The 72,089-nt window shown below is 41.3% G+C and overlaps 1 pseudogene across 1 annotated transcript; it reads right to left on the bottom strand.

Moving 5' to 3' along the window:
- Nucleotides 1–33,762: 33,762 nt before the first annotated feature.
- LOC308513766 (dnaJ homolog subfamily C member 17-like) lies at nucleotides 33,763–59,273 on the bottom strand (annotated as a pseudogene). Its single transcript has 2 exons — nucleotides 59,258–59,273; nucleotides 33,763–34,555 (listed from the first exon to the last, which is right to left on the bottom strand). The product of its transcript is annotated as a dnaJ homolog subfamily C member 17-like (transcript).
- Between the last annotated feature and the right edge of the window lie 12,816 nt (nucleotides 59,274–72,089).

Raw genomic sequence — 72,089 nt, 5'->3', positions numbered from 1 at the left:
CTACTTCTCAGTTTCCAGTTTTTGTAAAATGGGACATGAAAGCACTTCTTTCATGAGGTTGTTGTGAGAAATAAATTAAGTAATAGTGCGTTTAACAAAATGGTTGGAACACAGAAAGCTCTCAAAATGCTACAAATTTTTACTATTATTATTAATATCATCTTGGTTCAAAATTGAACATTGCTGGTTATTAGGTAACAATGGCTATTATATCAAAAAAAGTGTACCTTGTCTGGCAAGTGATAAGTAGGCTCATCCTGGAGACAAACCCACTGGACTCAGCTCACTTGGGTTACCACCACTTGAGGTTCAGCTGTTACCTGTGGAACTGTGGAAAGTGTCAGGCTAAACCTCTACTCTTCAATGTAGAGGGGCCTGGAATCTCAGAAAAGTGCAGGCCTTGTACAGGGCTGGAAAAGAGGCAACAGACATGAATAATGGCTTGACATTCCTACTTCAGAGACACAAGGGTGAATCTCCAAAACAAGGCCCGGGCAGAAATTCTCACTCATGTGTTCAAATTCTGGCCTTCAAAGTACCTATTAACTGAGAGAGGGCCAATATTTTAGCAATTGTCAACAATTAACATAAGCATTTGGTTGGTTGTCTTAGCTGAGTTAAGAGTACAGATGGAATTGATGGGAGGAGATTACATTCCAAGGAGGAGAAGAGAGAGTTGCTGGTATGGAGCCATGGAATCACCTGGAGGTCTTAAGTTATTGGGCCCCACCACCGAGCTTCTGACTCAGCAGGCCTTGGATGGGCCCTGAGAACTTTCATTTCTAACAAGTTCCCAGGTGATCTTAATACTGCTGATTTGGTGATCACATTTTGGGAACCACCGATCTAGAGTCTTGGGCCCTGTTTTTGAAAGGCTATACTTTTGTGAGTAGAGACAGTCATGGTTCAAGATAGAAGGGCTATACACCAGGGCTAGCACTAATGATGAATGTGGCCTGCTTCTCAGTTTAGCCTGGGAATGTGGCTTTCAAGTCCCTTGCTTATTTGGTGTTTGATTATTGTTATTTTGGAGCAAAACCTCTCTTAGCTGCCAGCACTTGATGCACAGTGGGTGCTTAATAAACATTTGCTGAGTCAAGCATTGCTCAAACAGGATTCCCAGAGACCAAGGAATTTGCACAAATACAAAATTAATAGGCATGCCTTCTGAAAAGTTAATATACCTGGCACCTCCAGAGAATAAGATGGGTTTTCCAAATAACTAAAGTCAGGGCCTTTCTAAAGGGGGTTCTCTTATGGGCAACTCAGCCAGTGTAGATTCCTAAGATAAGCAAGTGCACTTGAAAGGAGTCACTCTGTCAGCATCTTTCAGAGGCCCCTTGGGTTATATTTATTCAAGAGAGAAATTTTAAAATTGAATTTTAATAATGTTCCAAAATAGAAGACCATGCAGCATGACCATGGGGCCTATTACAGCTGTTTCCATGGCCCTACCAAGGGGTCGATCTAGCTGGAATTTACCATTTAGAACTCTATCCTCATTTTACTGTAGTCATTTCACGACTTAATATTAGTTTACTTTATGTTCAGATAATAATTCAGTGCTGTTGTAGGTCAAGTATAGGTGGTGGGATGTGTGTGTGTGTTGGAGGGGGGGACGGCTAGGGGATGCTCAGTCCAATGCAGGCTTTGACATCTTCATTGCTAGGTTTCCAAGGTCACCTGAATGACAGCATTCAGGTAGCTGAGGAGTAGAAACATGAAGGATTGTGAATGGGAGCCCCAACTTGGTGAACATCACTTTTGCTCAACTTCCTTTGGCTAGGATTTAATTACTTGGCTGTGATACCTTTATAATTAATCTGGTTATTAAATAAAATGAAAGGAGTAAAGGGAAGACTAGATAACACAGGCATGCCATTTATACAGCTTTGCCAAGAAGCTGCAGTTAACATTCTCCAAGTCTCTTCCCTGCAGATCGCTGGGGGAAGGGTCTGGACAATAGACACATGCCCAGTAAGGTGTGGGTGACGTGGGAAGATGCTTAGCTGTCAGTCACACCTGGGAACAAGTCAGTGTCCAGAATAGGCATGGCCACTGCCAAGTGTGGGAAGATTTGATATTTTAACTCCTGAACCGAGAGGTTTCTCTATTGCTCTCTGCACTTTGGTCCTCTTGCTCTCTTGAAACTCCTATTGCAAGGGACATGCTCCACTGCATTTGCCCACATGGCTCATGGCCTTGTGGAACCCACACAATGCACTGATGGGCTGAATCTAGCCTGATGCTACATCAGGCTCAACTGCATCATGGATCTGAAACTCTGGACACTAGCCCCACTTTTGGCTCTGCTGGAGCCCCACCTGCACATTTTCCAGGACTGGTTTAAAGACAGTGGGACTTTGCAACCCAAGAAATATATTCCATGCAAATAAAAACCATTCATTTTCCCATGCAAGTCTTAGAAAATTTCTTTTCTGAAGATATCGCAAGAGCCACCCCATTCCCACTAGCAACAGAGGAATCCACCAACTTAATCCTCCAGCAACAGCTGCATCTAACTGAAAAGGTGGGTCAGAAATATAGCCCCTGGCTGGGCAGCCATTTCCCATGACAACTCCACACCAAGTGCAAATGTTTGGTGTACAACCAGTTAGGTTTATACAGAAGGAAATCTAAAACTTATGATTCCTGTTTCTGACTGATACATAAGATATCATCTTTTTTTGAAAACTTACTGCAATGTTTCCAGGGTTTGTTCCTAGTTAACCTTTCTTGTAAGGTATTCCCAAAAATAAATAGGACAAAGTTTTGTGGCCAAATAAAGTTTAAGAAACAGAGCATGTTATATTTCCCTCTTAGGAAGTCATGGTTCAGCATCTTAAAGCTTATGAGAAGTTGTAAAGAAACTAGCTTATTTTCACTTAACCCAGTACTTTTCAGACCTACTTTACACAGAACACTTTGTTTTAGCGACATGTGTTGATGTTCTGTGGACCTAAGGTCATTGTTATTATTGTCAGTGATTTCTTTCTGCTTTGACTAGTTGTGATGCTATTGGGGCCCTTTCCCCACACCAAATGACCGGGACTGTTATGGTTTTGAGCTTATTCATTCATTTATTTATTGCATTTGCTTTTCTATCTCTACTCTTCATCTTGGATTATTAGCCCTCCCATTTTTAGATGGCTAGCAGTGTCCCTCCCATCTTAGCAGTGTCCCTCCCATCCTGGCCCTCTCCTCAGCTTCTAATCTTCTTCAGGCTGGGAAAACAGTCCAGCTTGCTTCAATATATTAAAAACTTCTGGCCCTGGTTAGCTAGCTCAGTTGGTTAGAGTGTTGTCTCAATGTGGATTCAATCTATGGTCAGGTCAGGACACGTACAAGAATTACCCAATGAATGCATAGATGAGTAGAACAGCAAGTCAATCTCTCTCTTTCTCCCTCCACCCCTCATCCTTCCCTCCTCTTTCTGAAGTCAACCAATATAAATAAACAAACAAACAAACGAATGAATAAATAATAAACTTCTAAGAGATACTTGCAGGGAGTGGAGATGCATTTCTTTTAAGTAAGTTACATGGGCTTAAGTGAACTATTTTGCAAAATTATTTTTGTTGTTCTATGTTTCCTTCTTTCCTCCCATTTCTTACCTCTATTCTAGAGAGAAGAGGAAACAAATAATACAGCTCTTACCTGACCAATAAACCCAGTTTTACCGCAATAACTCTGTACTCAAGACTTAAGTCAACCAACATGACCTTCATAAGGCCTTACCATTGATCCTTCCATAATTCCAATTCCATAAAGGGAACACTTACAGATATAAATTATATTTAACATGTGTGTCTCTTTATTCATCTCAGATCACTTAAATGAATGGATTTTTAAAATACATAGTCAAACTTTCATCTATTCTTCATCTTTCCTAGGCATTTCTAGAGCTGTGAGGTGAGAGAATAAAATATTTTGTGAGTCATGACTTATAGTTCTGTGCTTCCTTTTTAACTAACCCAAAATTTCCATCAAAGGATCAAAAACAATCTTCAGGGAAAAGAAGAAACAAACCATATATATATATATGTGTATATATATGTAATATATATACACATATATATGTGTATATATATTACATATATATACACATATATAATATATGTGTATATATATTATATATATATAATATTGAATAGTTCTTTGCTGGTTTTCATGAGGAAAACTATCTAACCACTTTAGATTTTTATAAAGAAAATTTCTTCAGAGTTAGAGAATCTATTAATACCAGTTTGGGGTGTGGCTGCTATGCTTTTTGCTTCTGAGGAGGTGCTCATATTTTAGCACTCTACACATTGCACTGTCTATGATTTAAGAGTTTCAGATGACAGGAAGAAAAAGAAATAGTTCTGTTCTTTCCTATAAAGTATTCTTAGAAATGCCAACTCATTTTTCTGAAGTGTATATAACACACATTAAGGAGAAAATGAGTCACGTCCAGCCCTGTGCGGGCACTGTGGCACTGTGGGAACACAGCTTGCTTCGTGTATGAAAGCAACATCCTCTTGGTTTTTAAAGTACCACTGAGTTAGCAAACTGAGAGAGCAGCACAATGAAGAGGGCTCACTCCTCAATGGAGCTGAAGGTTGTCTTCAAAGTTGATTGGAGACATGTTTAATAATCATATGTGTCATTGTTATTGTGCTGAATGATAATTAGGTATACATGGTGCTCAGTCCCATATATGAGTTTGTCACAGCCAAAACATGTGTTTCTAGAATTCTGGTGGGTGTCAGGTCCTTTCATCCCTGTCAATGAGAACCAGAGCTGGACACTAGTTAAAAGAGTGAAGATAAATTTTATTTAGCCAGAGAATATACTCTTCATAATTCTAATCCTTTGAAATTGTTGAGGTTTCTTTATGATCAATTTTTAACATGTTCTCTGTGTACTTGAAAAGAATGTGCATTCTGTCATTACGGCAATATTCTACTTATGTCAATTAGGTCAAGATTTTTAATTGTGTTGCTTAGATCTTCACTATTTTTGTCTTTTAAAAAACTATCTAGCCATTGAGAAAGGTATTTTTAAAGTTTCTCTGTTAGTTTCATTGTGTTCTGTTTTATGTATTTTAAAGCTATGTTCTTGAGTGCATCCAGGTTTAGAATTGTGATGTCTTTCTGGCAGATTGACCCTTTGATCACTATAAAATATCCATCTATTATTCTAGAATTGTTTCTTGAAATAATATCTATTTTTTCCTGAGAGTTACCATATACCTAATATACAGAAAAATGACTGGATGACATAAACAGTATGTTAAAACTGAGAGTTGTAATTATGGACGATTATTTTCTTTTACCTTAAATGTATTTCACATTTTCTACTGCACAAGTGTAACTTTTATAATGATAAAAAACATGGAAGTTACTTTAGAGAACACAAGAGCAGGCAGTAACTTCAAGTTTCTACTGTATATAAGCAATAGAGGGGCTGTTTGGGCAAGAGCACATATAGCAGGACTTCCTTGGTTTGAATCACATCAATTCCAATTCTGCTACTCCCCAGTAAATCCCTCTCTGTTTATCTCATCTAGATGTTCTCATATGGAGCTCTGACAGAAACACACACACACACACACACACACACACACACACACACACACACTCACACATACCTTTTCTTAAATTTTTTTACTTTTGGATTTTTGACAACCAGAAAAAGTGTCATTAGGGTGTATTATGATGGACATTCTGTCATCATTTGTATCATCGTTGGGAACCAATTCAAACAAACAAACAAAATCCCAAAACAAAACTCTCAATTATCCATGCTTGAAAAAAATATGGAATTAAAACTTATAACCAAAATATACAAATAATCATATATTTTATGAGAGTAATAGTTATGTTTCTCCACTTAGCATTTACCAGAATTGGCATTTTCCAAGGGGGAAAATCATAACAGTTAACATTTCTTGAACACTTAAATTCTGTCCCAGGCCCAATTGTATGCTCTTAATTAATCTTCACAAAACCCTATGTCATAGATGATATTTTATTTTATAGATAAAGGTTTTATGGATAAAGGTTCAGAGGATAACTTGACCAGGGTTAAGCATCTAGTAAGTTACAGGGCCAGAATTTGAACTCAGAAATTCTGGGGCAATTCTTTTTAATACTGTAGTTTATTATTTCATCCTATACTAGAGGCCCGGTGCACAAAAATTTGTGTACTCGGTGGTGGCGGGGGGGGGGGGGGGTCCCTCAGCCCGGCCTGTGCCCTCTCGCAGTCTGGGACTCCTCGGGAGATAACGACCTGCTGGCTTAGGCCTGCACCCGGGTGGCAGAGGGCAGGCCCAATCACCTAGGTGCAGCCCTTGGTCGGGCTCAGAGCAGGGCCCATTGGGGAGTTGGGGCACCGCCCCCTGTCATGCACAGAGCAGGGCAGATTGGGAGGTTGCGATGCCACCCTCAGTCACGCTCAGGGTAGGGCCGATTGGGGGGTTGGGGCACCGCCCCCTGTCACACTCAAGGCAGGGTCAATGGGGAGGTTGTGGCGCCACCCCGTCACGCACAAAGCAGGGCCCATCAGGGGGGTTGGGGCTCCGTACCCTATCACGCACAGAGCAGGGGCGATCAGGGGATTGGGGAGCTCCCCCCTGTCACTCACAGAGTAGGGCCGATAGGGGAGTTGGGGCACCTCCCCCTGTCACACACAGAGCAGGGCGGATCAGGGGGTTGGGGCGCCACTCTCTATCACCCACAGAGCAGGGCCAATCAGGGGGTTGGGGCGCCGCCACTCTCACACTCAGGGCAGGGCCGATGGGGAGGTTATGGCTCTACCCTGTTACACACAGAGCAGGGCCCGTGGCGGGGGGGGGGGGGGCGGGGGAGGGTTGGGGTGCTGCACCCTGTCACACACAGAGCAGGGCCGATCAGGGGGTTTGGGTGCTGCCCCCTGTCACGCTGATCCCAGTGCAGGGAGGCCTCACGGCTCCACTGATCCCGGTGCCGGGAGGCATATTACCCTTTTACTATATAGGGTAGAGGCCTGGTGCACGGGTGGGTGCTGGCTGGTTTGCCCTGAAGGGTGTCCTGGATCAGGGTGGGGGTCCCCACTGGGGTGCCTGGCCAGCCTGGGTGAGGGGATGATGGCTGTTTATAGCTGGTCACACACCCTTCAGGGTGGGGGTCCCCACTGGGGTGCCTGGCCAGTCTAGGTGAGGGGCTGAGGGCTGTTTTCAGGCTGGGGGTGACGGAAGCTCCCAACTGCTCCTTTTTTCCTTTTTTTTTTTTATATTCTGGGCCAGCTTTAGCTTTAGGCTTGGCTCCAGCTCTTAGGCCGCCTCCGCTGCTGAAGGAGGTTTCTGGCCTTTGCTTACAATGTTGCGATTCTGCTGGCTGAAGTCTGGCGGTATTCATTACAATGTTTCTTAAACTGCAGGCTGGGAATGTTGGTTTCCTCCTTCACTGAAGCAAGCAAGCCTCATGTTAGTTTCAAGCTGCCTGGCTGCCGGCCGCCATCTTGGCTGACAGTTAATTTGCATATCTCGCTGATTAGCCAATGAAAAGGGTAGCGGTCGTATGCCAATTACCATGTTTCTCTTTTATTAGTGTAGATAATAAAAGCTTAATATGCTAAGTGTCTGGGAATCCAGTTGGCTGTTCAACCAATCAAAGCATAATATGCTAATGATATGCTAAGGCCGCTCAACTGCTCACTATGAGGTGCACTGACTACTAGGGGCAAGACCCTCTGACCAGTAGGTTAGCTTGCTGCTGGGGTCCTGCCCATCAGGATTGAGCGAGATGGGCCAGACATGCTCTGCAGCCCTTCTGCAGTCCCTCCCTGGCAGGCCAACCTCCTGTGTCCCTCACCGGCCCTGATCATGCACTGGTGGGGTCCCTTGGCCTGGCCTGCACCCTCTCACAGTCCAGGCTGAAGAACCCCCTCCCCAAGTGCATGAATTCTGTGCACTGGGCCTCTAGTAGGAAAATAATAGGAAGAAAATTAGAATTCTAGAGTTGAAAAGCCAGATTGGGTGTTCTGGGAAAGGAGATATGGCCTGACTCAAGGGAAGACTTCAGTTTGGACAGTAATCCCTGAGGGGCTATGGGTGGATCAGAGAAGGGCGGGAGGGTCTGAGAGGATATTCAGAATGTGTTAGTCTGTTGTGCAGGACAGAGTCAGGGTGACTGGGCTGTTGGCTAATGTCATTATTGCCCAATGAGGAGACTTCAACTTGCCTTGGAAATTGCCACATTCAGGGACCCAGCTTTGTTGCCTTCTAAAGAACAGAGGCTCAATCTTCATTCCCCCAAACGTGTGGCTGCCCAGCTTGTCACAGATTACTTGACGTCTACCCGAAATCCTCAAGGCATAAATTTTTAGAAAATCCTCTTAAATTCCCATCATCCTTCTTCCTCTCCAATTTCCTTCCTCTTTTCCAATAAGGAGGTACATCACCATCATCATCACCCTAATATTTCTTAAGTCGTTGCTGTACACCTGGCAAGATATTAAGCACTTCTAATGCATTATCTCATTTAGCTCTCACAGCTACCTTAAATGGCAGATCCTATTGTTATCATTCCCACTACACTGGGGAGGGCACTGAGGCTTAGAACAGTCAGCACCTTGCTTAAGGTTAATTGCTCAAAGTCAACTTGCTCAAGAGCTGGTAAGTGGCAGAGCCAGGTTTTAAACCCCAGGCTGTCCGATCCAAAGTGCAAGTTCTAAATCCACTATGTTGTTACTGTCAAAAGAATTGGTCTGGAGTTATGAAGTTTAAGGCAAGAACTAGAAGGGAGAAGGCATGTGATAAATCCGAAGTCCTTTCTTCCTACTACATCAGTGGATGCTTCTTCATAAGATAGTTTGGTCACACTTGAAATCTAGAGACCTTTCCTACCATGAGTCTCAGGTTTGGTTTCCATCATCTAATGTTCTACCTTCGATTTGTTTTTGTCCCTTTTGATATGTCTTGAGCTCCTTGAGAGAAAGACCTATTTTTTTTTTTTCATCCTCTATTATCTAGTAGAGGATCTGGCACCTAGGAGTACTCAATACAATTTTGTTGTCAGAAGGCAGCATGTGAGTTCACAAGTGTTGCAAACAGAACATCTGGCTTTGACATTTAATCTTGCCGTTTACAGACTTCATGATATTGGACAAGGCATTTAAGCTGTCTGAGGGTCTGTGCCCTGTCTCTGGAATAAGGATGATTATCTATAATAATAAAAGCGTAATATGCTAATTAGACTGGACAGCTAAACGACCTTTTGGATGAAGCTGGGGCTTCAAGGGCCGAGCCCTTTGCACAAATTCTGTGCATTGGGCCTCTAGTCCTATATAATAAAAGGATATTATGCAAATTGACCCTAACAGCAGAACGACCGGTCACTATGACGCACACTGACCACCAGGGGGAAGATGCTCAACACAGGAGCTGCCCCCTGGTGGTCAGTGTGCTCCTACAGGGGGAGCTCTGCTTAGCCACAGGCAGGCTGATGGCTGCGAGCGTAGTGGCGGTGGCTGGCGCCTCTCCCATTTCCTCAGCAGTGCTAAGGATGTCTGACTGTGGCTTAGAACCACTCCCCACAAGGAGTGGGCCTAAGCCACAGTTGGACATTCCCTGAGGGCTCCCAGGCTGCCAAAGGGATGTCCGACTGCCGGCTCCCTGGGGGGAGCAGGCCTAAGCTGGCAGGTGGACATCTCCTGAGGGGTCCTGGGCTGTGAGAGGGTGCAGGCTGGGCTGAGGGATTCCCACCCCCCCACCCCCAAGTGCACCAGGCCTCTAGTTTCTTTATAATGTTAGCTCATCTAAATGACCACATGCATGTAAATTCCCTTTGAAAGTTATAAAATGCACTACCTAAATGTGAGGTATATTTTGAGTATTATTATTGTTTCCAACATCATCTCTGGATACCATGCCTTCTTTGGTCCAGTCTCACAGCATCCTGGGCTGGTTGGCAGTTACCTAAGGTCATTTGTCTCCCTAGCACCCAATGGTGGGGAGTAGGTGCTGTTAATCAGCATTTTCCATGTTATAGAGATCATCTGCTTCATTTAGAGTTGACTATAACAAAATTGATAGATTTCAGGTTTATATTCTTTTATATCTTCTGCCCATGTTTGTTCTAAGTCCTAAGGAGATGTTAATGAGCATAAATCTGGGTAATTATTAGTAAAAGGAAAGAAAGTAAGCGTCTACATAGCTTAGGTTTCAGATAATTGGCTCCCTAGCTATTGAAGGTTAACAAGAGTGAATCATCGAAGCACACTGTTCTTCCTAACAGTCTTTTTCATCCACATTTAACCTGGTTTGCTAAGTGCAGCAGAGAACATAGAAACCTTAGGAAGCTGACATCTTAAAAAGCTTTCAGACAGTAATGAATCAAAGGCTTAAGAATCTCTTCAAATTTAACATTCACTTCAAATTCAATGTTCTCTTATATTTCTTATAAAATTCATAACTTTAGGGGAAATCTTTCTTTTTTATTCTTGAAGACTTTATCTTCAATCATAACAAATTCACTCAAGATTTTTTTTTAGCCTTTAAACACCTCTATCCTGCAAAGGTAGATATGATATCCAGTTCTTTTCTTTTCTTCGTCTTTTTTTTTTTTTAATTTAGTCATTCAAGTTTACCAAAATAGCTTTAGCTATAAAAAGTTAACAGGGATATATTTAGTATAAAGTCAACATTTTCTTTTGGTTCACCATATAAAGAACTATAGTAAAACTTAGGTAGAATCATTAAATTACATATAGGAAAAATGTTTTAAGAACTTAAAAAGTTCTCTTGACTCAGAAAGTCCATCTCTAGTAAACAATTTTGAGAAAATAATGGAAGAGATGGCATTTCTTATAATAGTGAAAAATTAGGGAAAACTCAAAGGCCTAACTTTAGGGAGATTATTAAATAAATTATTGTTTGTTAAATAATGTTCATCCATTAAATGGTATTTTCAAGAAAAATTAATTACATGGACAAACCCTGGCTAACATAATATTCAGTGAAAACCCAGGAAACTGGAAGAAAACGCATCAATATATTAACTGAGGTTACCAATGGGTGATGGAAATATATGTAAGATTTATTTTTGCTTTAATGCTTTTGTATTTTCCAACTTTTCTGCAATGAAAATGTTTAAATTTTAAAGTCAGAAAAAGTACTACTTTAAACATACCTCACACAACATTTATAGTTATTATACTGCCAAATTTTACATTGTGATGAAACTTCAAGAGCATTATATTTCTACTGACTTCAAGAATAAAAACAAAGGACTTGGGTAGCAGAGCTCACTGGTTTTTAACCTTGCCTGAACCCTTTCTTATACATGTCCATTTGACTAGGCAGACAACAGAAGTTTCTGGAAGAATTCCCTAGGTTCTTCAGACTAGTAAAGCACCTTAGGTGTTCCTCATCATTAGGTCCTTCTTAATTCCAAATAGACCAGACAGGGGTTGTGGGTGGTAGGGCTGGGGACCCAGTTTAGTGTTTTTATGGTTATCGATGGTTTCAATCCCAGCTGTGTCTATTACTAGTTCCTACCTCTCTACTAGTTAGTTTCCACACATAGATTAACCCACATTATTAGCACAACTAGAGGCCCAGTGCATGAAAATTCATGCACTGAAGAGGGGGTCCCTCAGCCTGGCCTGCCCCCTCTCACAGTCCGGGAGCCGTCAGGGGCAGGAGGCAACCCAGCAATCAGGGGAAGGCAGTGCCCCATCACACCTCTGCTGCTGCCACTGCCGGCAGCACAAGCCTCAGCCAGCCCTGGTTACCTGAGCCTCTGGTAGTCTTGGGCAACTGGGCAGCTGCCATCTGAGGCTTGCCTGTACTTGAGCTGGCCCTTGGTGGCTGGGAAGCCACCATCCGAGGCTTGCCTGTGCCTCGGGCCGGCCCTGGGATGCTGGGGGGCTGAGGGGACTGTGGGACTCTGGAGGCAGGTGCATGGCAAGGCTGGCTTTGCCGTGCACCTGCCACCCAGGTTGGGCTGAGGGGACTGGGTGCCACCATCTTGTGGCAGTGGGCGCCACCATCTTTGAGGGTGAGGCAGTCAATTAGCATATTCCCTCCTTATTGGCTGTGGGTGCTGCCATCTTTGAAGGTGGGGCAGTCAATTAGCATATTCCTTTCTTATTGGCTATGGGGGCCACTATCTTTGCAAAGGTGTCAGGGGCAAGCAGCAGAAAGTGATACCCCTCCTCTTCAAACTCCTCCACTTTTTGTTGCCAAGGACAGCAGATGCTATCTCATCAATTCTAACAGGTGTTCACATGCACTCAGGGGAAATGAGGCAGGGATAATTATGCAGGATGGCAGAAAAATCAAGAATTTGTCATTTTGGGCTTTGAATTCTTTAGAAAGACATTAATTATCTGAATGGTATATAAAAGAGGATCCTTGTCATCTCAGATGAGGAAATTTGAATTAAAAAGAAAGCCAAGTGCTTTGGTATTATAAGATTGGAGTGATTCTGTTACTGCAATAACTAGCTAGCTAATATTAGTAATAGGAAAGGGGAAGCCAGACATTATAAGCATGGTCATCTGGGCAGCTTCACCAGGAAGCTGCAACTTTACACTTCCCGGTATGCCATCTGCAAACCACGGGGAAAAGAATCAAACAGAGGGGAATATGGGCACATGTGCAGTGACATCAGGGGGAAATAGGGAAGGTGCTTGCCTGCCAGTCTAGCCTGGGGAGAAAGATAATTGGCTAGGGGATGGAGCCACTGCAAGCACGTGAAACCTTAGAAAGTTAAAATACCCAAAGAAGCTTGGCCCCTTGCCTGCCCTTATACTCACTTGTTCCATGACCCATGTTAGCCTGCCGTGTGGCCCTAGAAGCCTTATGATCCGGGGCCATGCAGATCCCATGGGCAATGGACTGCAGCTGTGAACACAAGCTAAGCTAGCCAGATGCTGGACTGGACTGGGCAAATATAGAGCAGAAACTCTGGGCAATGGCTTTGATCTTAACTCTGCTGAAGACAAAATCCCTTTTCTGTAGTGGGACAGAGGAAGATGGGACCTTGGAAACTCAGGGGTTTAATTCCACAGAAATAAAGCTTTTCACATCACTCATCCTCTCAATGGGAGACTCAGGAAGTTCTTGTCCCCGTGACACCCCAAAAGCCCCACTTCCACCAGCAACAGGTGGGCACACAGAGAACACCCTTCAATAACAATTCTTAGAAAAAAAACCAAAGAATTTCTCTTTTAAAGCTTTTGGGTAGTTCCCCAGGTTATCAGAAAACCTGAGTGGCAGAACACTACTAAATCAGTTCTTATCCTATGGCACCTGACTGGCAGGTGCCATCTGATTGGCAGAGCAACCTGACAGGAGAAAGTTGGTCAGCTGAAAACCATATTTGGCTTGGTCCATAAGGGGTAGGGCAGGGGCGACTTTCAGACTGGGTTGACTTTAAATAGCCCCTGTTGCAGCTGCCAGGCATGATTCTCATTCTCCAACCTGAACTTAGATGCAATGTCTTTCTACCTCTAGTAAATACAGATTCCCCCTCCCCCTAATAAGAATCCAACATCATAGGCCAGAACAGAGTTGGGGCTCTGATGGAGATGTTGGATAAAAGTGGTGGAGGAGAAGGCTTTACTTAGAGAAAGTATAACCTTTCGGTGATTTGTAAATTTTGAGTTAGGCAAGTTCTCCCCACTCCCTGCCTCCTGGCTCTCCAACCAGCTTTTCCTTTCATCTAGAACTCTCTCTTTGAGTTGTAATAAAACACTTCGCATTTGAAAAACAATTATCCTATTAGAGATGAACTTTTTGGGCCTTAAAGGTTTTTTTGCAGCTTTAAGAATCCTCTATTACCCTGACCGTTTGGCTCAGTGGATAGAGCATCGGCCTGCGGACTGAGGGGTCCCAGGTTTGATTCCTGTCGGGGGCATGTGCCTTGGTTGCGGGCACATCCCCAGCTGATCGATGTTTCACTTTCATAGATGTTTCCGACTCTCTATTGCTCTCCCTTCCTCTCTGTAAAAAATCAATAAAATATATTTTAAAAAAGAATCATTTATTAAAATGCAAACATATAAGGAAGGAGTAAAATCTGCAGTGGTTGACAGCTAATACATCTTATCACCACCCATCTCTAGCACTTTAGCAAACATTTACTGAACCCTCTTCACCTACTTATTTATGTACTTATTTATTTATACCTCAATAAACCCACCTTTAAGTAAGGTGGGTTTATTGAGGTATAATTTACAGTCAAATTTATGCCTTTTAGTGTACAATTAGTTCCATGCCTTTTGACAAAACTTGGTAGTTGTATAACCAATCCCACAATTAAGCCATAGGGCATTTTTATCACCGCCCGCCCCCCCCACCCCCCACCCCGAAAAAGTTCACTCAGCCCTCTTCCCTCCACCCTCAGTCCCTGGCCACAATGGATCCCCCTTTTTTTGTCCCCATAGTTTTGCCTTTTTCAGCCCTTAGTATTTCTAAAAATAAGACACTCCCTCCTCAAAAAGCAACTCTAAACTGTATTCAGCTCTACTTAAAATCTAGTTTATCAAGTATTTCCCTCGGGGGGGAGTGTAGATAACCTTTCAGATTAATTTCCAGTCCCAGCTGCCAGCCATGACGATCAAACCAGAAGTTAAGTGCGGAGAGTGAGGGGGGCTTCGCTTTACCAAGCATCCATCCTCCTGCAACCCCTGAAGGTGAGCAAATCACAAAATACATTTCACAAAGGCTCCTGTGTGTCCACTCTTCCAAAACATAAACCCAGGTTAGAGCTAGACTGTAAGTTCCACGAGGACTGTTTCCCTCTTCTGGTCTCTAATCTTCCCTTTTCTTCACCTGGTGGCATCAATGTGGGGTAACTCTAAATGTGGAGGGTAAGGACAGAGGAGACTAGAATTACTCCCACATTTCTGGCCCCAGTCACTGGAGAGGTGACGGTGCCAGTACGAGGGGAGAAAAATGAGAGGAAATAATATCTCTTTCCCTTTGACCATGTGTTAGGCATTCATGATTTCATTTAGTCCTCTCAATAAACAGATGAGCCTCTGAGACAGAGAATCCCTTTTCCCTACTTCCTTGTTGTTCCGTCTCTAATCATGGGGTCAGCTTTACCCTTTAATACCTTCTTAGTTCTCCCTTCCTTTCCTCCTCATGGCTCTGTATTAATTCAGTTTCATAATCTGGTCTGGATATTTGCAATCCTCTATTGAAAGATTCTCTTCACCTCCAATCTGGTCCTAATTTATCCCCTTCACAGCTACCAGATTTATTTCTCTCAAATTTAAATTGGATCACATTTGTGCCCTGCTTACATTTCCTCTGTGACTTCCCATTATCCTCAGCATCCAATTGCATCTCTGGCTCCCGATAAACAAGGATCCCTAATCCTATGCAAGCCCTTCTCGCAAACCCCTCTGTTGTCCTATCCTAACCCCTGTGTTGCCCAGCCAAGCACTGGACTGCACAAGTCTTCCTTGTTCTAGCCGCTACTCCAGTGTTACCCTCTCTGAGAAGTCCCTCTTGTTCCCTCACTGAAAATATTCTTGACCACTTCTGCCCTGTTCTTCACTAAATCCTGACATCCTTCTATCACAGCCCCTACTGAAGTTTATTACACTCATGTGCTTACAGTTCTGGTTGGTGAGTATTCTTTTCCTTACCTTCCTGCAATGAAATTTTTAATAAATGACAAAGTCTTATTTTAAGTTCTTGTTTTCCACAACATGACTAACTTAAAGAATTGAAATTTGAACCTAGAAAATTGCCTGGTGTTCAAGCCCATGCTATTTCTGCTGCACATTTGGGGGAGAAATGGTTTTATTTTGGGATGTGTTGTGTTTGAGATTCCTGTGATCATTAAGGTGACTGTGTGTACTATGCAATTGAGAATGAGAGTATGGAACTCAGGAAGAAGTTTTGAGTTGGATTTTCAGTAAATAACTCTTTTTGGTAGGCCCTAAGCACTCCTACTTTTGGTGGTTATTCCCTTCATATCATATAAAATACATAAAAATATAATGTTAACATAAAAACATTCAAACCTGTCAAGAATTTTTGAGTTTATTTGAGCCAAACTGCCAACATATGCTGGGAAGCAGAACCTCAACAAATTGAGATAATGCTCCAGAGAATGGCATGTTACATCTATATTTATACGTTATAATCAAAAAAAGGGATGTAGGTGGATTACATGAAATTCATTGGTGATAGACTAGAGAGGCGGGAGAAAGCAAAGCGGGGAAATCCCTGGGATTGGATAAAAGGTAAAATGATAGCCCTAGCCAGTTTGGCTCAGTGGATAGAGTGTCGGCTTGTGGACCAAAGGGTCCTGGGTTTGAATCCGGTCAAGAGCATGTACTTCAGTTGCAGGCTCTTCCCCGGCCCAGGCCCTGATCAGGGCACATGCAGGAGGCAACCAATCAATGTATTTCTCTCACATTGATGTTTCTCTCTGTCTTTCCCTCTCTCTTCCACTCTCTCTAAAAATCAATGGAAAAATATCCTTGGGTGAGGATTAACAACAACAACAATAACAACACTCAGAAAAAAGGAAAACAACAAAAAAGGTAAAATGATAGACATACTTAGGTGGGTGCAGGAACAATTAACATGATAACAATGAAGGAATTTGTGGTATCTGTCCTGGTGCCCAGCACATTAGGTTGTGCCCCAAGGAGTCCACAAAAAGTGAAGTTACAAGTTACCCAGACATTTCAGGGGTATGTTGTTATAGATGCAAAAAGACAGATAGGCTCAATTAAGGTAAAGGTCAGTGAAGATACTGGCCTAGGATGTAACTACCCACCATAACTGCTTTTAGTTAAAGTTTAATTTCAGACCATCCTTTGTGGTTACTTTAGGTCTCTGAGTCTGCTAGGCTGCCACGCAGGCCTTCCCTGAGCTTGTCAGGTCAGCGTGTGGCCCCTTTCGTCCACATTATGTAATATATATTGAATAGATAATCATATGAGTTAAGTTGCAGATGATTATTTGACATGATTTGTAGGCAGTTGATTAAACATTTATTCATTTCATTTTTCAGTCCTCTTCCTTTTCTCTTTTTTTTCCTCCATGCTTTCCAAATTTTTTTTTTAACCTTTGAAAAGATAGGGTATTTTAGTGTAACTTCAGTTCTTATTGGCTAAAATATCCCTTTTGTAAGTGGCCTTTGAAGACTTGACTCCTGAAGAATAAGGGGTGACTGGAGGCTGGGGGAGGATATATCCTCCTAAAACCTACATCAGCACCCAACAAGCTGTCTCAAATAATGAGAGATTACAAGTAAAAGTACCTGGCCTACTCTGCAGACTCCACTTCAAGACAAATCTCCTAGTTCTCCATATAGGGAAGTTCTGGCGTCTCCACTGGGTTTGGATATGTGATATTCTTTTGTCAAAGGAGAAGACTGTGAAAACCCAACAGACACTGCTAGCATTTGAAGTGTCTGTCAGAGGAACAGGAGTCTGGGAGAGCACCAAGTGGTTAGGCCTAGAGTAGGTGTATGGCCCTGCCTGGGTAGCTCAGTTGGATGGATCATTGTCTTGTACACCAAAAGATTTCAGGTTTGATTCCTGGTGGGGGTAAATACCTGGGTTGCAGGATTGATTCCCATTGGGAGGCAACTGATCTCTCTTTCTCTCTGTCTCTCTGTCTCATCAATTAAAACACACACATATCCTTGGATACAGTAAAAAAAAAAAAAAAGTAGATGTATGCCACACAATAAAGGATGCAGGGCATCTAAAAGGAAGCAGTCAATATTCATAAGGGTTAAGTTAAAAAACAAAAAACAGAAGATAATATATTGAAATAGGCAATTCAGGAGCCATTGCAGGCAGAGCCAGATTGTCTCGAGCTGACAAATGAGAGGAAGCTAAGGGAGCAGAGCAAGTGTAGACAATAATCAAAGACACTAGATTGTTGAGAAAGGAAGGAGAAATATAGAGCATAGCTAGATGCAACTGAAGTTTCTTTTGTTTTGCAACAGGGAAGCCAAAAGATGCTAAAGGAGGCTGAATGGAAGGAGCAGTGTAAAGCATGGGCCATTGTCCATACTCCTAGGTAAGGTCAATCCCTTTACTTCCTTTCAATCCCATTATTTCTGTCTACTCAAGGACATTGCTCCAGTAATTTTCTCTTTCTCTCTTACTTATGAGTTTTTCTTTCCTACTTGAATTTACCCATCAGCATACAAATCCACTAAGACTTCTGTCATCTTGAAAACAAACGGAAAAACACAAACAAAATCTTTTAAAAAAATAAAATCTTTTAAACTTACTTTCTCCTCTCAAGTCATTGTGTTTCCCCCCTTCCATTCTCAACAAAACGTCTTGAAAGAGGTTTCTGTGTTAGTTGTCCCTGATTTCTCATTCTCTCCTCACTTGACTCCAGTGAGTGGTGGTGGGATGGAGTGGCGTGCCATCATTCTTTGAAAGTTTCCTGTCAGTATCATCAAAGACCTTGGGTGGCTAACTTAGAGGCCAGCACACAGTGCTCGCTTTCTCTGACCGATCCACAGCATTTGGCACACACTCTCTTTGACACACTCTCTTTGCCTGACCTCCAGTGCTCAGTCCTCTTGTCTTTTTTATCTATACTCACTGCCATGGTGATTTCTGGTTAGTATCATCACTTTAAATACAAGTCTGGACCTCTCCCCAGAACTACAGACTGCTTATTGAGCTGCATATTTGACATCTCCACTTGGATGTCTAATAAGCATTCAAGACTGAGTCCCTGGTATTCTACCACAGTACCGATCCTTTCAAAATCTTCCTTATCCCAGCTAACAAAAGCTCCATTCTTTTTTTTTTTTTTTAAATATATTTTATTGAGTTTTTACAGAGAGGAAAGGAGAGAGATAGAGAGTCAGAAACATCAATGAGAGAGAAACATCGATCAGCTGCCTCCTGCACACTCCCCACTGGGGATGTGCCCGCAACCCAGGTACATGCCCTTGACCGGAATCGAACCTGGGACCTTTCAGTCCGCAGGCCGATGCTCTATCCACTGAGCCAAACCGGTCTTGGCAAAAGCTCCATTCTTTCAGTTGCCAAGGCCCAATGCTTCACATTTATCCTTGACTCTTCTCTTGTTCTTGGACCCTACAGTCTGATTGCTCCCCTTCAATATATATCCAGAATTTGATCATTTCTTACCAAATCCACTACTAACTCCTCTTACTAGAGCCTTTCCAGGCCACCAGCATCTTTTACCTGGATTTGCCTCATCAGCCTCCTAACTAGACTCCCTGCTTCTTCTCGTGTGTCCTTCAATCTACTCTTAGCACAGCAGACAGGATGCTCCTATTAAAATGTAATCCAGATCATATGACTCCTCCAGTCAAAATCCTCCAGTTGCTTTCCATCTCATTCAGAATAAAAGCCAATTTCCATGAGCTGAACAACATCACTGATCTCTTTTTATTGACTCTTTTGGTATACCCTGAGCACATGTACTATTCCAAGCATGTCACACCTCAGGCCTTTGCACTTGCACCTCCTGCCTAGAATGCTCACTCCCTCTCCATCTTCAAGTTTTTGTTTCAATGTCATCTTCTCAGGGTGAAACCAGTCACTCCATTTAAAATTGAAGCATTCTATCCTTGATGCATTACTTCCTCTTCCCCGATTTATTTTTTTCCTTGGGGCAAGGACTTGGTCTGCTTTATCCACTGTGATATCCCCAGTGTCTAGGACAATGCTTACCATTTAGGATGCTGAATAAATGAGATTGATAATACTTGAGAACAGAGGGATTGTCATTGATGGGAGTTCAGAAGGGAACATATGGAAGGACAGCAAAAACTCCTAAATCCTAATTTTAAGAAGCAGGACAGAATAGGGAACCAAGAAAGCTCCTGATGCTATCATTTGTACATTTACGGAAGCAAATCAATACCAGTGTGTCACCTTTCCTACACATTTACATTGTTAAGCCTTTTATCTTTAATTGTGGTGGGGATAAAACTTTGTTCCTGTGTTAAAGGAATTGCTTGCTCTACAAGGAAGATTAGTGGAAATTTATTCAGAAAGTACAGAAGCCTTCTTCTTGACCTTGAAATCATTTTACACCTAAGGTACAACTGCTTTACTCTTGAAGACATATGAGTTCTGAAGTATCAAACAGATTTTATTAGTATTAGTATTAGTATTAGTATTAGTATTAGTATTAGTACTAGTATTAGTATTAGTATTAGTGTTAGTATTGGTTTGCCTGGTTGTGAGGCTAGATTGTAATTCTTTTAAGGACTGACTGGTTCCACTGCGTCCACTTCTATCCCTTGTACCCAAGAATTATATTCTAAGGATACAGAGCCGATGTTACTGCACTCTTCTTCCCTGAATGTCCCTTACTTCCCCTTCAACATGGAAATCCTGCTGATATTCCCAGCACATAATCACAACCCCCAAATTCCAGATTTTATCTTGGTCTCAGGTCTTTAACACTTAACCCAAGGGGAAGTAGGCAATTACATAACTTCTCAAGGACAAATGCAAGTAGGGGTGAGAGGTGGAGGTTGAGGAAGGAAAGACGGTTGGCAAACAGAGGACCTGAATGCCTAGTGGAGTGGGCAGGGAACCTGAGAAAGCTTGGCTGTGCTTGGGGCAGGGATACTGGACATAATGCTATTTGTCACATTGGGTTTTTTTTTGTTTTGTTTTGTTTTTAATATATTTTATTGATTTTTTACAGAGAGGAAGGGAGAGAGATAGAGAGTTAGAAACATCGATCAGCTGCCTCCTGCACATCTCCTACTGGGGATGTGCCCGCAACCCAGGTACATGCCCTTGACCGGAATCGAACCTGGGACCTTTCAGTCCGCAGGCCGACGCTCTATCCACTGAGCCAAACCGGTTTCAGCTGTCACATTGGTTTTGTTCTAAATTTTATCCAAGTGTAACCATGAACCCTGTACAGGATCTAAGTGTATACAAGCCACATGATAGTTAGTTTCATTATTTTGTTCTCAGCTTTCATATTCTTGAGTTTGTATAATTTTTGCAATCTATAATAATAAAAGCATAATATGCTAATTAGACCGGTTGTCCTTCCGGACCTCCTTCCTTCTGGACAAAGCTGCAGCGGGCAGGGGCCCAGGCAAAGGAAGCAGAGGGCCATGGGCTGCGGAGGCAGTGGGCAGGGCCATGGCAGATGCGGCAGAGGCCCCGGCTGTGGCAGCGAGCAGGGGTTGGGGCCAAGGCCCTTGCACAACTTTCATGCATCAGGCCTCTAGTTGGAAAATAAAGATGAAACATTTTCAGGAAACAAAAGAAAGGCATAGTTGTTCTGGATGTGGTGAATTAATGAAGTTCTAGGGATTTTAAAACTCTTTTTAAATTAATCAGTTGATTACCAAGTAGTTAGCAGGTTTCTGCAGTGAATGTCTTGTTTTGTTACTTAAGGTAGAGCATTTTGACCACTTCATGCTTCAACTTGTTGAAAAATAGGATTAACAAATAGGATAATATGAATGTGAGAGAAGTAATGGTGGAAAAATGAAACACAAGATTTTAGTAGATACCCACAGTGGGGTTAGAGGGAATTGAAATTATCAACATGAAAGTTCTAAAATTTTCATTGTGTTTTACTGATGCATCATTGGGGCTATATTAAGAGAGTTTTTAATGGACCTGGTTTGGGGGTCTACTCTAGCAGTTTTTGATGCCAAATAGATTTGACCTTTTGGCATCTGAGTTTCAAAGAAGAGGATTCTTAGAAGAGCTGCCCTCCTGAGGGTCATTTACCAGTAGACCACTTAGTCTACACTGACCTCTCTTTGGATTCTAGTAATGTCACATGGACACCCTGTGATTGCTACTTATCTAAAATCTTTTTGGTAGCTCTAAATGGTTTGGCTCAGTGGATAAAGCGTTGGCCTGCGGACTGAAGGGTCCCAGGTTCGATTTCAGTCAAGGGCATGTACCTTGGTTGTGGGCATATCCCCAGTAGGGGGTGTGCAGGAGGCAGCTGATCGATGTTTTTATCTCATTGATGTGTCTAACTCTCTATCCCTCTCCCCTCCTCTCTGTAAAAAATCAATAAAATATATTTTAAAAAAATAAATAAAATCTTTTTGGAAGACCTAAAAAGATTTTTCTACTGACAGTAAAATGTGACCATCCTAATCAAATCTCTTAAAAGTGTTCCAGGATAGGACTTTTATATAGCTCACCATTTATTATTCTATGCTGCCTCTTTTATGAAAAATGAGGTTTATTTTAAAAACTCCTAAATATAAAGGGTTTTATGGCTTTGATATTTCAATTATAAATACTTAGATTTTATTCTGTAAGGACAGAGCCGAGAACAAAGTCTAAAATCCATAAATGTATAAAATAGAGACATATTAAAGATTAATTTCATTTGTATTACTTATCGTGGTCCATGTTCTAATTCTAATACTTTTCCTCTTTAGATGTGCTCAAAATATTAAAGTTTATCCTACAGCACAGAGCTCTAAGTCACATGTTGCTCCTGCTGCTTCATAATTATGTGTATAAGCTACATTATTAGTGTAAGGAGGCTATGGGTCAAACACACACATTCAATGTTGGATTTGGATCTTGGAGCCTTCAGAGGACTTGAAATATGAAATTTAATCTTTTAAAATTTCACAAAGAAAAAAAATATGGTTTCTTGTAAAAATACAACCTGAATAAAATTTGAAACCTCAGCTTCCTACTTTAAAGTTTCCTCCTTCCATCAAAACATGGTTTCTTGACAAAAGAAATAAACTTTGAGATGTCAATTTGGTTCTAGAGAAATCATGTGCTTTCTTATATTTAATACATATTGAATAAGGGCACTTGTTACAAGCTACTAATACAAAATAACATAGAAAAGCAGAAAAGAACGTGTTATTCCTAGTATTCCCTTTACTCTTCTTCCCAAGAGTTAGAAGATGGGGCTGCATCTCTGCAAGACACATAAAACAAAATAGGTGAGTTTGTTGGACATATTTACTACTTTAAAGAAGCTCAAAAGCCCAGTTTCCCTGGAGAAAAGCCCACGTGAGTGTGTATATGGGAGAATATGCCATGGTTCTAGAAACTTTTCAAGTAAAAATAACCTGGGGATTCCCTTCTCATGGCTTTGGTTATATGAGACTCAGAAACAAACAAACAAAAAATGAGTACATACCTCTGGTCTCATTTTCCCAGTGGCTAAACGAAGTCTTATTGCTTATTTTTAACTCTTGCATAGCACCAATATTGTAATTGATTGTTGCTTCCCTTAGCAGCCTGGCCTCTCACCCTTAGGCTTGGTACAGTGAAAAGGAAAGTTATCCTTACAAAGGGATTTGGATTTTCCTCTCCTCTGTGACTGGTTAGAAATACATTTAGTTTGTTTATTTATTTATGTTTTTAAAAATGTATTTTTATTGGTTTCAGAGAAGAAGGGAGAGGGAGAGAGATAGAAACATCAATGATGAGAGAGAATCATTGATTGGCTGCCTCCTGCATGCCCCACACTGGGGATCGAGCCCGAAACCCAGGTATGTGCCCTGACAGGGAATCAACTGTGATCTCCTGGTTCATAGGTCGATGCTCAACCACTGAGCCACGGTTTAGTTTGTTTTTAAAAACTTCACAGTTGTACACCAGTAACAATGATTTCTCACTTTAGACTTGAGAAATGCTTTTGTGTTCCAAATTTTAAAGAAAAATTAGAGTCAACTCTTCATTAACCTGGGAGTAACAAGTTGGTGCAGTGGTTTTCAGGCCTCTCAAACTCAAAGCCTTCCTCTATATTACTCCTATTTTGAGATGCCCCTTTACAATTCTGAAATGAGATTCACAGGTAATGTAATCTAACTATCCACATAATTTTTAAATATGAAGTACAAAATATAATATAAAAATAAATATGATGAATATAACTTAAAACAATATTTATTTAAATTTGTAAAGGGCTGAACTGGAAGATAACTATATACATTCCTACAACTTTTCCTAAGGAGTGAAAGTGATATGGGTGAGAACCCTTAGCACTTGGTCCTCTCTGGTTTTGGACAAAGCGATAAGTGAATTTAGAAGTAAGCTCTGCGATTTGGAGCAAGTTACCTATCTTCTCTGAGCCTTAGCATCCTCATATTTAAATGAGGACACTACTTACAGGAATACTGTCTATTATATAACATATTACATATGAAGCACCTAGTACAATATCTAGCTCGCAGTAAGCTCTCAACAAATGTTGATTCTCTTCATTCCTTCCCCTTCTCTCCCCCACCTCCCCCGAGAAGTCAAAGGTACAGTGAGTCCCAGCTTATTTGTCACCTTTGAATGGTTTATCCAGTTGGGCTTAGTGTCTTTCTAGGCGGGGAAATGAGAAATGGGAGTAATTTAAGGATTAAGCTGTTAAAGAAACACTGACCTTTACTGATTTCCCAGCCCCCCTTTCCAATTTGGTAAAATAAGTATGGGTCAAATTTCTCATTCTTTTCTTTAGCTGAATCTTTCCAAACTAGTGGCCTTATGCAGATTCCAAATACATGTCTTGGAGGTAAGGGCACTTGGCAAACTGTTGCTAGGCACGTTGAAGACTGGATTGTGATTTGCAAAGCAATCTGTAATGTCTTTTTTTTTCCAGGACAAAGGTTTATGTTGGTTATGCATTTGTAGAGGTAGGTGGGGCTGGTGGTGGAGGACAGCAGTGGCAAATTGTTTCTCCATTCCATGCTATTTATGCTATCAGCATTCTATGCTAACTATGAAGCAGAAACCAAGAGGGTTTTCCTTTTAATCCCTAAAAAGAATTTGCCGGTTTCTCTCTTAAACCGGGAGTCTCCAAGTAAAATCCTCTAAAATATTTTGTAGGAGAAAAATGCAGCTCTCTTAAAGAACTCAGCCTCTACTCCAAGTTTGCTGTTTAGGAAAAGATTTCTTTTAGTGAATTGAGAGGAATTTTTAAAGGTGCATTTTTTTTTCCTGTTTATTTACAATACCTTGCAAACAATGCTGTTTTAACCACCATGTTTTCACATTTTAGAAAGCATAGCAGAATGAAGTCCTTATTCTACACATCAAAATAAGATCCTTTAAAAATTATCTAGAGCAGCAAAATGTTATTCCTATTTTATACTCTCATAAACAACTTCACTTGGATGAGACGCTCTTGCGGAACTGCAGGCCTCTCTGGTTACTGCCTCTTCTAGGTTTCCAGTCCTGGCTTGATTCTCTTTTCTGATAAGAGATCAGGTAACCATGACAACACTGCACAGTGAAAGTCCTTTCATTTTTGTGCTTTACATAATCCTGAAAATAAATCTGTTATCTGTCTGACATTTGCTTCCTTCTCTTCCAAACTTTTTTCCCCTTTAATCTTTGTACAGAAGCTTCTGAAAGAAACTTGCTACTTCAAGGGATTTGCTGCCCCCAGTGTGACTTCCTATTAGTAAAGGGGTTGACTTTGCATTCTCTGAGGCTCTGATTCCTGCCATGGATTCTCTCCAAACACACTTCAAACTAAATGATAGCTCTATTATACGGGTATTAAAGACTAGCAAGACGGTGATGGTTCACCTGGGTCTTTTCTGATTTAAGACTCAAACAGTTCAAGTCCATATCGTCCAAAATGGCAGCCATTGTGAACAGATGAGCCCCGAAGACAGCCTCACAGGAGCTGGTTTCATAGGGAGAATTCTGGCAGGAAACTTTCTAAGGTCCACAGTCAAGATGAAGCATTGATTTTTATGCAGTCAAATTTTCACAGTGTGATAAGATAGTTTCACTTAATATTTCTTGGAAGACCCTAATGTAATGTGTCTTGACAATCTGCCTTTGAAATTGGAATGTGTATTGTACCCACCTGGAAATGTTAGAATTTTGAACCATACTAAATGACTAGCTTCTTTTTCTTTGTCCCATCAATGAAAAGAAAGATTTAATTCCCTGCTGCAAATTCTAGAAACCTCCATAGTAATGAGGGCTTCTCCCACAATAAAAGAGGTGACTCAGTCTCCTAGATTTAATGGCTTTGTGAAGATTCAGACAAGTTGAATGCTGAATAGTTCTTGGTTAGGTGGCAAGAAAGTTATTATTAGGGTCAGAATCAGGCCATTATTTTGAAAGCAGATCTAGTTCTTATCTTCATTTATCCACTAGCCTTGGATTGTGTTCAGGCAAACTCTTATTGATTTTACTTATTTCCCTAATGCTTGCGTTCTGCTCTCTCTCAGGAACTCTAATAGACAAGACACATGGAGTTTTATCCTGCATGTCTACCTATTAAGTGTTATTAAGTTTAATGACTTTCTTTAATAGCACCCAACTCTCCAGTCTCTATCCAGACAATCTCCTGGGAGTTGGAACTCAGTGAAATGACTGCAGGGTGCAAGCCTACTAGTTTGTAATAAATGAAAAGTAGCAGGTTATAAAATTAATATTCAGAAAATGGTGCCTCTTTCTAATTCCCACAAAGACTCTGGCCTATGGTAGCCTAGTACTGATTTTGGTATGTCACTATGCTGGATGAATTGTGTCCAGTAGCAGAATGCTGTAATGATGAGCAACATCAAGAAAAAAATAAGAAGATATAAGGTGGAGATAAAAGAAATAATAAATGCACAGAGAGTTCAGTATCTTAACTTCATACTATTAGATAACTGATAATCAGACAGGCTTTGAATTCTAGATATGGTATGATCTAGGGGGCAGATACTTATCTCTCTTTGATTTTGTATCCTCATCTTAAAATGGGATAATCCTGCCTTGTAGAACTGTTGTGAAGATTAATTGAGGTCATGAACATAAAGCTCTTAGTGCAGTGGTCAGCAAATGGTTAATGCTCAATAAAGGTTAGCTCCAATTATGATGATTGTCACTCGTATCTCCCAACCCCTAACTATAATGCTTAGTGTTTACTTATCACTCTGTAGGAGCTGATGAGTCTGTGACCCTGCCTGGGGGAAAGGGAGAAGAGGAAGGAGGAAGTCAGAGTGTGGGATGGGATTCAAGCATTAAGGGCTACAAGGAGATTTACTTAATCAGCAACACACATTTAACCAAGAAGATTATTTTTAACTCAAACTAGGTTTTTATTTTATTTATTTTTGCATATCACATCTTGTGATTCTAAATATAGATTTCTCTAGAGGTGGTTCAGATCTTGCTTCTGATAATTTTTATTTGTGAATTCAAAAAGCAAAGGGTAGGTTGTACTTCTCTAACTATCAAGAATGTCACTCACATCAAAGGAAAATCAAGTCTTTTGTCCCTGCTGTCCAGTGTGGTCATCTGATACTTGTAACCATTGTGGACACCAACATTTAAATATTCAAAGAGGCAGGTCACAAGCCCTCCTCTGTCCACATTTAAATACAGCATATTTATTTTTCTTTTTAAAAAACTTAAGTGGAAACCAACCAACTTTACAAATAGGCAGTTAGCCTTAATGATTTCCCATGAATACTCTCTATGCTGTATTTATAATCTATTTAAGCTCTCTAGTAACAGGGGAGAATTTAAGGCTCATAAAATATGCTTACTGGCTTTAAACAAGATGTCACAAAGCCATCTTCAAAGCCTCTGAGAGTCATTTGAAGCAAATGTGTCTAATTTGGTCATTCTTTGAACTTCCTGAAATGAAATACTGTATAGAAATCCCTAGTTTTAAACCAATTTGGTTTTGTTGCCATATTGTTGTTTTTTTCCTGTCTGTTTCTTTTTTTCCCCCTAACAGCTGCAAAAATAGTAGAAAGAGTTGGACCTGGGCTATAGAACCAGGTCTGCTTCTAACTGTGATCTTGGGTACAGTTAGATCGGGCAGTGTCTTTCAGCCTGTTTTGTCATACGTAAAATGGGAGGTTGAATAGTTATCTTTAACAGGTCTGGCTTCAAAATTTGTGAGGTTCAGGATGAAATGAAATCCTGGGACCCCTCATCCAAAAAGCAGGGAAAAAGTGCTGATAAAGGTACAATAACCTAACACATTTTCCTTTTTTCCCACAGTCTCTAAACTCGTCACGGTATATTTTATTTGCTATCTAATGTCTATTTAAGTAAAGAAACATTAAAGTTTTAAATTGTTTATATGACTTTTGCCATCCATCTTTATATTGTACAATGTCAGCTTTTAATGCTAATGTAAGAGTGTTTAACTAATAGGTAATCACTGATATACAATTACAATTTCATAGCTCTCCCAGGTATAGGTATTTCATTCTTAGAATAGTGAAAACACCATACAAAACTAATTCAACTGTTTTCATTTCACTTCTGATATCCATACATTTTTTTAAAAAATATTTATTTATTTATCTTTTAATATTTATTTATTAAATTGATTGGGGTGACATTGGTCAACATGAACATAAAGGTGTCAGGTGTGGGTTTAGATGTTACAAGATCTGTATATTGCACTGTGTGTCCACCACTCAAAGTCAAATATCCTGTCACCTTACAGTAGGACCCGTTTCTCCCCCCCCCCCCCACACACACCTATTTCCCTCTGGCAACCATCACACCACTGTTTGTATTCATGAGTTTCAGTTTTATATCCAACATATGAGTGAAGTCATATAGTTCTTAGCTTTTTCTGACTGACTTATTTCACTTAGCATAATGTTCTCGAGGTCCATCCATGTTCTTGCAAATGGAGCTATTTCATCCTTTCTTATGGCTGAGTAATAGTCCATGTATATGAACCACATCTTCTTTATCCAGTCCTCTATCACAGGACACTTTTGTTGTTTCCATGAATAATGCTTCAATGAACATAGGGGTGCATATATCTTTGGGAATACATGATTTTGAGTTTTTTTGGTATATACCCAGGAGAGGGATTACTGGGTCATATGGTAGCTCTATTCTTAATTTTTTGGGAAATTGCCAGACTGTTTTCCATAGTGGTTGTACTAGTCTACATTTCCAACACAGTGAATGAGGGTTCCCTTTTTTCCACAACCTCTCCAACACTTGTTATTGCTTGTCTTGTTGATAATGGCCACTCTAACAGGTGTAAGGTGGTATCTCATTGTAGTTTTGATTTGCATTTCCTTAATTGCCAGTGAGGTTGAACATCTTTTTCCATATCTATTGGCTGTTCATATGTCTTCTTGGGAGAGGTGTATTTTAAGGTCCCCTGCCCACTTTTTGATTGGGTTGTTTGTTTATTTGGTGTTGAGTTTTATGAGTTCTTGATATTTTGTGGAAATTAAATATTTGTTGGAGCTACTGTTTGCAAATATCATCTCCCATCTGGTTGGCTGCCTCTTTGTTTTGTTGTCTGTTTCTTTTGCTGTGCAGAAGCTTTTTAGTTTGATATAGTTCCATTCATTTATTTTTGCCTTTATTTCCCTTGCCTTTGGGGTCAAGTTCATAAAATGTTCTCTACAACCAAGGTACCTATATTTTCTTCTATGTAACGTATTGTTTTGGGTCTTATATTTAAGTCTTTGATCCATTTTGCATTAATTTTTGTACATGGGGCCAAACTGTAATCCAGTTTCATTTGTTTGCATGTGGCTTTCCACTTTTCCCAGCATGATTTATTGAAGAGACTACCTTTACTCTGTGTGTTTTGGTTCCTTTTGTCAAAAATTATCTGTCCATATGCATGAGGTTTTATAGCTGGGCTCTCTATTCTGTTCCATTGATTTGTGTGTCTGATTCTCTGCCAATAACATGCTGTTTTATCATAGCTCTGTAGAAGTCAGTTAGCATGATACCTTCAGCTTCATTCTTTTATTTCAGGATTATTTTGGCTATTCAGGGTTTCTTGTAGTTCCATACAAATCTGATAATTTCTTGTTTTATTTTTTTTTAAATGACATTGAGATTTTGATGGGGTTTGAATTAAATCTGTATATTGCTTTGGATAATATGGGCATTTCAACTATTTTGATTCTTCCAACCCATGAACATGGGATATATTTCTATTTTGTTGTGTCCTTTCCAATCTCTTTTACTAATGCTTTGTAATTTTCAGTATATAGGGTCGTTCACATTCCTTGTTACATTTATTTCTAGGTAGTTTATTCTTTTGGTTACAATTGCAAAAGGAACTATTTTATTCATTTTTTAAATGAAGTTTTGTTGTTAATACAGGAAGGCAATAGATTTTTGCACATCGATTTTGTATCCTGCAACTTGACTGCATTTGTTTATGGTTTCTAATAGCTTTTTTTGGTGGAGTCTTTAGGATTTTCTACATGGAGAGTAATGTCATCTGCAGAAAGTGATGGTTTGACTTCTTCCTTCCCTATTTGGATGCCTTTTATTTCTTTTTATTGCCTTGTTGCTCTGGCTATGACCTCCAGCACTATGTTGAATAAGAGTGGTGAGAATGGACATCCTTGTTTTGTTCCTGATTTTAGAGGAAAAGTTTTAGTTTTTCACCATTGAATATGATATTAGCTGAGGGTTTATCCTATATGGCCTTTATTATGTTGAGGTAAGATCCTTCTATTCATATTTTATTGAAAATTTTAATGATATGTTTTATCTTATCAAATGTTTTTTCTGCATTTATTGATAATATATGATTTTATTCTTTCTTTTATTAAAGTGATGTATTATGTTGATTGATTTGCATACATTGAACCATCCTTGTCCTCCAGGAATGAAACCTACTTGATCATGATGTATTATTTTTTGGATGTATTGTTGTATTTGATTTACTAGTATTTTATTTAGGATTTTTGCATCTGTATTCATCAGAGATATTGAGCTGTAGTTTTCTTTTTTGTGTTATCTTTGCTAGATTTTGGTATCAGGGTTATATTGGCCTCATAGAATGTGTTAGGAAGTATTGCCTCTTCTTCAATTTTTTTGCAAAAGTTTGAGAATATTCTTTGAATGTTTGGTGGATTTCACTGGTGAAGCCATCTGGTCCTGGACTTTTGTTTTTTGGGAGGTTTTGATGGTTGTTTTCATTTCCTCACTGCTGATTGGTCTATTTAGATTTTGTAATTCTTCATGATTTAGTCTAGCAATGTTATATATTTTTAGGAACGTATCCATTTCTTATAGGTTATTGAATTTGGTTTTCCTTTGTAGGTCACTTCCTTCTTTTCCCTGGCTGCTTTGAGAATTTTTTTTTGGTCATTAATTTTTGACAGCTTTAATACCTTGTGCCTTGGAGAGGGCCTCTTTGCATTTATGTAACTAGGTGTTCTGTTTGCTTCTTGGATTCAAGGATCTAGTTCTTTCCATTGATTTGGGAAGTTCTCATACACTATTTGTTTTAATAGACTCTCCATTCAATACTTCCTCCTTTCTTCCTCCTCAGTGCCTATAATTCTGATATTGCTTTTTCTGATAGAGTCAGATAGGTCTCTGAGAGCTGTTTCATTTTTCTTTATGATCAGGTCTCTCTCTACTTCCCTCTGCATCAATCCTTGATTCCTATCCTTAATATCATTAACTAGAGGCCCTGTGCACAAAAATTTATGCACTCAGGGGGGTCCCTCAGCCTGGCCTGTGCCCTCTTGTAGTCTGGGACCACTCGGGGGATGTCCATCTGCTGGCTTAGGCCTGTTCCCCAGGGGATCGGGCCTAAGTTGGCAGTCAGACATCCCTCTGGCTGCCTGGGAGCCCTCGGGGGATGTCCACTTGCCAGTGGGGAGCAGGCCTAAGCTGCAGTCGGACGTCCTCAGTGTTGCTGAGGAGGCGGGAGAGGCTCCTGCCACCACCGCTGTGCTGGTACCTGTCAGCCTGGCTTGTGGCTGAGCAGAGCTCACCCTGTGGGAGCACACTGAGCACCAGGGGGCAGCTCCTGCATTGGGCGTCTGCCCCCTGGTGGTCAGTATGTGTCATAGTGACCAGTCATTCCCAGTCATTCTGCTGTTAGGGTCAATTTGCATATTACCCTTTTAATATATAGGATAGAGGCCTGGTGCATGGGTGGGGGCTGGCTGGTTCACACTGAAGGGTGTCCCGGATCAGGGTGGCGGTCCTTGCTGGGGTGCCTAGCCAGCCTGGGTGAGGGGCTGATGGCTGTTTGCAGGCTGGCCACATCCCCTTTAGGGTGGAGGGTCCCCACTGAGGTGCCTGGCCAGTCTGTGTGAGAGGCTGAGGGCTGTTTCCAGGCTGGCCAAGCCCTCCGGTGATGGAAGCTCCCACCCTCTCCTTTTTTTCTTTTTTTTTTTATTCTGGGATTTATTTACCTTCTATAATTGAAACTTTGTAGCTTTGAGTGGAGCTCAGAGTCGGCCAGGGTGGGCGGGAAGGTGGCTTCCTCCATCGCCAGGGGCAACTCAAGCCTCCTGCTCGCTCCAGCTCCATGGCCACGGCTGGCTGAAAGCAGGTATCTGGGGTTTATTTATCTTCTATAATTGAATCTTTGTTGCCTTGAGTGGAGCTCAGAGCCGGCCGCGGCAGGTGGGAAGCTTGGCTTCCTCCATCACTGGGGCAACCAAGCCTCCTGCTCACTCCAGCTCCGTGGCTGCTGGCCGCCATCTTGGTTGGGTTAATTTGCATATAGTCGCTCTGATTGGCTGGTGGGCGTGGCTTAAGGTGTAGCAAAGGTATGGTCAATTTGAATGTTTGTCTTTTATTAGATTAGATTCTTTCCTCCATCTGATTGGTTCTGTTTTCTATGCTCAGTAGTTCACTCTTAATCTCCTTAATTGTATGCTTCATTTCCAGGATTTCTGATTGGTTCTTTTTTAAAGTTTCAATCTCTTTGGTAAAGTACTTGTTTTGTTCATTGCTTTGTTTTCTAGGTGTACTGAATTGCCTGTCAGAATTTTCTCACTTAGCATTGAGTATTTTCTGAACTGCAATTTTGAAATCTCTGTCATTTATAGCAACGGGAGGTGAGTTTTGGGAGTCCAAGCAGTGGAAGTGCTCTGTGGTTCCATTTTTTTTTTTTTTTTTTGTCTGAATCACTATCACCCAACTCAACAGTGGAGAGCCAGATGGCAGAATCCCATGTTCTGTCAGGCATCTGCTGGCTCAGTGACTGCTCTGCTCTGCTTGCTCTGCTGGATTGCCCCACCCCAGCTCTCTCTTCCTCCTGGCCTAAGGAAGTATCTGCTACCCATGGCTTTCTCCTCTCTTCTGGCTGACCAAGTTGTGAGCTCCTGATTGCAGGGCTGCATCTGTGGGCTATTTGTACTTTCCTCCCTTCTTGTCTCCCTGTTTATTCCCAGTTGCCCACCTTTATATGTTTAAATGCATCTATGTTGAGCAGAATTTCTTTGTTGAATTATAATTGGTTAAGTTGTTTAAATTTCACGGGGAGAGGAAAAGGTGCACTCTCATATCACCATTCCTCTGAAGTCATTACCTGATATGTACACATTCGCTCAACACTCCCTGTCTTCAGTTTACTGATGAGTGAGGAAGAACTGGAAGTCAAAGGAAGTAGGGATTGTTCTCTTTCCCTTTCTTACTGGGTCATCATTTTTAGCATGAATGGTAGATTATAGAGGGAATTAATGTAAATCAGAACAGATAGGATAGGATTTATTTGTTGTTCCTATTTATTAGAATTATATTATCTTTTGTGTGTGTGATGGAAGCATTTCTGTTTCAAATGGAAACTGTGGCCTCTTGGGGCTTTCATTTCCCTTCCACTGCCAATTTATTTATTTATTTATTTATTTATTTATTTATTTATTTATTTTAGATGATCAGCATAGCCAGGTTCTCTCTTTATTGTCCTGTTACAACTGTATTTATACCATTTGATCCTATTAGCATGCCTCTATAGTTACACCATGGTATGTTTTGGGTCCTCCTTTGCTCCTTTGACCTTCTACAGTTCCTTGTTTTTCTTTTTTTTAAATTTTTTTTTAGACTTAAAAAAATAGTTTATTAGTGAAAGGGGCTGTGGGGTGGTGGATGCTACATCAGCTGCCCCACCTTGTCCTCCTGCTGCATCTGGGCGGTCAGCTGCTTGGCTCATGCGCATCATGACGAGGCTTTCATAGTCCCTCTCAGACACCACCGAGCCCTGTGACCGCCCTGGGTGGCTGGGGCCATCCCTCCAACCAGAAAATCTTCAGAGGATTATCATCCAGGCCCACTTCATTCTGGACAGCCAGCTCCGTAGCCTTGATGGTCGCAAACTCCACCATGGCGGTGCCTGCCTTCTTGCTGGAAAGTACCAGGTTGAGCACCTCTCCGTACTTTTGAAGAAGCTGCAGGAGGACATCTCTGGAGTAGCCACCTTTTGACCCATCCTCTCTGCGCTTCCATTTTAGCTTTAGCTTGGGAGTTCCTTTGCCTTCAGGATTTTCTGCCTTTCCTCTCAACCTCTGCTCCTGTTCCTGACGTATCTGCTCCTGCATCAGCCTCTGCTGTTTTTCCAGCTGCCGGGAACCCTCTTCTCGTAGGTGCTGGACCTCCTGCTCTAGTGTCCTGGTGCTCTGGCTCTTGTCCTGGGCCTGGACCTGAGCCTGCCACTCCTGGGCCTCCAGGTCAAGCTTCACTTTCTTCCTTCTCTCATCTAGTTTCTGGGTCCTCTCTGCTGCCTGCTTCTTGGCTTTCCTGACCTTGTCATACTCGGCTCTGGCTGCAGCATCAGTCAGTACCTCCAAGGACTGAGAAAGCTGGAGGAAGAGTTCAGCTGCTCTGGGATTATCCAGATTTTTGTCTGGATGGCAGGAGAGGGCCTTCTGCCTATATGCCTTCTCCACTGCCAATTTAATTGGTGAAATAACATGCTTACCTCCACTAACTTTGTTTTTTAATTTATAATTGACAAAGTGATCACCCAGTAAGTCTAGTACACATCTGACACCATATATAGTTATTACAATATTATTAACTATATTCCCTATGCTATACTTTGTATGCCCATGAATGTTTTTATAATTGTCAATTTGCACATCTTAATCCTTCCTCCTTTCTCTCAGTCCCTCTCCAACCCTCCTTAATCTGGCAACCATCAAAATGTTCTCTGTATCTATGATTGTTTTGTTTTTTGGTTTATTTTGTTTTTTAGATTCTACATATAAGTGAAATCATATGGTATTTGTCTTTTGATCTGACTTATTTCATTTAGCATAATACCCTCTAGGCCGGTGATGGCGAACCTTTAGAGCTCGGGGTGTCAGCATTTTAAAAAACCTTAACTTTGGTGCCGTGTCACATATAGAAATTTTTTGATATTTGCAACAATAGTAAAACAAAGATTTATATTTTTGATATTTATTTTATATATTTAAATGCCATTTAACAAAGAAAAATCAACCAAAAAAAATGAGTTCGTGTGTCACCTCTGACACGCGTGTCATAGGTTCGCCATCACTGTTCTAGGTCAATCCATTTTGTTGCAGAAGACAAGATTTCATTCTTTTTTATGGCTGAGTAATATTCCATTATGAAAATATCTATCTATCTATCTATCTATCTATCTATCATCTATCTATCTACACTAACCTCTTCTTTATCCATTCATTTATACATAGAGAGGTTGCTTCCATATCTCAGCAATGCTATATAATAAAAGGCCAGCGACCATAACAGCATCACAACCTTAACGACCATTGACTGGTCGCTATGAGGTGCATTGACCACCTCTCAGTCCCTCCCCCTCACCCTGCAGGCTCCCATCGCAGCATGGTGAATGGGGAACCACGGCAAAGAGGGGACAGTGGCAGTGGGGCGGGACTGGGGACTGTTGAGCAGCGGCGGGTGGTGAGTGGCAGTGAACGTCCAGCAGCGAGAGGCGGCAAGCAATGCTGGGTGGCAGCGGGGAGCATCGTGGAGCATCACGGGGTGGGGAGCATCGAGGAGTATTGTGGGGCAGCAGTGAGGAGTATCATGAAGCGTTGTGGGGTGGCTGTGGAGAACGTTGTGGGGTGTTGCAGGGTGGTGGTGTTGAGCATCGTGAGGCGTTGTGGGGTGTCACAGGGTGTCGTACGTGGCCCTGATCGCAGGCTAGGCCTAGGGACCCTACTCACACACGATTTTGTGTGCTGGGCCTCTAGTTTTAATTAAGGCTTCAATAAACAGATGGATTAATATGGTTTTTTTTTCAAAGTAGTGTTTGGGGTTTCTTGTATCTCTTGCTATATCTTTTGTTTTAGGTATATTTTGTCTGATATAAGGATTTATACCCTAGCATTTTAAAGAAATTTCCATTTGTATGAAATATTTTTTTCATCCTTTAACTTTCATACAGTGTCTTTCCATCTGAAGTGTTTCTTTTATAGGGGGCATATGTATGGATCTTGTTTTCTTTTTTTTAAATACATTTTTTTATTGATTTCAGAGAGGAAGGGTGAGGGAGAAAGAGACAGAAACATCAATGATGAAGGAGAATCATTCACTGATATGCTGCCTCCTGCACGCCCCTACTAGGGATGGAGCCTGCAACCCAGACATGTGCCCTTGACTGGAATTGAACCCGGGACCCTTCAGCCTACAGGCCAATGCTCTATCCACTGAGCAAAACCAGCTAGGGCTATGGGTCTTGTTTTCATAACCATTTAGTCACTCCATGTCTTTTGATTGGAGCATTTAATTCATTTACATTTTAAGTAATTATTGATAGGAATGTGGTTATTGTCATTTTATTATTCATATTTTTATCTTTTTTAATTCTTCTTCTTAAAGAAATCCCTTTAACATCCTATCTAATAACAGACAAAGGTGCAAATTGACCATACCTTCGCTACGCCACCATTGGCTAGTCAGAGCGATATGCAAATTAACTACCAACAAAGATGGCGGTTAATTTGCATATGCTGGCTGGGAGGGAAGACTGAAGACACTGTAGAAGGAAGCCAAGCAATGGAGCTGAGGTAGCGGAGACGGGCGGGAGAGAAGCAGCAGAGACAGGTGGGAGAGAAGTGGCAGAGACGGGCGGAGTAGGAGTGGCAGAGAAGGGCGGGGTAGGAACGGCAGAGATGGGAGCGAAGCCCTATTCTTTTTGATTCTAAATGATAACCTTACTGGGCAGAGTAATCTTAATTGTAGGTCTATGTTTTTCATCACTTTGAATATTTTGTGCTAATACCTTCTGGCCTGAAATATTTTTATTGGGAAATCAGCTGACAGTCCAATGGGAACTCCCTTGTAGATAACTAACTGCTTTTTGCTTGCTGCTTTTAAGATTATCTCTGTGTTTAACCTTTGGCATTTTAATTATGGTGTATCTTGGTGTGGGCTTCTTTAGGTTCATCTTGTTTGGAACTCTCTGCATTTCTTGGACTTGTGTGTCTGTTTCTTTCACCAAGCTAGGGAGGTTTTTTTGTCATTATTTCCTCAAATAGGTTTTCAATTCCCGCTTTTTTCTCTCCTTCTCGTATCCCTCTGATATGAATGTTAGGAATGTTAGATGTTGTCCCAGAAGTACCTTAAGCTATCCTTATTTTTTTGGATTCTTTTTTCTTTTTACTGTTCTGATTGGGTGTTTTTTGCTACCTTGTCTTTCAAATTGCTGATTCAATCCACTGTTTCATCTAATCTACTGTTGATTCCTTCTAATGTATTCTTCATTTCTGCAGCGTTCATTTTTATGTTTTCTATCTCTTTTTTCATGTTTTCTATTTCTTTGCTAAAGTTCTTACGGAGTTCCTCCACTCTTCCCCTAAGTTCATTAAGCATCCTTATAATCAGTGTTTTGAACTCTGCATATGGTACATTGATTGCCTTCATTTTGTTTAGCTTATTTTCTGGTGTTATGTTCTTTCTTTTGGTACATGTTTCTTCGTGTCCTCATTTTGGCTGACTTCCTATGTTTGTTTCTAGGTATGGTGTAGAGCTGCCACATCTTCCAGTCTTGTCAGGTTAGCCTTATGTAGTATGTGTCCTGTAGGTCCAGTGATGCTGTCTTCCTGGTCACCTGAGCCAAGTACTCCAGGTGTGCCTTGTGTGTGCCCTTCTGTTGTAGTTGAGCTTTGATTACTTTTGGCACATCAATAGGAGGGGTTGACATCTCAGGCTGATTGGCTGTGACTACAGTGGAGGAGCTGTTGCACAAGGTTTTACCCCATGGAGCAGGATTTTCTTTAGCAAGGTGAGTCTGTCCTTTGGGGTGTCATTTGTGGGTGTGGTTGGGTGGTGCTCTTTTGTAGTCTACTAGTAAAGCTGGCCACTGGGAGAGTTGGTTCTGGGGCCTCTTGGGAGGGGCTCTGGTACAGGTAAAAGTCAGTTATGGCTTTTGCCCTGCCCAAGGCCACTTGGTATTAGCTACAAAGTGATTTTCAGATGGTTACCACTTGTTCTGGGCTTGAAGGTGCCTGGGAGAGGCTAAGCTGCAAACAAAGTCTGGCTGCCAATAGTAAGAGGTAGGGGACACTCCAAGGCCAGATGCTGCTTGTTTGGTGTTTGTTAACTTTTGAGAGATTTTAAGAAAGTTCTCACAGCACAAGACAAGATGGTTTGTTGTATGGAAAAGCCACTGGAAGATGTTTGGGTGGGCCCACAAGTTGGGTGGGGTGAAGTGTTAGGTTGCCGGAGTCTCAGACTTGGTGCTCACCTAAACCTGTAGGCTGGGTGGGGAAAGGGCTCAACAAAAGAAAATAGCCGTTGCCAGCACTGTGTCTGGGAGAAAGCTGTCCCTCTAGCCCTTGCACCGCAGCTAGACAATTCAGTTCCTCTCCAAATGCCCCTGGTACTTTTCCAGTTGCTGCCCCAGTATTGGAGCTGAGAGCGAATGATTCTGTTAGGGAATAAATCTTTGTGCAGGCCCTTTAAAAGGCACATTGGGACTCCAGGGGTTCTCTAGTCATACTCAGCCACAATTCCCACTGGTTTTCACAGCCAGAAGTTATGGGGACTTCTTTTCCTGGCATTGGAATCCTGGGTTGCGGAGCCCAGTGTGGGGTTGGGACCCCTTGTTCCTCCAGGGGGGACCTTGGTAGTCAAGATGTCCCTTCCAATTTTTAACTGCCACAGGTGGGTGTGGGACTAGCCCATAAGACTTTTATTCAGTTAGACTTCAGGTAGTTCTTAATGACGGTTGTTCTGTAGTTTAGTTGTAATTTTTATGTGATTGTAGGAGGAAGCAAATACAGTATTTACTTACTTTGGCATCTTGATCAGAAGTCCATCTCCTGCTCCCTTTGAGCCTTGCTGAACTCTCACGAAATGTGAGTCATAGGAATTCTGTGTTCATACGCTAGCAGGGATGCTACAAGCTATATATGAATGGGGTGGCAAGGAACTCTGCACACACACATTGTATGTATCTCTTCTGTTTTCACACATGCCCCAATATTTCATCAGCCTTCATTTACAAAAAATAAGTTCAAAGATAAAATCATTAATAATTTCAAGAGAAATGGCAACCACATGTCATAAAACCCAGGGAGGGGGCCTTCTGAGTGCAGGGCTGTATGACTACACAGGTGTCCTAGATCCATGAAACCTGCCCTGGTCTTTAAATCTGTCATTCACATGTAATTAACTAGCTGTATCATGACCTTATTAATTCTTGGACATGTTTTATATTTATAGATGTCTTTTCAGAGTGACTCCAACTAAAAGAATTGCTGATCTGACCATGACATTTAAAAAATGAGTCTTTCTTGTTAAACCACTATACTGTATACCTGAAACTAATACAAAATAATATTAAGTGTATACTGTAATTGAAAAAAAAATGAGACTTTCTATAACAAGAGACAAAGAACAACCTACTAATTCAAAGACATATGCATCCCTATGTTCATTTCAGCATTATTTAAAATAGTCAGGATATGAAAGCAACCTAAGTAACTATCAATAAATGAATGGAGGAGAAACCAAGATGGCGGCATAGATAAACACCGGGAAATAGTCGCCCCACACAACAATTGAAAATTATCCCAAAGGACGGAGCAAACATCGTCCAAAACAACAGGAAGGCTGGCTGAGTGTAATTTCTACAACTAGAAGAAAAGAAAAGCACGCTGAGAGCCAGAGGAGCTGCGGAGGCTGAGTGCAGAGGTACGCGCGCGCGGAAAGGGGGTGGCACCTGAGGACGCGGCTGTCTTTTTGAATCACAAGCTCCCGACTGCTCTGAACTCCGGTTCCGGGAAGTCTCTGGGGACCCAGGTCTCATACGGGGAGAGGCGACTCTGTCAGGCGGCAGCGGGAGAACTTGAGGGCGGATTTCCCTCAGAGGTGCTTGCAGCCGTTACCGGGACACTGAGACGCGCGACTCCTGGAGCGGAGAATCAGCCATAGCTTCTTTCTCCACCCCTTTGACTCCCTGAGACTCCGCCCCACCCAGGCTGCGGCAGAGGCTTTTGCATGTGAATGTACCTAACTATAGCTCAGCCAAGCAGACCCGGAACTTCCAAGAGAAGGCCCAAGGCCCCGCAGCGACTTGCATTGCTTCACAGCTGAGCCTCTTCATGGTTCCTGCTCTGTGGCCTCAGGCAGGCGCTGAATTAGCACCTCCTTAGATCCAGGAGCCACTGTACCCAGTGGTCAGAGGGGGTCCATTCTCCCACTTCAGACACAGCTGCTTCCCACAGCCAATTGGCCTGGAGGTCAATTCCTCCCAGTGATCCTACAACAACCAAGGCACCAAGAGTGCACCAAGAGTGTCCACCCCGGGTAACTGGGGAGGCTGAGCCACTGGGCCCTACAGGACACCTGGCGCGCAGGCCACTCTATCAACACAGGGAAGCAGCCAAAATGCGGAGACAAAGAAACAGGTCACAATTAGCAGAAACGGAGGAGGCCAGACGACTGGATATAGAGTTCAAGGCCACGTTTATAAAGTTTTTCAAGAATTTTATGGAAACCGCCGATAAATTTAATGAATCCCTCAAGGAGTATAGTGAGACCATGGAGGTCATGAAAAAGGACCAACTAGAAATTAAGCATACACTGACTGAAATAAAGAATAATTTACAGAGATCCAACAGAAGACAAGAGGATCCCAAGAATCAAGTCAAAGATTTGAAATGCAAAGAAACAAAAAATACCCACCTGAAAAAGAAAAAAGAAAAGAGATTCAAAAAATACGAAGATAGTGTAAGGAACCTCTGGGACAACTTCAAGCGTACCAACATCAGAATTATAGGGGTACCAGAAGGAGAGAGAGGGCAAGATATTGAAAACCTTTTCGAAGAAATAATGACAGAAAACTTCCCCCACCTGGTGAAAGAAATGGACTTACAAGTCCAGGAAGCGCAGAGAACCCCAAACAAAAGGAATCCAAAGAGGACCACACCAAGACACATCATAATTAAAATGCCAAGAGCAAAAGATAAAGAGAGAATCTTAAAAGCAGCAAGAGAAAGACAGTCAGTTACCTACAACGGAGTACCCATCCAACTGTCAGCTGATTTCTCAACAGAAACCATGCAGGCCAGAAGAGAGTGGCAAGAAATATTCAAAGAGATGAATAGCAAGAACCTGCAACCAAGATTACTTTATCCAGCAAAGCTATCATTCAGAATGGAAGGTCAGATAAAGAGCTTCACGGATAAGAAAAAGCTAAAGGAGTTCATCACCACCAAACCAGCATTATATGAAATGCTGAAAGGTATTCTTTAAGAAGAGGAAGAAGAAAAAGGAACTCTTACCATTTGCCACAGCATTGATGGAACTGGAGAGCGGATAAATACCACAAGATCTCACTTATTTGTGGAATATAATGAACAACATAAACTGATGAACAAGGACTGATTCAGAGACGGAGAGGCTTTGATTGGACTGTCGGGCCTTGGAGGGAAGGTAGGGGAGGGTGGGGGCAAGGGGGAAAGATCAACCAAAGGACTTATATGCAAGCATATAGGCCTAACCAATGGACACGGACAACGGGGAGGTGAGGGGATGAGCGGGGGGTGGGGGAGTAGAGGGTACACATATGTAATATCTTAATCAATAAAAAATATTAAAAAAAAATAAATGAATGGATAAAGAAGAGGTGGTACACATATGCAATAGAATATTACTCAGCCATAAAAAAGAATGAAATCTTGCCATTTGCAACAACATGGTTGAGCCTAGAGGGTATTATGCTAAATGAAATAAGTCAGACAGAAAGACAAATACCATAGGATTTCACTTACATGTGAAATCTGAAAAAAACAAAATACATGAGCAAGTAAAACAGAAACAAACTCATAGATACAGAGAACATTTTGATGGTTGCCAGATGGGAGGGGGGTTGGACCTTTGGGTGAAAAAGGGGATGAGATTAAGATGTGGAAATTGCCAGTTATAAAAACAGTCATGGGGATGTAAAGTACAGCATAGCGAATATAGTTAATAATATTGTAATAACTGTTTATGGTGTCAGATGTGTACTGGAGTATTCACGTGATCACTTCATAAGTTATATAAACATCTAATCCTTCCATGTTGTAAACCTGTAGCTAATATAATATTTCATGTCAGCTTAATTTATTTTATTTTTTTAAAATATATTTTATTGAGTTTTTACAGAGAGGAAAGGAGAGAGATAGAGAGTTAGAAACATCGATGAGAGAGAAACATCGACCAGCTGCCTCCTGCACACTCCCCACTGGGGATGTGCCCGCAACCAAGGTACATGCCCTTGACCAGAATCGAACCTGGGACCTTTCAGTCCGCAGGCCAACGCTCTATCCACTGAGCCAAACCGGTTTCGGCATGTCAGCTTAATTTAAACAAACAATTATTTTTAAAAATGAGACTAAAACAGGGGTGGGCAAACTTTTTGACTCGAGGGCCACAGTGGGTTCTTAAACTGGACCGGAGGGCCGGAACAAAAGCATGGATGGAGTGTTTGTGTGAACTAATATAAATTCAAAGTAAACAGCATTACATAAAAGGGTACGGTCTTTTTTTTTTTTTTAGTTTTATTCATTTCAAATGGGCCGGATCCGGCCTGCGGGCTGTAGTTTGCCCTCGTCTGGCCTAAAACATAAAATTTACCCACTGCAAATGAAGGGTTTGATTAATTTTAGTAAATTCAAACAGTTATGTACTCATCAGCACAATCCAGTTTTAGAACACTGCCATAATCCCCAAAGTTACCTTGATCCTACTTGCAGTTCATTCCCATTCCCACCCCCGCCCAGGCAGCATTCTGATAATGACTTATTTATACAGCAACTCCTTTGGACTCAGGGTGCCATGGCAGTTCTGGTTCTGTTAGACAACTAGTGATTCAGACACAAGGGCAAAATTCCAGGAACTTTGATGCCTATAAGGATTTCCAAGACATGGGCACTGGTTGGGGAAGGACTTGGACCACTACAGGCTTAAGAAAGTGTCTTTGAGTGGTTTTAAAAAGTGTGCTTCCTTTAAATATGTTTTTATTGATTTCGGAGCGGAAGGGAGAGGGAGAGGGTGATAGAAACATCAATGATGAGAGAGAACCATTGCTTGGCTGCCTCCTGCACACCTCCTGCCGTGGACCGTGCCCCCAACCTGGGCATGTAACCTGACCAGGAATTGAACTGTGACCTCCCGGTTCATGGATCAATGCTCAACCACTGTGCAACACCAGTCGGGCAGGTGTGCTTCCTTTATACAGAGGCAGCCCCATGCTTTGGTAAGCAAAGCCTGGGATTTGTTTCCAATTTCACTTTTCCTCCTGTCTCCCCCGACAGCCTGGGCTTCTTTGCCAGATACAATCTGTAGAACTGTACCCAGTTATCTTGGGAAAGGTACTGGTAACAAGAGTGGAAAAGAATAGCTTAGATCTGCCCCTCTATATAAACTTGCGCAATGCAATGTATTAACTTTTTTGAGCCTGTTTCTACTCCTACATTCAAGTGAGCATGGTAGAATTTCCCTTGCAGAATTGTCATGGGGACAATGTGCGTCATGAAAAATAGCCCTGACTACCCGGCCGGTGTGGCTCAGTGGTTGAGCATTCACCTATGAACCAGGAGGTCACTGGTTCAATTCCCAGTCAGGGCACATGCCCAGGTTGTGGGCTCTATTCCCAGTTGGGGGCGTACAGGAGGAGGCTGATCCATGATTCTCTCTCATCATTGATGTTTCTCTCTCTCTCCCTCTCCCTTCCTCTCTGAAATCAATAAAAATATTTTTTTAAAAATTGCCCTGACTGGTGTGGCTCAGTTGGTTGGGCATTGACCTGTGCACCAAAAGGTTGCCAGTTAGATTCCTGTTTAGGGCATGGCCCTGGTTTAAGGCTTGATCCCAGGTAGGGGGCATGCAGAAGGGAGCCAATGGGTGTTTTGATCTCACATTAGTTTCTCTCTCTCTCCCTCTCTCTTCTTCTCTCTCTAAAAATCAATAAAAATATTTTTAAGAATTACAAAATGTGCATGTTGCTCCAATTAGTAATTGTTTTTATTGGTTGAAAAGTGTCACAAGTGCTGTTGTTTTCATCACTGTATTCCAATAGCAGCAGCATTCAGGGGTGTGTGGCTCCCTCTTTAACTCTTAAATTATCAAATGTTTTCAACTGAGTTTATTGATAAACTACACCCCCAACTCTATTTCAATTTTAGAACAAAAATTAACAGGTACACAGAATTACATCTTAAAAATTTACTCTATGTACAACATTGTATTCTTCTTTCTTTCCTTCCTTTTTCACTTTCATGTAAGCTATTTTCTATTTAAGTAAAATTTCTTTTTATCAAGTCTTCATATTCCTTTTTCCCTGAGTATCCTATATAATAAAAGCCTAATATGCTAAGTGTCTGGTCAACAGGTCAGCCGTTCAACCATTCAACCAATCAAAGTGTAATACGCTAATATATGCTAAGGTTGCTCAACCGCTCACTATGATGAGCATTTACCACCAGGGGGCAGAGGCTACAACCAGTAGGTTAGCTTACTGCTGGGATCTGGCTGATCCGGACTGAGCTAGATGGGCCAGACATGCCCTGGAGTCCTCTTGTAGTCCCTTCCTGGCTGGCCAACTGCCCGCGTCCCTCTCCTGCCCTGATCATGCATCGGTGGGGTCCCTCAGCCTGGCCTGCACCCTCTCGCAATCTGCAATCTGGGACCCCTTGGGAAATGTCAGAGAGTCGGTTTCGGCCCGATCCTGTAGGCCAGGCTGAGGGACCCCACTGGTACACAAATTTGTGCACTGGGCCTCTAGTTTATAATAAAATTGGTAGGCATTGTAATTGATCAAATCTCAGCTGTGACCTCATAGCAGGAGGGAGCATCCACATTTGGGTCCTCCCCTCTCCTAATCTTTGAAATTTGATAGGAAGCAACCTCTTGACTCAGTCTGGCTTTTGGCTATTATCATGAGTAGGACAGCTTTGCTGTGAAGGAGACAGAGGAGATGAGGAATGGACAGGGTGGAGTCATATTGGACAGGTGGTGCCCTCACATGCTTCCTGAAAGTTAGAAGTGCTATAATCATTTTGTATCCTTGACTCTGGCTTATATTGGGATTTGATTGCATTTAGAGCCTTTTTCTGCTTAAAAAAAAATTAATGAAAGCTTTGCCCTTTTTAATGAATGACACCACTGCATTTCTTTTTATAATGAGAAGTGATTTAAAATGAAAGATGACTTGTTTCTACAGAATCAAAAGGGACATATAAAAGCATTTGAGTCCAATTCTTTTTTTTTTTATTGCTTAAAGTATTACAAAGGGTATTACATATGTATCCATTTTATCCCCCCGCCCTAGACAGTCCCCCAGCCTCCCCTATCCCCCAGTGTCTTATGTCCATTGGTTATGCTTATACGCATGCATACAAGTCCTTTAGTTGATCTCTTACCCCCCTACCTCCTGCCACCCAACCCTCCCCGGCCTTCCCGCTGCAGTTTGACAATCTGTTTGAGGCAGCTCTGCCTCTGTATCTATTATTGTTCAAAAGTTTATAATGGTTTCTATTATCCATGAATGAGTGAGATCATGTGGTATTTTTTCTTCATTGACTGGCTTATTTCACTTAGCATAATGCTCTCCAGTTCCATCCATGACGTTGCAAATGGTTAGAGTTCCTTCCTTTTTAGAGCAGCATAGTATTCCATCGTGTAGATGTACCACAGTTTTCTAATCCATTCATCTACTGATGGACACTTAGGCTATTTCCAGATCTTAGCTATGGTGAATTGTGCTGCTATGAACATAGGGGTGCATATATCTTTTCTGATTGGTGTTTCTGGTTTCTTGGGATATATTCCTAGAAGTGGGATCACAGGGTCAAATGGGAGTTCCATTTTCAGTTTTTTAAGGAAACTCCATACTGTCTTCCATAGTGGCTGCACCAGTCTGCATTCCCACCAGCAGTGCACAAGTGTTCCTTTTTCTCCACATCCTCTCCAGCACTTGTCGTTTGCTGATTTGTTGATGATAGCCAGTCTGTCCAATTCTTTTTTTAAAAAAAAAAGTACATATATTTTTAGTGATTTTAGACAGGAAGGGAGAGGGAGAGAGAGAAACATCAGTGATAAGAGGGAATCATTGATTGGCTGCCTTCTGCATGCCTCCCACTGGGGACTGAGCCCACAACCCAGGCATGTGCCCTGACCGGGAATCGAACCCTGACCTACTGGTTCATAGGTCGATGCTCAACCACTGAGCCATGCTAGCCAGGCAGGTCCAATTCTTTCTTTTAAATTTTTTTCTTATGGAATACACAAAAGCAGAGAGAATAACATAGTAAGGTCTTATGAATCCATATCAATGTTGTTTTATCTGAAGTATCCCCACCATTCACCATCACCCCATAGGTTATTTTGCAATATATCTCAGACATCATATTATTTCATCTGTAATACTTTGGTATATATCTTTAAAATGTAAGTAAAAACTCAACCAGAATATAATTATCATACCTAAAAAATAGAACAATAATTCTTAGTATCAGCAAGTAGTCAAATTTTCTAATTATCTTTTTTTTTTCACAGTTTTTTAGGATTCAAATAAGGTGCATATAATGCAATTTATAAATTTGTCTCATAAATCTCTAATCGAGTGGTTCCCAAAGTGTGGTCCTCTGCCCAGCAGTATCATTATTACTTAGGATCTTGCACTTTCCCTGGCATTAGGACTACTAAATCAGAAGCTCTGGGAGTGGGATCCCACAATTTGCCCATCAGGTGATTCTTATATGCACTAATATTTGAGAATCAGTGCTCTAATCTTTATATTTTCTCCTTTCGTCTCTCTCCTCTGTTCTACTCTCAGCCCCCACCCCTGAAATATAGCTGTTGAAGAAACTGATCATATGTCCTATATAGTTCCCTATAGGTTAAATCTTGCTGATTGCATTTCTATAGTAATTTAATAATTCTATCTTAAAATGAATAGTACATATACTTACTCCCTGTGAATCAATTCATTTATAAATTAAAATGTCAGCATGATGAGCTACTACCAACTAACAATATTGGTTACTGTTTGTTTTATTAGTTTGAAAGTGTGACTAAAAGAAACCAATGTATGTCTTGGGATATTTAAACTTTGTTTTTGTTATTAGAATTAGAAATATTCCATTTTTTGGACTTGATATCATACCTACTAAACCAAATTACAGGCCTATCAGCACATTGTTAAAAAGCTGATGCATCTAGTGACATGATTGCAAATCAGCTTTTTGGGGAGCCTTTACCCCAATATATAGCACTTCCATGGTGTAGGCACTCCCTGATGGCTGATTTCAGGATACCAATATGATGTCATTGAACATGGACTTGGGAAGACATAGGCACAATTGGCAATCAAGAGCCCATAGGAGCTGGCTCCAGCACAACACTGGCATTGCTAATTTAGGATCTGGTCACAATAACTTGAATAGTTTAGGTAAACCCACTATTTTCCTTTATTTCTATGAATCTGAACTAAGGTGCATGTGATGGTTTATTTTATGTGTCAACTTGGCTGGGTCACAGTACCCAGATATTTGGTCAAACATTATTCTTGATGTTTCTGTGGAGGTGTTTTTCGGATGAGATTAACATTTAAATTGGTGGACTTTGAGTAAAGCAGGTTGATTTCCCCAGTGTGGGTGGGGGTCATCCAATCAGTTGAAGGACTAATAGCTTTCCACAAGGAAAAGGAAATTCTGCCTGCAATCTACTTTTGGACTCAAACTGCAACATCAGCTCTTCCCTTGGTCTCCAGCTTGCCTGCCTGTCGTGCAAAGTTTGGACTTACCAAGCCTCCACAATTGTGTGAGTCAGCTCCTTAAAAATCTCTCTCTCTCTCTCTCTCTCTCTCTCTCTCTCTCTCTCTCTCCCTGCCCCACCCCCACGCATATCTGTTGGCTCTGTTTATGTTCCATAAAACTTTAAAATATTTATTTTAAAAAATGTTAGTCATAACTCTAACTTTACAACACCCTAATAGGTTGAGATATGCAATTAGACAAACACTCTCACTGAAGGGCCCTTCTCTACTGAACATCTTCCTACTGGCTTTTCTACAGCATCTGACATTCCCACTTCACTTCATAAAGTAAGGGCTTGATGGCTCCTATAAACATAGGGAGCAGGACAACAATCAGGCCAGTATCAGCTGTAAGTATATTCAAGGTTAACATATGCATATTTTTCTGTCCATTCATCACCAAGAAATCTGTGCAGACAAGTTCTAGATATGTTATCACCCCCCCCCCCCTTAGAAGCAGGGGTCCTCATGAAGCTCTATCTAGGTCACAGGTGGGGTTCCATTGACTAATTTATGTTCTCAAGTATATCACTATTAGCTCTAGAAAGGATTTAAGATGGGTTACAAAGAAATATATAGAACAGTAAAGTTAAATGGGTTTAAAAAATGACAGAAGGAGAATAGAACAGAGCCAGGAGTAAAGCAAATATGCAAATTACATTTCTTAAATTTTTATGTGCTTAAATTCTGCATGGGCCATGTAGTTGATTTAAAAGTTTCTAGGAGAATGTGTAAAATAAGTCACATAATATAGAAGATAAAAGCAAAACAAAACAAAGCAAAACACGCCAATCCACTGCTTAGATAAGTCCAAGTACTTAGGTCATTGGGACCAGAGGCATATCTCTTCAGAATGTCTTCCAAGAGAGAACATTGAATAAGGTAAAAACATGGACAAGCTTCAAAGGGCCCTTTCCAAGACTACTGTATCACATTGAAATTCAGTAGAAGCACATCTGCAGGGACCCACAATGATGCATCCCAGGCATGAAGTCAGTGGTAAGCTGGTTTCATCTAGGGATGTTATAAATTACCTACTTGTTCTTGAGTGCCAGTCTGGTAGTCAGTGATGAAACTTCCATGGGTTCATGATGAAAATTTAAAAAAACAGTGCAGTGGGTAGTGAATTTTCCATAATACTAAATTTCTATAAAGCCTCAACTTAAAAGATGATTATTTTGTTACAGCCTTACTTTGTAAAATAAGTTAGCAACATATGCCAGTAACCATCATAAAGTTTAAAAAAATCTTGTCTGTGAAATATAAAAGTCTGGAAAACCACTGACCTAAGAGAATGGAACTCAACACAATCCTCCATGAATATTATTTTTCTCAGCAGGGCTTTTGATATCTTTATAACCTGTAGCAATATGCTAGAAATTATATCTTTAGAAAAACATCTGGAATGCAGCACTCCAATGTTACAAGTTGAATACAAAACTATATGTTTTAAAAATCAGTCAATCTGAGGATAGAATTGATATACTGTTATGAAAATTTAGAAATCAGTTAAGAGCCATGCCTAAATAGAAGCCACCCTCACTGTTTCTCTGAGCTGAGCCAAGGGAGGTAGGACCAAGAGTGTCCTCAGAGAGTTATTTTAGATGTTCACTAACTCATAGACAAATGAATGAGAGAGATTCCCAAGTTTTACACCATTAGGCAATGCTAGAATAACTAACCTGGGGGCATTTTAAAGTAGATATAGCCAAGTGTTCATTTGGACGATTAAACAGCAACAACTACAATGAAAACCTTAAAAAAAAAACCAACACTGCTGGGGTCCAACCCCAGCAGGTCCAAGGGTCCCCAAAGGTGTGGACAGAGTCAGTGAAGAAGGAATGACATGGAGACAGCATTCAGCAGCCTAGCCAGGATCTCTAGCCAGGATCTCCAGCCAAGTTCTGTCTAGGTTCTCTTGCCATGTTCTCTCAATAGGTTCTCCAGCCAGGTTCTGTCCAGGTTCTCCAGCCAGGTTTGGTTGCCAGGTTCTGTCTTTTATTGTCTTGTTACATCTGTATTTATACCAGTTGATTTTAATCCTGTCAATTTCTATTCCAAAGGTTAGGGTGTTTCTTATCTCCATTCCAGGGAGTAAAGATTATGTAGCTTAAGCGTGATTGTTCCTAGTTAAAGTGATTAACTACCCGCCTGGCGCTTAGTTAAGGGGTTTTATTCCCTCCCTAACTTCAGGGAAAAATCCCTACCTGGGGAAACAACCTTTCTCGGAGAAGTGACCTTGGTTAAAACACATAGCGCCAAGAAGGGGAGCAAACATATTAAGAACAGTATGCCATATACGCCAGGTCCCTTGAGACATATGCTGTGCAGATGTTTCTTCCCTGCAGCAGCTGTGTCAAGCAGCAAGGATGGACCGGCTTCCGGCAAAACACTACACAGTAATGATACCTACAGAATCCTTAGCTTTGAGCAATTGACTTTTCCTAGATGCCTTGAAAGATTAACAGCTATGTATTGGTAATAGATGACATCACCTGGTAGATGTGGCTAGTAACCATATATAAATAGTTAATATTTATTGAGCACTTTACATGTAAACACATTTAATATTCACAACAATCTTCTGAAATAAGAATAATTATTACATCCCTATTTTACAGATGAATGAGCTGAGGTGTTAAATAAATGTCACCCAGCTACTAACATGTGGAACAAAGCTTCAAACTCTGGTAGATTGACCCCAGAGACCATACTTACAATAAAATGCTTCACTGAGTCCTTACCTAGCTAAAAGCCTGGAAAAAATTGGAAGAAGACTGCCAGAAATTGTGCCCTTGGTCTTAGAATGGCTAATTTGTGACCATTCTTTCTGGCAGTAACAAGATCTCAAGAACAATTTTCTTGGAAGGCCACTTCTATCCTGCAACAATAAAATCATATAATCTCAGATACGAGGGTACTCATTTTTCTGTTCTCTGGAGTTCTTGGCCTCCAACTCATCCAGAAGGGCCATCAAATTGTTTCCACACTGCGTTAAAAACAAGGGCGATGGGGAGGGGTGTGTGACTCTGGTGTTCAGACGATATCCTCATTGTATAAAATGAAGATGTGTTGGATTGACCAGGTTACTCCTGAATCCCTGGGTGGTTGGCCCACATCAAATTCTATTTTACTGAGTCAAAGACTTAATAAAAACAACTGCAAACTATTTAAAATAAGGCCTACCAGACTTCTTTCAAGAAGAGAGTAAGAATGGTCAATAGTAGAATAGTAAGCTGGCCTTCTGGAATGGAGGTGGAACCAGCAGTCAGCTCATCTTTAATTGGTTCTCCAGAGCTTGGGGTCATACTGTTCTTCTTTCAGCATGGAAGCATTCCAATCTCTCACAGCAACCCTCCATTCCAATTTGTGCCACTTTTCATATTAACTTGTCACCATGGCAATACTCCAAACGCTTTGGGTCTCTAGTGTGCAGTAATATGGGCTCACTCCAGCAGGTGAGTAAATAGCAGTTCAAAGGATTTACAAGTTAGAAAGTCACAAGTGCCCAGAACAGATAAGGGTCCAGTTTTTGAGACTATTCTCACCTGAGCCCAAATCTCCAAACTTCTGGGCAGTTTAACCTCTTGGGTTTGGGCTGCTCAGGACATCTGTTCTCATTTTACTCCAAAGACTCCTTTTTCAACTCAAACTCCTCTCTGCTTTTCTAGCCTTTTCCTCTTTCTATCTTGTAGTCTGGAGTATTTGTTCTTTTGTACTGCAAATCTTTTAAAATCTTTGAGTTTCTCCTGGGGAAAATAAGTTTGTTTATCCACAATTATCTGTCCATTATTAACATATCTACATGCAATAGAATATTCAGAAGAGGCCAGTACAAATAGTGAAGACATCTCAAACAGAGGGTGCAGAGAGGACAGATTTGCCAGGGAGGACAAATTTAGGGCACATAGGGCAAATTTATCAGCACAGTTTTTCTACTCCAAAATTGTTACTTTTGACTTGACAGAGGAACATTAAATATTCATCCATAACCTCATTCAACAAATGTTTATTGGTAAAGAATTGTGCTAAAGCCAGTCATGGGGTTTATTGGGACCTGCTTTTAAGGAGATTTTAATCTATTAGGAAAGTGTGGCATGCATTATGATAATTATATTGTTGGTAGGGAATAATAATGCAACTATAAGAAATGTAAGCAAAATAAGCGAGTCAGAGAAAGACAAGTATCACATGACCTCACTTACATGTGGAACTTAATAAACAAAATAAACTGGTGAACAAAATAGATCCAGATACATGGGAGCATGGAACAGACTGATGAATCTCAGAGGGAATGGGGGAAGAGGAGGCAGAAGAGATTAACCAAAGAACTTATATGCATATGTGCATAATCCATGGGCACAGACAATAATGTGGAGAAGGCCTGAGTGGGGGGGAGTAAGGGGGACAGCTGTAATACTTTCAATAATAAAGATAAAATTTTAAAAATAAAATATATATTTAGATATTAAACTAAAAAAAGAAATGTACAAGTAAAGTACCATGGAGTTCAGATTACTTTGTTATTAAAAAATAAAAAATGAACTAAAATAAAGGAAAGTGAGAATAAAAATTTTAGAGCAGGAATGAATTTAAAGGTCAACTTGTTCATTTGATTCATTTTATAGGTGAAACAAATAGGCATGGAAGCGCTCCAGTCTCTCGAAGCAACCCTCCATTTTTTGTTTTTAAAAGTAAACAAAAAGATATCTAGTTTAATTGTGACAAAATTGGGTCTAGAAGACAAGTCTCTGAATGTCTAGCCTACAGCTATTTTCTTCAAAGCAAGTAGCTTTCCTCAGTAACTCAAGAACATGTGGGCCACAAATTAAATCTAAATTAGCAACCGCCAGCAAAGCTTTTTTAAAAAACAAAAAACAAAACAAAACCTAAAATGACCATGTTAATTGGAGAATGTCTTAGAAAAGACAGGAAATAACCCTTTGGTTATATTTAGCATTGATTTATTTCCTGTTAAAAGAATTACACCCAAAGTAGAGCTATGAAAATAAAGGAATAGTTAATGAGACTATAAGAAAGGTTATAGAAATCAGAGTTATTTCATCTGAAAAAAAGAAAGAACTGGGGTAATTCTTTGACCTTTAGGGATCAGGAGGTCCCGAACCCACTGTTTTCCATATTTCCAAGAGGATGAAAACTAGATAAAATAGACTTGAATATCAAGCAGAAAAGATGCAGTTAGATGTAAGGTAAAGGTACCTGACCTGAAAGTCCAATGCACACAGAAGAAGGAAGCGGCAGAATGCTGCAGATTGCATTTCCCTTCTGGTCATGATACTTGGGAATGTTGGCTTTTCCAGAAGTCCTGTAGCCCTGCCTGGAAGTGAGGATGGAGTTAAAGTTCTTTTAATGATTCCTCCTAATTTTGGAAGATTCTTCCAACCCTAATACCCATGCCTTATTGATTTTGTAAACTAGGGAGAAACAAAATGTGACATAATATTTCCTGGTGACTAGAATGAGAGGGGGATTAGACAGTCCCATAAGGTGAGGGTCTCTGAACTGAAAGAGCTAATGAAGTATATTATTTTACAAATGGCCAATTTTTATTCAAGGGTAAATAAGGGGCCAAGAAGGAACCATACTTGTTTTTTAAGCTTTTCTATGGTATTTCCAGAGACTTCCTGCTTCCACTCTCTTTCCTTCTCCTTTTCCCAAATTATCATCCCTCAAAACAACTCTTGGTTGTTGATGAATCTCTGAATTAGTAACTGAAAATGGCATAAGTCTTTGGTTCCAAAATCCGGGTATAGGATCACCTGGAAAGTTGGAAATAAAATAGAAAAGCCCAAGTCCCATTCCAGAGATTCTTAGATACTTGGTAGGTGGGGTCTGAGCATTTGTAAGTTTGAGAAACTTTCTAGGTGGTTCTAATGCTCAAGTTTGAGGCTGACTAATTTCTGATATTTGTTTCTTTCAAAGGCATTTTCACTTTAACAGTATCTCTTGAAGACATCTGAAACTGACAAATCCCCAGTGAATCTGAGATGATGAAATTTCTGATGCAGATAGTCAGAGAAATAATTTGGGGGATTTCATCCCCTAAACTGTTCCATGCTCCACCCACTCAGTGACCATGGCTTTGCAAAGGGAAGTGTTACCATTGCATGGGAGTAACTCTAAGGAAAGGAGCAGAACCTCAAATACCTAAGACATGTGGCAGCATCCTTAGGAAAGGATGGAGTGAAACATACAAGGCAGGTAGACCAGCAGATCTGCTTTCAGGGTTCCCTGCTTGGCTGCATATGTACAATCAGCTCTCAACAGGTGTCTTATATTCTTTTACGAAATGGTCAGTCAGGTGTAGCCACTAGAAGAGACAGAGGAAATACTCAGGAAAAATACAGTTTATTATATCACAGGTCTAGAGACTCATAGGTGTGGCACGCCACACAGGGCCACATGGTAAAAACAGGGTGGTCAGGAGGCAGAAGACAGAAGTGAGAGAGAAGTTTAGACCAGAGCTTTTACTGGAGTTTCTAAAGGAAAAGAAACTGCCCCGAATTACCTACTTTGAATAATTTCTTCAGGTTTTGGGCTATAGAAGTGGTCCCTAGCTGTTGGACACCTGGCTCTCAGATGATTAAGGCAGAGGAATATGCTTCCTGGGGTGTGTAGGCAAGCTAGAGAAGGGAGGGCTCTGGATTGGTTAGTTTGCATATCAAGGTTATGTTTTTGGGTGGGTCCTTTGCTATACCTCTAAGAATTGGCTAGCCTATGAAGGGGCAGTCTGTCCTCCAGCCAGAAAGGTTTTTAAAGATGTCAGAACATCACAGAAATTTAAAAAATATTTGCAATACAATTGGCTTCCTATCTGAGAGGCTTTGTTATTTTTATTTTTTACTATATCCAATGGGTTTGTCCCTGTAGTGTCGTGCATTGCTGAGATTGTAAAAAATTTAGAAAATCTAGGAGATTTGCCAGTTTTTCTCCCATTTTGAGTCATTTAAAAAAAAATCAGCTAAGAAACCTGAAGGACAATAAGGATTGAGCCTGCAAGGATATTGACAATCAATTGTTTTCTGACCCTCAAAACTCCCACAGAATTGCTGCACTGATCCTCCAGGACTGACAGGAAATCAGAGCTCTTCTGAGAAATTCCATGCTTCATAAATTGAAGTACTTGAGTATCACCTTGACAGGAATTAAATATTTTTCTTGGAAGGGTTTGGTTAATTTGAACAGGTATTCATTAGTAAATGGTAATAATAACCAAGTAGTGATTACCAAGTAGTGTTTGTCCCAATTATAATTTGGCAGAGTCTTAATTGTCCTTCCAAGATCTCTTCTCTTCTTGTGCACATAACCCTAGATTTCCCAACCAACTTTGCAGCTAAATGTAGTCATGTGCTTATATAGACTGCAATGAAATGTGAGTCAATTGATTCAGGTAATTTTAGTCTTACTGACCAGGACTCCCTTTTATTATGAGGTGAGAGAAGACATGCTAGTGAGGCAGTTGCAGCCATGTAGAGGAGACTGATGCCCCAGAGAAGCAGAGCAAGGAGATGGAAGGATCCTGGAACCTCTGAGGCATCTTCTGGAATAGAGCCAAATTGCCAATGGGAAGTAGTCACCGTGGGACTTTTACATAAGAAATAAACTATTTTATTTAAACCATTGTATTTTGGGTGTCTTTATCATGGCTGCTAAAACTTTACCTAATTAATACACGTAGTTATAAGATGCCACTTTTTTTTTTTTTCTCTAAAAGAGATTGTGGTTTTCACAGAAACGAAGAACCTCAGAATGTGAAAAAAGTTAAAGGTCATCTTGTTCAACTTCCCTCCCATGCAGGAATCCTTTCTGCAATATCCTTCAGAGGATCACCAGGCTCTGTGTCACCCCTTTTGTGAGGGGTTCTCTACCACTTCATTAGGGGCTGCTCTATTATACTTTCACTAGAGGCCGAGTGCATGAAATTCGTGCACAGGGCAGGAGTGTGTGTGTCCCTCAGCCCGGCCTGTACCCTCTCCAATCTGGGACTCCTCAGGGGATGTCCCTGCGGGATTGGGCCTACACCGGCAGTCAGACATCCCTCTCACAATCCGGGACCACTGGCTCCTAAACACTTGCCTGCCTGCCAGCGTGATCACCCCCTAACCACTCCCCTGCCAGTCTGATTGCCCCAACTGCCCTCCCCAGCTGCGACCTGTCTCCTCCGCTGGACCCACCTCCTCTGTGTGAGGTGGCAGAGACACTGGGACCGGCCCCCTCCATGCTGAGTAGAACTGGGAGACCTCCAGGCCTCACTGCGTGGGCCCCACCTCCTCTGTGTGCACAGCCATCTTGTGACAATGTGAGGGTGTGACACCACCTAAGCTATTATTAGTATAGATACCTTCCCCTCTATGACTAATGATGTAGTAATTTGCTATAAAGCTAATTGGCCTATAAAGCATGTAATTCATCCTTTCTCTAAATATGGTCTACATTAGCACCTATTCTAGAAGATGCTCCTCAAATAAAGCCAAATACATTTTGAAAACTTATAGTATACCTCTCCCTGGAGATTCACTGTACATATTAATATTTTAAGGTTTAGAAAAGTCTGAATTAAATAAATTTGTTAACTTGGTTTAACCCAGAGTTTACTAAATATATTTGTCAATATCATGTAGAACTAGTGTGTTCTGTAAAACACATTTAGGAAATGCAGGTTTAACCCATGACCTGCCTTTAATTGGCATCCTATATAATAAAAGCCTAATATGCAACTGGACCAAATGGTGGAACAACTGGTAGAACCGGTGGAACTACTGGTCGTTATGATGTGCACTGACCACCAGGGGGCAGATGCTCAACGCAGGAGCTTCCCCCAGCCCACAGGCCCCAGGCCAGCCAAGGCGGGTGCCAGTGGGGGGCCTTCCTGATCTCCCCACAGAGGGAAGTGACTGGTGGCAGCAGGGGGCGGAGGCGGCGAATGGGCAGCATCAGGCCAGCCAAGGCAGGTGCCAGCAGGGGCCCCCTGGTCGCCCCACTGGTGGTCCCACAGATCGGCCCTGATCACTGGCCAGGCCTAGGGACTCTACCCGTGCATGAATTTCGTGCACTGGGCCTCTAGTTATTTTATAAAGACTGAGCAGGTCAACCATAGCATGTATAGAATCTAATCTTACATAAAATAGAAAATGTTGAAACTTGTTTGTATTACCTGAACATTGGATGTTAGCACAGTCAGTAGTAAACAAGAAATGTTTTTATTTGAGGAGACAAAGAAAATACACATACAATGTAAAATCCTTGCCCAACAAATCATAAATATGTAACTAAACTCTCTTTCCCAGCACCCTCTTTTTCAGGGCTTACTAATAAAGAATCTGGTATTTTCTGATAAGAAAACCTGTTTTCTCTTTAAAATCAGCTCAATTCATTAGAAAGAGTATGGGTTCTAGAGTCAAACAGAGCTAGATTTGAATGTCACTATCTAAGTGACTTGGGGGAAGTTATTTATTCTAACCAAGCCTCAATTTTCTTTTTTGTAAAGCAGGATAAAAATACCTCATTATGTTTACAGGGATTAAGTGAGATAATGCTAACAAAGACCCATGAAAAGTACTTAGCACATAGTAGGAGTTCAACAAATGATAGATATATCTCAACTTCTCTACTCTCACCTCAACCTTTCTCTTTTTAAATGTTTATATCAATTTTAGATTGACATTATTATGTATTTCATAAGTATAGGATGAATCTCATATTCCTTAGACAGATCCAAGAAATTTACTTGGCACCCATTTAAAATTAATGGGTTAATATCCAAATATATAAGCAAATCATACAACTTAACAAAAGGAAGACAAACAATCCAATTAAAATAAAAAGTTCAAAATAAAAAGTTGAAGTGTGATTATAAAAAAATAATAAAACAACAAAGAGGTATCACCTCACACCTATCAGAATGGCTACCATCAACAAATCAACAAATGACAAGTACTGGCTAGGGCATGGAGACAAGGGAACCATAGTACACTGCTGGTGAGAATGCAGCCATTATGAAAAACAATATGGCGTTTCCTCAAAAATTAAATATAGAACTGCCATTTGATCCAGTAATCCCACTTCTAGGAATATATCTTAAGAAACCTGAAGCACCAATCAGAAAGAATGTATGCACCCCTATGTTCATAGCAGCACACTTTACAATAGCTAAGATCTGGAAACAGCCTAAGTGCCCATCAGCAGATGAGTGGATAAAAAAGCTGTGGTACATTTATATCAAGGAATACTATGCAGCAGTAAAAAAGAAAAATATCTTATGCTTTGAGACAGAATGGAGGGACCTGGATAGTATCATGCTAAGTGAAATAAGTCAGTCAGAGAAAAACAAGTATCAAATGATCACACTCATATGTGGAATCTAAGTAACAAAATAAACTGATGAACAGGATTGATCCAGAGACATGGAAGCATGGGACAGAGTGTGGAATCTCAGAGGGAAGGTGAGTGAGGGTGGTTGGGTGAGAGGTAATCAACCAGAGACCTTGCATACATATATGCATAACCCATGGACACAGACAATAGGGTGCTGAAGGCCTGGGGTGGAATGGGGAGGCGGAGGTGGTCTGGAGGTGGTCAATATGGGAAATAAAGGGAACACATGTAATACTTTCAACAATAAAGAATTATATATGAAAAAAATATATATACTTTTTACTATAAAAAAATGTAATGGGTAAAATCTACTCATCTTGTTGCCAAGATAATGTTTTTCTCCTCTTAGTAGTTGTTATAGACTATGAATAGTCAAATGCTCCTGCTGTTCTGTCCAATGAAATTTTTGAGTTCCATCTTTGAGGGTGCTCTAGTGCTCCTTACTATAATAACTAATTCATATTTGAAAATATCACAGATGGCCACATTACTATTTTCCAGCTATTTTTTCCCTTTTTCTGGAGACAACATGTTATGACTATAATAAAATTTTATTTATTTTTCTACAGTTCTGTTTTATCATATCAGGGCACTAAATGACATGAAAGGGAAAAGTACACTTTTAGTAACCAAAGAATTTTTCAGAAACTGAAACAGGTCAAAAAGTTAACTAAAGGTTAGAAATTTTGTGAAGTTTTGTTTGTTCATCAAGTTTGTAAAAGGCAGAAGTTTTGTTTGTGGCTATCAATGAGTAGCTTGTATTACACAAACCCCACCCCTGAGAACAATTATAAAAAATGAATAACATTTTTTTAAAAAATCAACTATTTGAAGATATCAGAGAACAAAAAAGATAGCAAGGACTTTAGAGGTCAAGATTCTAGAGATATTCCTTGATATAAAAAACATACTAGAAGGAATATTACAGATTTCTTACATTCATTCAGGCCCTACCTGCCACCACCACCATCTCTGGTTATTGAAATGTCTTCCTTCTTTCTGGTTCCAGAGAGGGCATCTTTCACACAGGAGCTTTATCCCTGCTATAGCCAACATGGATAAGTCTTATAAACATAAAGTTAAGCAAAAGAAGACAGACAAGGGTTAGTAGATGGGGGGATTATTGATTACTGATTAAATTTCTTTAAAATTTGTAGTTATTCAGGCTTATTATATCTTTCTTTTTGTGTAAATTTTGATAATTTATGTTTCTTAAAAATTATTGGTGTTTTCAACTTTATTGGCATAGAGTTAACTATAATAATCTCAATGTTTTTACAGTTGCTATTGTAGCTACAATTTCCACCTGATTTTTCTCCTTCAGCAATTCCTCAATACTCTGGTGGCTCCCCTCCCCCCACCACACCCCCATCTTTCAATGACATTATAAGTTTATTACAATTTTATCCCCTTAAAAGTCTTTTTTATTTTTTTAATTTTAAGGAACTTGGGGAGACAGGAAGATAGATGTTTGTCTTTTATATCTAATATTTCCTTAACAAACATCTTTTTGGGGTATTTGATATTTACATACTTTAAAACAATTTTTAATATTTTAGTATTATTACTATATCATCAGTGAAAACTCTCTTTGGAAATAGCTACATTGGCTATTTATTATTTTGTTATTAAAGCTCTTGTGAAAGAAACTAGTGGGCATCAGGGAAGGAAAATTCCTGTCAGTATTTTATGAGTATTCAGATAGTACTTACCAAGCAAACACTTCCAAAGGGCACGCTTGTGACTTCATTAGAACTCACATCACCATGTGAGTGATAAGCCCATGTGTCAGTCATGATTTCATTGTAAATGAAGCTGGAGTAAAAGAAGAGATTTATGAATCGAGCTCTATGGCAAAACAGTAGTGAGTGGCAGGTATAGGAAAAGATGCAGATAAATCCAGGTGACAAAGCCTAGTGATCTTGTAGACAGCCCATGAACCACTCCATAAAAGCCAGAGAGCATTCTTTCACAATAGCGTAAGAGCCACTTATCTCAACAGCAACATTGGATCATATTAACATGCACAAATACCTTTAAGAAGTAATTTTCTATCTAGGATTTGATATCCAGAAAAATGATCAATCACATGTGAGGATAGAATAAAAACATTTAAGATATATAAGGTCTCAAAAAAATTATCTCCCATGTACCTTTTCTTAGGAATTTACTAGAAAAAATGTTCTGCCAAAATTAGAAATTAAACAAAGAAAGAGGAAGATATAGAATCCAGGGAACTGAAGATCCAGCACAAGGGGGAGATGAAGAGTATTGATTCCCAGGAGGATGGTCAATAGAGCGCGTAAGTTGAGACCACTGCATAGCAGGCTTGAGAACAACTGGTCCAGACTGAAGCAGATCAGATGATCCTGGGAGATATGTCTTCAAGAAGATGAAGTTTGTAACATACCTAATTGAGTTCTAAAATATAAGATAGATGCAACTATATGGAATATGGAGTATGGGTTGAATTTGTGATTATTCATAGAAAATTAAGCAAAAGCACAATAATTATTAACTTCAAGAAAAAGAAGACAAAAAGGGAAACTTTTGATATACTATAACTATACAGCTCAACTGTGAATTATATTTAGTCATCAAATTAATACATATCTAAATAAAATTATAACTACACAGAGAGAAGAGTGGAATGAGAAATATGTGTCTTGTGCTTGAGGTGCTACCTAAAACTGAAACAATATAATATTTAGAGATATTGAGGTAAATAACTAAAAGAATCAGTTAAAAACACTTTTTTTAAAGTAGCTATCTTTCAGGGTAGTAAAAGGAGAACAGGTGAGAACTACAATTTTTCATAACAAATCTTGTAGAGCTAGTTGACTGCAACAATATGCATGTTGAATTACAATAAAAATAGAAACTAAAAATTAAAACTATGAAATAAATGTTATATGACCTGGACAAGTAACTTAACCTCTCTGAATATGATTTGTAAAATAAAAGGATAGAATAGGTCATCTTCCATTTAGGATGATCTCTGGCCCAATAAATGTAAGTGTTAAGCTACCTAGTTCTAACTTTAAAACTCAATAAAATCCTAGAAAATAGAGTCCAAATTTCACAACTGGAAGGGATTATGACATCATCTAGTTGGACCTCAGTTTCCAAGAAGAAAGCCCAGAGAAACTGAATAATTTCATAGGCACCAGCTCACTAGTAACTGAGAACATACTACAACATGGGTGTCGAGCTCTTGATCCAAATATTCTTTTTATTTTATCACAGTGCCAGCCAGAGAGGCCTTTGTGAAAGAGATACCTAAAACCACATAGAACTACATAAAACCAATTCTTAGAATATTATTTCCTGTGGTTAAGCCAGAAAAGTGGTTTCATTGAACATCTCCTTACCACCCCATCCACCTCCTAAAGTTGTGTGCGTAACTTCAATTACAGCAAAGGTTAAAGACAACAAAGGCATGTTTCTGATACAGAGATGAATCATCTTCCTGACACAGAGATTACCCGAGTGCTATTTTCATTGTGTGTCACCAACCTTTCCTGAGGCTGTTAGTAATTTCCAGACTTAATGTCCACACCGAGTCTGCGTTTGAATCGATGCTGGTGTGATAGCAGAGACTCAGAGTGAGTACATAAAGCACAAGATGAGTGGCGAGCAGTGTTACAGGTGACATTCTGCCCAGAGTACACTCTGTATGCCGGGAACCTCTTCCTTTCCCCAGTTTGCTGTGCTTGCCTGCATGCAAATGCTAGAGGATAATCTAAGACCAGTTACTAAGGAGACAGAGCAGGTGCTCCCCTGAGTCATTCTCTCTTTGGAGGGAATGTGGGTAAGTTTTTGTGGTGAAAGCTTGGGTGAGTAGTTTACTTTTGACATCCATTTTAATACACAAGGGCCGAAGCACTAATTTCAAATTAAACCTTACATCCCCCTACCACACTGGCAGGTAAAAGCAGAAAATGAATCACTGTGGCTGCGGTCCGGGGCTGCGGAAAGATCCCTGCACCCTTCTTAGGGAAGGAGCAAAGAGGCAGAAGCTTCTGAACGAACAGGTGGCTCTGCCTCTGAGCTAAGGGAAAGCATAGGTGACAAATCAGTCACTTAGCCCAGTGGAACGAGCCAGAAAAGGGGCTGGGAATGGGGCCAGATGTTAAAGTGATTCTATCTTGTGCTAAATCCTACAGAACAGCCAGTCCCACCCAGGCAGTCAACCCTGATAAGAGGCAGGATTTGGAGAAAGGGCAGAGGGAGGGGAGGAGGAGGAAACAGAGGGAATGCAATTTAGTTTTGACTTTCATTCTGGGAAGCAGCTGCATGATGGAAACATCACAGGCTTAGCAATCAGACCCGTGTTGATTTCAGTCCCAGCTCTGGGTTCTTAACCTTTCTGTACATCAGTAACAAGCAAATGGTGTCAATTTCACAAGGTTGTTGTGAGGAGTTACACATAGCAAGCATCTAAGAAATGGTGGGGTTCCCTTCCCTAACACAAGTTTAGATAGAATCATAGAATCCCAGCACTGGAAAGGGGCATTAATAACCTAACTTGGTCATTCAGAATGCTTGAAGAAATGCTAACCCCCCTAAAAAAATTCTAAAGATCTTCTGTTCAAACACCTCCAGTTAAAGTGAATTTCCACTTCTGGAAGGACGCCCTCTTTTAGTAACTATTTTATTTTATTTTTTTTAAAATATATTTTATTGAGTTTTTACAGAGAAGAAGGGAGAGGGATAGAGAGTCAGAAACATCGATGAGAGAGAAACATCGATTAGCTGCCTCCTGCACGCCCCCCACTGGGGATGTGCCCGCAACCAAGGTACATGCCCTTGACCGGAATCGAACCTGGGACCCTTGAGTCCGCAGGCTGATGCTCTATCCACTGAGCCAAACCGGTTCGGCTAGTAACTATTTTAGAAAGTCCTTTCCATATATACCTTAGTTTGAGCCCTCAGAGCCACAAAGAATTAAACTAGTCTCATTATTTCTACAAGAAACATAATATTTATTTTCTTCTGATGTGATACATCCCTAACATGATATGCAACTTTCCCCATTATTTTGATTGCTGTTTCTTTAAGATTTTGGAGCAGAGACTGTGGTCTAGCTAGCAAAGTTCATTCTCCCTTTCCACTGTTGTTATGGAGGTATAGGTGGGCAAATGGGGCATCTAGTTGAACTAACTTTTTCACCCACCCGTGCAGTCAGGTGTGGGTATACTGAGTGGCAGAGGAATAAGAGCAGAAGCAATGAGTGACAATTCTTAGCCAGAACCTTAAGACAGAAGATATGTCTTCTGCATGTCCTTCCTCTACCCCTTCAACTGTAACAGGGTCATATGATGACCCTGTTTCAACCCTGTAGTAGATGGTAATGCCCTGGTGCATGGTGAAACGATGGTGGTGGAAGGAACCTGTTTCCCTGAATGACCACATGAAACAGAGACACTTGCCAGCCTAGACCCTCACCTGGGACCACTACAGGCACAGTGAGAAAGAAGCAAGCTTTTTTGTTCTTTAAGCCAATATATCAGTGGATCTCATTGTGTAAGTAGGCTATATTTACCCTAACTAAAATAGGTCCTCTTTAGGTGTTCCTGAAAAATGGGTACAATGATTAGGTTGTGTTGTGGTTTCACTAGTTATTTCTACTTTGCCATTACTATAATATTTTATGAATGGAATCTGAGACTAATTATTTGTGTGTATTCACTTCAGATTGACTGTAAAATGAGTTCAGATCTTCAAAAATTTTCCCCCTGTGTTATTTCTAAACCACATATCATCCGACCTACACCTGTGGAATTGGTTTTTAGATGCCACTGGAACTCCATATACTTATCTTTAAACATTGACGTGATATATATAATTTAAGGATTTTGCAAAGCTCCTTTTTCTTCTGGTTCATTATCCACTCTCTTAGTTGCTTCTCTCAATTTCAAGTGCCTGCAAGTTTGAGTTTCATCTCAGTTATAGCTTTAGATTTAGCTTAATTTCATCTTTTGACGCTTGCATTAAGGAATAAAAACACCTTATATGTATATTTTCTACTAAAATGAACCTAGCACCCCCAGTTTTAGCTTAATGGTATGGTCATGGTCCCTTACAGTGCAGGTAATATTTATGTGGTTGTCCCTCACATTGGTACATTGTAAGGAATAGTGCAAAATGGCAGATAGCTCAATGCGTACCGTCTTTATGAAGCAGATGGCAAAACCTTGTCCACGCACAGGATTCTGCTGCTGCCTCCAAATGGAAAAAAGGCCCAGCGCTCTGCCTCTCAGTGAATGAGTTCCTTTTGTCCCTTCTCATTTGTAGACTTACATCTGCAGAAACAACCAAATGTGTTAAGGCTTTAGTTATCTGTCATCTTTAAATGTACACACTAATGTAGCAGACTAATTAAAAATTACCAACACAGTATCACTCGAGCTAAGAGCCAAGTTTTAGCTTCTAGTAACTATTTAAGATCAGAATGCATTTACTGAGTAAAAATAGTTAGACTGTGGTTCCTTTAGTTGAAATGAGGGGGCGGAAAATACTTGTTTAGATATAGTTGAATTAGAACTCTATATTACTTTACAGTTCTGTATATTTCTGTTGTCAAACATAATGTCAGTGCTGGCTGAACAACTGGGGTGCAAGAACAGAGTTTGAAGTGGGACCTATTCCGTGAACCCTGCTGTGCTCTGTGCTTCTGCCCTGTCCCTGCCTTCTCTCCCCTGTGAGCTCCATTATCACCTTTTGAATTCCAGGCTTATTAGGAAAGTTCCAGCTGGATGTGCCCAGTATTCCAATTCAATCCTAACTTAAGCCAGTGGCCTTAAGAAGCAGATGTGATACATACTTTCTAGAACAAAATCATACCAAACCATCAGAGACATGACAGCCTGTGTTTTAAGTCCTGTTTGAAGTAAATTCAACATCACCACATTTTAGAAGTGGATGGACTCCACAGATACTGGAGTAATTTAGTATGTTTCCACAAAGTAAGAACCATATAAACCATGCCTGGAGCAGTGCTAATGTATAATAACAAAAACGTAATAAGCAAATCTACCGAATGGCCGAACAGCAGAACGACCATCCAGATGAACTTCTGGACGAAGGCAGGGCTACAGGGCTGAGGCGGCTGGGGCTGTGAGGGCCAAGCCCCTTGCACAAATTTTGTGCATCGGGCCTCTAGTGTTCCATAAAGCCTGAACTCTGAATACCTGTTAGAGTTTTCTAGTTTCTCTGCCTTACTTGGCCTCAGAGAAAAACATTTTTTAATTGGTCAATGATGAATACTTGGGAAGTTCTTTTCATCTTAGTCCTTTCCCACATTTACCTGCATAGCTTCTTTATATGCTTCATTCTGTAGTCTTAATAAAATTGTGTCAAAAATAATAACTATCTGTAGTTTCCACTGAAACTGTGTTTTTCCTCCTTGGCCAAGCTTTTCTTTCATCTTGTTTTCCCACAGTTCCTACACCCTTCTCTGTAGACAGGGTAAACTGCCATATTTCCTTCTTAGCATGGAGAAAAACATTTCATCTTTACAAGTTTTCCTCTTGATGACATACATATCCAAGACCTAATCTGGTCCTCTTCCCATGTTCCCTATCTTAGTGAATGGCACTATTATGAGTTTTTAGCTCAGAGATTATTTTCAGCTGTTTCCAGCCTACTAATACACCCATCAAAGGCATTCTTCTTACAGTGTTTTTCATCTCTAGCATTTCTTTTTGTGTTGTTTTTTTCCATCTCTCGGCTTATATTGCTCATCTGTTCTTATGTTCTTTCTACTCTAAATATCAGAGCTATTATAAGTTATTATAATACTAGTGGCCCAGTGCATGGATTCGTGCACATTGAAAGGAAATTAATTAGAAGAAATATTTTAATATCACTATTTGCCCTTTCTTTATAATAGAAGTGTCAGAGATGAAAGAAAATTAGTAAAAAGTATATGAAAATAATATATAAATTGATTAATAAATAAACAATTATAACATGATAAAACAACAACAAAGACGTGATATAAACACAACAAAAACATGATATGAAAACAAAAACATGATATAAAAACAACATCAGTAAAAACAATGACTGCTAAATTGATTAAACTTATTCTAATATCTCCCTGTATACCACATTAAGACTAAAAACACTTTCAGAGTGCTTGACTAATTTCCATTATGATGAAGTATTTATAACTTTAATTTTAACATCATACGCTCTTCGAACTCAAGAGAAAGCAACATGCAACTGACCATGTCCGAAAACGGGTTCAGGTAGTAATATTCCTACACTGTCTAGAGTTTGTCCTTATGATTTGTGATTGACCCACGTCCTGTGTGGTTCAGGGTTTGGGCTCTGGAGAAGGGCCGCACTCAAATGACAGAGGTGAGGCAAGAAATAATAATTTGGAAATTGGGGGGCCAGGCAGGAGCCCAATGCAAGAGGAAGGACTCCACTTGTGCTCAGGCCTTGCCATCCTTTTATTCAGTTTGGGATATACTTTTAGGCCTTAGGCATGCAATTTCCAATAACAGACAGACTATCTTATCTGTAAAGATTTACATGACTATCTGGTTGGGAAGTTGCTTCAGCTACCATTGACTCCGCTAAACAGTCAGTGCATAGCTCTGACCTTTGCCAGGGCTCAAAGGTCACCAGCATTCCAGGCTCCTTGTCCACACCTCTCTGCTAGTGAAGACAATAGGTGGCTTCCCACAGTGATTTATTAATAGTCACCACAAATGCTGGCAACATGGGAAACTATCTTTGAATTAATTTAAATGGGAGGCCAGTGTCAGACAGGGACAGTTGTGCCAATAGTTGGTCTTCAGACACATTTTGTCAATGCCGCTGCTTTCTCTCAGCTTCAGACTGTCAACAAAAACAACCAAATTCATGATCAATAATGACAGATCGAAACACATGCATGTGATTGGCGCTGGCAAGAGCTTTATATGTATCATGCATGCGCAAGTCAATGTTTATTTTTAAATTGCTAGTGCATGTCATATGTACTGGCCAGTCAGTCGGTCAGATGGTTGGACAGATGGACGGTCAAACACTTAGCCTTTTATATACATACTAGAGGCCCGGTGCACAAAAATTTGTGCACTTGGGGAGGAGGAGGGGTCCCTCAGCCCGGCCTGTGACCTCTCGCAGTCTGGGACCCCTCAGGGGATGACCACCTGCTGGCTTAGGCCCGCTCCCTGGAGGATTGGGCCTAAGATGGCAATCAGACATTCCTCTGGCAGCCCAGCAGCCCTAGGGGGATGTCCACTTGCCAGCGGGGAGCAGGCCTAAACTGCAGTCAGACATCCTTAGCGCTGCTGAGGAGGCAGGAGAAGCTCCCACCACCACCGCTGTACTGGCAGCCATCAGCCTGGCTTGTGGTTGAGCAGAGTTCCCCCATGTGGGAGCGCACTGACCACCAGAGGACAGCTCCTGCATTGAGCGTCTGCCCCCTGGTGGTCAGTGTGTGTCATAGTGACCAGTCATTCCCAGTCATTCTGCTGTTAGGGTCAGCTTGCATATTACCCTTTTACTATATAGGATAGAGGCCTGGTGCATGGGTGGGGGCCGGCTGGTTTGCCCTGAAGGGTGTCCCGGATCAGGGTGGGGGTCCCCACTGGGGTGCCTGACCAGCCTGAGTGAGGGGATGAGGGCCCTTTTTAGACTGGCCACACCCCCTTCAGGGAGGGGGATCCTGCTGGGGTGCCTGGCCAGCCTTGATGAGGGGATGATGGCTGTTTGCAGCTGGTCACTCCCCCTTCAGGTGGGGGTCCCCACTGGGTTGTCTGGCCAGTCTGGGTGAGGGGCTGAGGGCCGTTTTCAGGCTGGCAGGTGACTGAAGCTCCCAACCTCTCCTTTTTTTCTTTTTTATTCTGGGATTTATTTACCTTCTATGGCTATCACTGGAGTTGAGAGCCGGCTTTAGCTCTGAGGCTTGGCTCCAGCTCTGAGACCTTGGCTGCTGAAAGCAGGTATCTGGGTTTGTTTGGGTTCTATAATTGTAACACTATTGTGGTCCTGCCCGCTCCAGCTCTGACGGCTGAAAGCATGTTTCTGGGGTTTGTTTAGCTTCTTTAATTGCAACATTGTTTCTTAGACTGCAAGCTCAGAGGCCGGCAGCGGCATGCGGGGAACGTTGGCTTCCTCCTTCACTGGAGCAAGCAAGCCTCCTGTTCACTTCAGCTGCCTGGCTGCTGGCTGCCATCTTGGTTGGCAGTTAATTTGCATATCTCGCTGATTAGCCAATGGGAAGGGTAGCAAAGTTACGGTTAATTACCATGTTTCTCTATTATTAGATAGGATATAGACTAGAGGCCCAATGCATGAAATTTGTGCATGTGTGTGGGGTGACCCCTCAGCCCAGCCTGCAACCTCTCCAATCCAGGACCCCTCGGGGGATGTCTGACTGCCAGTTTAGGCCTGATCCTGGGGATTCGGTCTAAACTGGCAGTAGGACACCCCTCTCACAATCTTGGACTGCTAGCTCCTAATCACTCACCTACCTGCCTGCCTGGTTGACCCTAACTGTCCCCACCTGCTGGCCTGATCACCCCTAACTGCCCCCCTGCTGACCTGGTTGCTCCTAGCTGCCCTCCCCAACAGCCTGGTCACCCCTCACTGCCCCCCTGCTTGTCAGGTCACCCCCAACTGCCCCCCTCTGCTGGCCTAGTTGCCCCTAACTGCCCCCCTACCAGCCTGGTTGCCACCAACTGCCCCCCACCAGCCTAGTTGCCCCTCACTCCCCCCCACCAGCCTAATCTCCCCCAACTTCCCCCCTGCTGACCTGGTTGCCCCCAACTGCACCCCCGCCCCCTGCCGGCCCGGTCTCCTCTTATTGCCCTCCTGCCAGCCTGGTCGCCCCCAACTGCTCCCCTGCCTGCCTGGTTGCCTCTCATGCCCTCCCCCTCCCCCCATCAGCCTGGTCACCCCACGCAGCCTGCTTGTTCAGTTGTTTGGTTGTCCCTCACTAACCCCCCTGCTGGCCTGGTCACCCCATGCAGCCTGTTTGTTCAGTCATTTGGTCATCCCTCACTAACCCCCCTGCCATCTTGTGAGGGTGTGAGGGTTAATTTGCATATTACCTCTTTATTATATAGGATAATTAGAAAAAGGTAAAGGGATTAATAAGTACAAATCACCAATTATAATGATAGTCATGGGGCCCTGGCTGGTTTGGCTCAGTGGATAGAGCATTGGCCTGAGGACTGAAGAGACCCAGGTTCAATTCAGGTCAAAGGCACATGCCTGGGTTACAGGCTCAATCCCAGTGGGGGTGTGCAGGAGGCAGCTGATCAATGATTCTCTCTCATCATTGGTGTTTCTATCTCTCTCCCCTTCTCCCTTCCTCTCTGAAATCAATAAAAATATATCTTATATATTTTTTTAAAAAAGAATAGTCATGGGGATATAAAGTATAGCATAGGGAATATAGTCATTAATACTGTAATAGCTATGTATGTTGTAAAATGGGTACTAGACTTACCAGGATGATCATAGGTAGATTATGTATGTGCCTAATCACTATGTTGTATATCTGAAACTAATATAATATTGTATGTCAATTGTAATGGAAAGATATCCTATATAATAAATAGGTAATATGCAAATTGACCATCACACCCTCACAAAGATGGCCGCACCCATGTTGTCACAAAATGGCTGCCACAAGATGGCCGGCAGGGGAGGGCAGTTGTGGGCAATCAGGCCAGCACAGGAGGGCAGTTAGGGGCGACCAGGCCAGCAGGGGAGGGAAGTTGGGGGGAGACCAGGCCTGAAGGGGACAGCAGTTGGGGGGACCAGGCCTGCAGGGGAGGGAAGTTGTGGGGGGGGACCAGGCCTGCAGGGGAGGGCAGTTAGGGACCACCAGGCCAGCAGGGGAGGGCAGTTGTGGGAAGCCTTGCTGGCAGGGGAGGGCTGTTGGGGGTGATTGGGCCGGCAGGGGAGGGCAGTGGGGGCAGACTGGTAGGGGAGCAGTTAGGCTTTGATCAGGCTGGCAGGGGAGTGGTGAGGGGGTGATCAGTCTGACAGGCAGAAGCGGTTAGGGGCAATCAGGCAGGCAGGCAGGCAAGTGATTGGGGTTCTGGCCTAAATCGGCAGTTGGACATCCCCCGAGGGGTCCCAGATTGGAGAGGGTGCAGGCTCGGCTGAGGGACCCCCCCCCCTCCCCCCGCTCCATTGCATGAATTTCGTGCACTGGGCCTTTAGTATCTTATAATTAACATAGTAATCATAGTTGTTTTAAATCCCCAGTCTGATAGTTCCAACATCGATCTCTGTCTGGTTCTGATGCTTGCTCTGCCTGCTCACACTGTGTTTTTTGCTTTTTAGTATGCCTTGTAATTTTTTCCTGAGAGGTGGGCATGATGTACTAGTACAGGGTAAAATTAACTGCAGTAAACAGGCCTTTGGCTTTGTGATGGTGAAGTGCGTGGGGGAAGAGAACATTCTATAGTCCTATGATTAGGTGTCAGATTAGTAGTGAGTCTGTGCCTCTGGACTGTGAGGTTCACGAGTGTTTCTTAGTTTATTTCTCCCCCCAACTCCCCTTGGGTGGGACAAGATGGCTAGAATGGGCTCGAGTTGGGTGTTGCTCTTACTCTGGCTAGTTAGGCTCTGATGATATCCCAGCAGGATAGGCTCTGGTGAACTGCTTCCCCTGAGGGCAAACGGTGTTGAGAAGAACAGCATGCTCTGGCATATTTCAAAATAGTTCCTTTTCCCCACCCTGCCAGAAGCATGAGGGGATTGTTTTCTCTCTGATATTTTCAGTGAGAACCGGTCGAGCTCCTGGAGGTAAGTCTCCCGATATTTGAATAATTGCAATCCTTCTCCCCCAGGTGTTTTTAATTCTCAGAATTGTCTGCTCTGATCCCCCAGCAGTTCACCAATTAGAGTTCAGGCTCTCCTGCCCTGGCATCGGCTCCCGGCCATCTTTGTTCAGGAGCCTCTGCTCCAGTAAGCGGTGACTCCCTGTACTCTCTGGTCTGTCTCTCATTTGGCCAGCACCAGTCTTGGAGGCAGCAGTTTGCCCTGAGTCCTTCCCTCTCTTACTGATCCAAAAAGAGTTATTGATTTTTCAATTTGTTCAGCTTTTTACTTGTTATTAGGACAGAGTGGTGGCTTTCAAGCTTTACTTGCAGAACTGGTAGAATCTCATCCCTACATCAACCACTGAGTCCTGTTGACTTCTGCCTCTTAAATATCTGTTCACTTAATTTCTTCTGTCATCTCCAGGTTGGGCCAAACCACCATCACCTTTTAACTGCTCTGACCACCACCATTTTGGTCCTCCTGTGACTGTTTCACACACAGGAACCAGAACAATGTTTTCAGAACAAAAAGCTCTATATTGCTAACCCTTTTTCAAAGCCCTTGTGGTGAACAAGAGCCAGGCGTTTCCAATGAAAAGCCCCTAAACAGACATAAACAGAGAATTTCTAGGCTCTGCAACTAAGACAAAGAAAATGCTTCTTATAACCATATAATCTAGTGAGGATTTAATTACTCAGAACTGGAACTTCAGGCCTGGGTAATGTGGACTATTGGGTGGGTAGAATTGTTGCCTTGCATGGGTGGGCAAATAAATTCTGGAAATCCCATTGTTTAGGGCCTTTCACATTTTAAAAATTTGTCACTCTGACAAGCTGCTGATAATAGTTGACACCCTGAGACACAAGAGAGCCAGAGAGGAGACCTAGGAGGTATTTTTTGTTCATTTTTTTTTTAACTACAGTTTTTTTCCAGTATTGTTTTGTATTGGTTTCAGGTGTACAGCATAGTGATTAGACAATCATAT

This window comes from Myotis nattereri (assembly GCF_964212035.1).
Source record: "Myotis nattereri genome assembly, chromosome: 2".
Taxonomy (NCBI): Eukaryota; Metazoa; Chordata; class Mammalia; order Chiroptera; family Vespertilionidae; genus Myotis; species Myotis nattereri.
The sequence above is the reverse complement of the archived record's forward strand: the minus strand, read 5'-3'. Positions and strand labels throughout refer to the sequence as shown.